We start from the raw sequence: 70,257 nt of genomic DNA, 5'->3' as shown, positions 1-70,257 counted from the left end.
GTTTGACAATAGAATAAACATTTCCGTATTTATCTTTGTTTTAACCCCTTAGTGTTTTCTGATACGAGTCTTATGACTCAAGTGACTTTTCAAACCGTTAAAATAGAGTAAGAAGCTCAACCTATAGCTTCCTATATATATAGTCTTTGCATTGCATTCTTAATTTTCTCTGCAAGTTACTTGTTGCAACCTTCGCGATTGAGACTGCTTTTGCAAAGTTTAATTGCTTATTCGAAATTTCGAAGGGGATCTTCCTTATCTGAAATCAAAAAGCAAGTAACTTTGAGAAAAAAGCAGAGGAAAAGTAACATATATTAAAGAAAGAAGATAATTTCCTTGATAATGACCCTTCTTGCTTAAGAATATTTTATATATCCAGAATCTCAAAAAATTTGGTAAAAGTAATAAAGTAGGGATGGTAGTTGAAGTTTAACAAAACCTAGGAATCATTGTATAAACTATAATATAGAATGATGATCATTTTTTGAGTAGTTGTGATGAGGATTATTATTACTCTTTGACTTCAAAGAAAAAAATAGAAAAACTTCTTTAATTATTATATTTTTTTTAGTATAAACAAGGAATCAACATTGAGAAAGAAGAAATGGAAGAGGACAATGTAGAAGAGAGTTTCTATTTTTAAGGTGATGCTATTAATTGGAAGAAAAGTTATAGCTTTAGTACTCTGTAAACTAGAGGTGGGGTGTGGTCCTTAATTATCTTTTCATGACAACATCATCAAAACCTACCTATAGAAAAGCTTGTCTGTTTACTTTAGCCACCTTCATGTGCTTAATTAGGACCTCACTGATCAGTCATTGTAGAAGACCCATCAATAATTATCATAGAGGCTATTCTTGCATTTGTGCACAAGTCACTGTGTGATGCTGACTTAAAAAGAGACCAACCATTAGTGTTGGTTGGAAGTCTCAATCCATGTAGTGTTGCTATTAAAGCAAGTTCCTCGAGGCTACAGATCAATTTGGTGGCAATTAATTAGTATAAGCATTAATTATGCAGAGTGTGTGGCCTATGTGGGTTTGTTTTACCCGCTCTTATTTTGATCCATGATCATGTGCTTTGACAAAGGCTCCAAAAGTACAATGTTCAGCTTCAGAATTATTACTGCAAATATGCCTAGTAAAAGGCTAAGTTTGAACCCACTCAGTAAATTGACAAAGCAGGCCGGCAAGCACAGTAAATATTGAGGCAGTACTAGATTACTAGTTGCCAACTCTGACCTGGGCAGTGGGCACAAGGCTAAGTTTTTAAAACCTCTCTTTTTCCTTTTCACTTTATAGAAAAGTTAGAAACCAACAAACTTTCTTTCTTTTCTTGAAGCAAAACCATGCATGGTGTTGTCATTGTTGAAAGGCCTTTTTTAGCTCTTTTGCCCAGACAAGATAGGCCTTATAAGAGAGACGTGTGCAAAACTGTATTAAAAGGTTTTATGGGTTGAATTAGGCTTTGATTAATTGGACTTTAGTCCATCCGTGTCACTACAAACTTTCTAACAACTTTGTTAAAAAGATAAAGAAAAAATTGGGTGCTGCTATACACAATCTGAGGTTTGTCCCAACCATTCTCTATTCTTTATTAGATTTGTGTATAGCAGTAATATTATGCCTGCATGTTTCGTAAGGACCACAAAACTAAGCTGTTTTGGTTAAGCCTTATTAGTTATTACACATTTACACACTAATTTTTTACCCATATATATTGTAGGAAATTTCCAAAATTGCAATTTCTTGATCGATATCTTATATAATAAGCTATTCTACTCTATTTTGTCAATATTAAGTTATTATATTCTATTATGAGTAAAAAGTACCCTATACATATTTTTTGATACAACTCTACCACATTTTTTATAAAGCTAGCTGAAATCCATTTAAACAAGTGTGTTTTCTCTCATTAGAGATATAATACACGTACGATATAATTCTAAAATGTGATGTAAATAATTTTATGCTTAAACAAATAGGACTATATATAGGAGTGACTTCATGAGTTGTTACTTGTTAGTCAACAACATTTGCCATAAATTAATATTGACAAGGTACTTTTGGAGTTTTGCATATCTTTTTTTAGTGCAAACGATTGGGGTGACGTATAGTTCTTCACTCATTGATCAATTTTCAATATGCGGCATAGTCAATGCTGTAGAATTTTCTGTCGAGGATGAGTAGGATTTTCAAGCCGAAACTTTAAAATACTAGTTGTATACACATCTTCTTGAGTCATGACCAAATTAATTAAATGAAATTAGAAAAATGGAAAGCTTCGAATAACATACACTCTTCAGTTGATAGTATGTTGAATTTTATTAGTATTTGAAGTCGATCTGTATTTAGTGGTATACGTTTTCCAGATATATATCCTTGGAATATTGAGTGTAAATGTGGGTATCACCGATGACCTATCTAAATCGGCAAACTGGCAATTTATAGTTTGGTGCATGCAAATGGGACACCAACTCAGCGCGCGCAGTTATACATTTCATTCATGTTGCACGTACTTTGATAATCTGGCATTCTTATGTACAAGGCTGAAGGCTTGAGACAATATCTTCTATTAATATATAGACCTTATTATTCCTTTTCAATATTTGATGTGAGGTAAGAGATGAGTTTGATTCATAATAAAAAATTTATTCTAAAAAGATCCCATATTAGAAAAAATATAATTTACTTAATATTTATAAGGTGTTGGTTTTGTCATTTTTTGTCAAATAATTTAATTTGGGTTAAATGATCCAATTCTCACATGTAATTACAAATTAAAATAAAAAAATTAATTAATGTTGAGTCATCTTACACGATTAAGTAATTAATATAAATATTAATTGTTTATTTTTTTGTTTTGTTTTCATATTAATAAAAATCCAATCCTTAAGTTATTCTAATTATGTTTCATTTCTTTGCCTTTTATTTTTTTGAAAATTAAAGTTTTGTTGATTTATAAGGGAGTAGCACCATCAGCTAGAAGAAGAGGCTCCAGGCAAGAGGGAGCCTCCCCAGTCACCATTACAGAACCACAGGTCCACAACTCAAGGCAAAATAAGCCAAAGCATTTGCATCATTTGGACTACTCTAAAAGAATTACCATGAAAATGTCATATAAGTTGGAAATGGCATTTCCTATTTATGAATTTATTTATAACAAAAAAAAAAAAGGAGAAAAAGAGGGAGGGGGGGAAAGGAGATCGAGTATCCACTCCTTTAAAAATCCTCTAGATTCGATTTTTCTTTCTCATAAATTTAAAATTAATTGTATAATTTTATTTTTATGATTTATCCATCAATCTGATTCTCTCTCTCCAACAGAAACACAAACATAAATTGTCACTGCCTCACTCACACTTTCTCTGGTCTAGCTTCCTCCATCTCCTTGGAAAATAACTCAGTTTTCTCTTCCTCATCTTTCTCTCAAATCAATCAACTAGAGCTAGCTAGCTAGCCCTTTTATGGGTACTTAATTACTTACTACACCTCCCTCTCAATTCTCCTAGAAATTAATTTGGTTGTGTCTTTTGTTTTGTTCTTGTAATTAAAGCCAGGTAGGTAGGTAGAAATGGAGGGAGGAATACATGTAGAAGCTGATGCCTCAGCTTTCAAAGACTGCTTCTCTTTGGCATGGAAAAACCCATATGTTCTTCGTCTTGCTTTCTCTGCTGGAATTGGTGGCCTTCTCTTTGGCTATGACACAGGTGACTACTCATTCACTCAATGCTCTGCTCTGCTCTGCCCTCTCCCTCTCTCTCTCTCTCTAATTAATTATATGTCATTATGTGTGTTTGACTGAGTTGGTGTTGGTGATATGTATGCAGGAGTTATATCCGGAGCTCTTCTTTACATCAGGGATGACTTCAAGTCTGTGGATAGAGAGACTGTCTTACAGGTACTACTCATGCATACTCTGTATATATGTTTATATGAGAAAGAATTAAACACACACTTCAACCCACTTCTTCAATTCATTCATTCTTCTTCTTGTGTTCCTTATCTTCTACCCACTTTAATACATTCATCTTCCAGTCCTCCTGTAGTGTTCCTTCATCTTTGTTTTGTTCAATTTACTATATCACACCATTATTAATTATGTTCCACGTGTTGCATTATGGCCAAACATAATTCACATTTACTTAATACGTGTAACACATGGATGGGGGTGATATCTAAAGCTGACCTCATAAGTCATAACATGGGAGTAGAGTAGTAATCAACCTGCTTCTTTTATATGTTCTCCAATATACAATTGAATAATATCTTCAACAACCTAATCAATCATTCAACTATGTTTTATTAATTAAGCAAAATTAAGAGATGGGTTGTCTACTTGTCTATGATCTGTGTTAAATATAGTTATTCTAAGCAATTTTACCAATAAAGCTAGATCATCAGACACATATTTTTCGCTTACTTGCGTCCTACTTAATATCCAGACAAACAAGTAAAATTCTTCTTATTATGATCCATTAAATTGTGTAACAGTCCAAAAGATGCCTCAGCCTGACACATGTGGGCTTATTGGTTCAATCTGCCCAACAACCTTATTGGTTTCACCGCTACAATTAGGTACAAGAAGACAAAGATGGGCCGAACAAACCTTGGGTCAATCCAAAAATAATTCTAATAAATAAGTAAATAAACAAAATCCATAAACCTTAGATACCTTCTGAGTCTTCTTAAAGATTTTCAGTTAAAAAGTTTGTAAAGGTTCCTTATTCCTCAATTACCTGAGTAAAGTTAACTAGTTTGTAAAGATTCTTAATCACCTTTTCTTCACTCAGATTTTGACCTCACTGAAAATTGCCAAACATGATGGACTGTTCTGCCACCAATTGATTTTATGTTACTATAGAACCATGTCACATATATAGTCACTAAGTTGCAAAAACCAATTTTCAAATTAAGCTAGCTAGCAAAGAATATTATTGAATGTGCATGGTATGGTGTTGTGAAATAAATAGGAGAGCATAGTGAGCATGGCAGTGGCTGGAGCCATCATTGGAGCTGCAATAGGGGGATGGTTGAACGACCGGTATGGAAGAAGAAGTGCAATTCTTATAGCAGACTTCCTATTCTTCATTGGTGCTGTGGTCATGGCCTCTGCTCCTAACCCGGCTCTTCTCATTGTTGGCCGGGTTTTTGTTGGGCTCGGCGTTGGAATGGCATCAATGACAGCTCCTTTGTACATCTCAGAGGCCTCTCCGGCAAAAATCCGAGGTGCCCTTGTCAGTACCAATGGCTTTCTCATTACTGGTGGTCAATTCCTGTCTTACCTCATCAACTTGGGCTTCACCAAGGTAAGCAAGGGTGCTATGATTCATGCTTATTGGAGTGAGTCTATGCAATTCCCTTAGTTAATAGTTTATTGAGTGGCTTTTTAGGACTTAAAGTTTTTTAAGTTTTGGGTATTGTTGTTTAGGCCCCAGGGACATGGAGGTGGATGCTTGGTGTTGCAGGAATTCCAGCTCTGCTGCAGTTCATCCTAATGCTGCTTCTTCCCGAGTCTCCACGTTGGCTATTCCGCAATGTTAATTCCTCTATCATTGCATTTTATGCCTAGTGATTTTAGTCTTCTGCAGTCCCATAAAATAGTTACTTAGGATCATGCATAATATAGTAATGTTCCTAGTGATTTTGATCTTTAAGTTTTAAGATTATGTGTATATAGCATTGTTGAAGCAGTTGATATCAAGCATTTTAACAGAAAACATGCATGTCCTAAATGAGTATGCAAGTAAATGACATATTTTATATTGAAGTACTTGATGTCAAGTGCTTTAACTTGAACACTCTTATATTTGGGTGAGGTTTGTGATATTGAACACTTAGTCTTTCTTACTAACAGGGGAGGGAAGAAGAAGCCAAAACCATATTGAGGAAAATATACTCGGCTGATGAGGTTGAGACAGAGATCCAAGCTTTAAAGGAGTCAGTTGAAACTGAGATCCAACAAATAGGGTCTTCCAATAAAATTAGCATAATTGAACTTTTCAAAACTAAAACGGTGAGAAGAGGACTAACTGCTGGTGTTGGACTTCAGGTGTTCCAGCAGTTTGTGGGCATAAATACAGTGATGTATTACAGCCCCACCATAGTTCAGTTGGCTGGTTTTGCTTCAAATCAAACTGCACTGCTTCTCTCACTTGTAATTGCTGGTCTCAATGCCTTTGGCTCCATTGTGAGCATATACTTCATTGACAGGACTGGGAGAAAGAAGCTGCTAATCATTAGTTTGATTGGAGTTATCATTTCACTTGGCCTTTTATCAGCAGTTTTCCATGAGACTACTTCTCATTCGCCTCTTGTCAGCCCGATTGAAACATCTCATTTTGCAAATTACACCTGCCCGGATTACAATTCAGCCAGAAATTCTGCAGCTTGGGACTGCATGAAGTGTTTGAAGTCTTCATCCCCGGATTGCGGATTCTGTGCTTCGAAAGCAAACAAGGTACAACACAATTTCTCAAACCAAGCTTATTGGGCAAACATTTTTGTTGTTGTTTTGTATCATCATGATAACTATGATCGCTATCATTGCAGCTACTTCCTGGAGCATGTTTGGTCTCAAATGATACAACAAAGGATATGTGTGATGGAGAAGACAGGTTGTGGTACACAAGGGGATGTCCAAGCAAATATGGTTGGCTTGCACTAATTAGCCTGGCACTCTACATCATATTCTTTTCTCCTGGGATGGGTACTGTCCCATGGATTGTCAATTCTGAGATATATCCACTAAGGTACCGTGGCGTCTGTGGAGGGATAGCAGCTACAGCTAACTGGATCTCTAATCTTATTGTTGCTCAGTCCTTCCTGTCTCTAACCCAGGCAATTGGAACTTCATGGACATTCCTCATATTCGGTCTCATTTCCGTTGTGGCCCTCATCTTTGTCCTCATTTACGTGCCAGAAACGAAGGGGCTTCCGATTGAAGAGGTTGAGAAGATGCTGGAGCTGAGGGCTTTGCACTTCAAGTTCTGGGAGAGAAGGCCTAAGACATCAGAAAAGAACCAAGCTGTGTGAAAAATGATTACGAAATTTATGTGTACTATAATTTAAATAGGGAATCATGAAAATTGGGCAATGCAATCTCCAAGAGAACAATCTAATTATAACCTGTATTCAGTTAATACCAGCAAAACAACTCCTGTTTTAGTGGAACTTTTCAGCTTGACCTGAACCTAATTCAAAACTTGGTGTTATTTTGCATGAAAACCAAACAAGGTGTCATTTTTAAGATTGGAACCTAAGCTTGAATCAAATCCAACCTCAACCCATCCAGCCTAAAAATTACCAATCCATTTCGTCTGATTCCCAGCTATTCATTTCCATTGAAATAAGCAATAGATTCTTGATCCTTGTAAATCAAAATCCTTACACCAAATGCAATTTCATGAAAAGAAAAGAAGTATTGGGCCCAATTTGGATTCAGTTTGGGCTAAAATTGCTAGACCCGTCCATGATAAAGATGGTTCAATCATGATTCTTGTTGATTGATATTCGTCCAACATTATGTGTAATCATGAGGTTGGTGAATTTGTTGATAACTAGTGGGATTTTAGTTGCTATTATTGAATAATAAGAAATTAAATTAAGTTTTGTAGTAGCACTTAATTGATAGTTAAGTTTTATCTCATATTGATTATTCATCGGTATGATGGAAATTATCGGCTAATTAAGCTAAGATTATAAATGTGGAAAGAACATGATGGACATATAGATATATATAGAAGGGGTCAAAAGATGTAGGAGGAGAAGATGTTAACGAATTGTGGAATCTAAATCTAACCCACAGAATTTCCACAGAATTTACACTGCTATACGCTATCCAAAATATCTACTCTATGCCATTTCATAATAACCATGATTTATGCATCTGAGTCATTTCACTTGACCTCATCTCTCTCGGTCCGACTCATGATTTTGAAAGCCTATATATTTATATATGTATATAACCACGCAAATGCATGGTCCATTTTTTTTTACTACATACAAAAGCAGAAAACCCCTGAGTGAGCCTCAGGAAATAGTCAACTTTGTAGGCTTATCCGAGAGTTGAACTTGATGTTCAACCCACTTGGTGTAAATAATTGTAAACCATTTCATTTCATATCATTTTGCTCTCTCTCTCTCTCTCTACCAAACCAGAAAAATATCTGGGTGGGACTTGGGAGGTATTATTTTATTTATTTATTTCTAGCCTTTCTAGGAGTGAACCGACCACTAGTTTTGTAGCCTTCACGTACTCATCCCATTTTTCTCAAATTGGCAACCTACATTTTTTTTTTTTAATTCAATTGTATTGTATCTTTAAGAAAAGATTTTTCTATTTTATTTCTCGTCATATAATGTGAGAGATGAATGTTTACGCTCGTTATAAAAAAAAAGATAGTCCTAAATTTAGATTTTTTCTTTTAGAAAATGACATAGGATATTAATCATGTTGTCAAAGAACCTGGCCTTTTCTTCTATACGGATTTGCAAGGGCGACACAATTACCATTTTGGGGTTTTTAATTATTGGTAAACAATTGGTTTTGAATCGAAGGTTCAAACTTGTGTGTCGGTCATTAACCCGTATGAAAAGTACTATTAATGCATCTTAATTAATGGTGTTAATGCATCTTTCCATCTCCTAAAAAAGGGTAAACCCAACTTTAGATATGAGCTGTAATCTCCCATAAAAAGAAGTATCACTGTGCCGCAGACCATTATTAGGATTAAAAAAGAATATAATCATATAATAAAATTAATTATTAGGTTGTTCTGTACTGTGTACATCATTGAGCATGTTTGAATTGTTTGGCTGTGGTAAAATTTAGATCCATCCAAAGCATATATGGCGCATGCCCCATCAACCTAAATTAAAGAAGCTTTTTGTTGGGGCTTTGGATTGGCCGATGAGCCCCTGGTTCAGCACAAGACATGGCTTTTTAGTTTTTACCCACTCAAATTTTAGTTACACAGAATTACTAATTCCATCGACAATTCTACTTTCCCTATTTGAAAATGCATATAATATGATCGATGTGATATATATTCAATGATATGATATATACATGCAGCTGCATCATGCGTGTTTGACCAAATTGATTTTTAACTCTTAAATGTTATCGGATTTACCTTTTCACACTGTAAATATTGCGTTGATTTGAATGATATATCCACAAGAAAATTAATGGATCTATATATTCAGACAAGACATGATGTTGTCTTTGACCTACTAAACTATTTTAGTATGCTGTGTACGTATGACCTAAATAATTGATTTTGCAATTTGCAGAGTGGAAAAGTAAAAGAGCCAAAGGGGTAGGAATGAAGCAAAGGCAAAGAAAGTACAAAGATGATGGGGAAAGGAAAGATAGAATTATAGAAAGCAAGAAAGAGAGAGCAGAATAAGTAAGAAAGAAAGCAAATTAAGGCAAAGCAGCATAGTGGAGGAGTACTGGTTCACAGTGGATCACGAAGACCGTGACACGTGCTCTGGTCTCTGAAGCTCATCCACTCATCGAAAACTCAGCCAACCCAATATTGATGCTTAGACCACGACACGTGCCCCTGCCTCCCCTGTACCCACCCACCTGCCCTTTCTCTCTCTCTCTCGAGCGTGTCACAAACTCTGTCACCCACAATATTCAACTTGGACCATAAGATTAACTCGAACCAACCACCACAATGGCACATTGGCACAAACCCACTTCCTACTTAGCTTTACTTCTCAATTGCTTGCTTAATTTATCATAATCAGTACATCTAAATTTGTATTTGCTTTTTGTTTAGTACTAAATTTAATGTCTTTCTTTGTCCATCTCTATATTATATTATATCAGATGTATCATAAAGGAACGAGTGCAGGAAAGTGGGTTTTTAGGGCGATTAATTTAATCTTGGCTTCTTTTTACCCGGCAAGTGATTGAGCATGGAGCTACGAGAATCAAGTTTTTGCACTAAATTAATGCAACATGTTCATTTCGTTTTTGCTAATTACTGTCGGATTAATTTCGATAAGCTATCTTAGCTACCTAGTGTCAGTCATTAGTCATGGTATATATATATCTGTACCAACTCTAGCTGCCATTTTCCTTATTTTCACAATTTCTATGTGTAATTTTGTAACAATATATTGGACCAAGTATGTACTATGAACCCATTTTCATGATGCTTTTATTTTTTTTGTTTATATTGGATAGGGAATGGGGAGGATATTAGTCTATTTATATTAATTGAATCCAAAGTTGGATTAACCACTGAGCTGTCTCACATTAACCAAATTAAAGCATATAACCCTCTATGTGATTCAGTTTTAATCAAATAAAATTAAAGAATTAATAATTATTTCATTAATATTCTCTACAGCTAGTACTACTGCCACAAGGATGGCAATGGCATGAATTATGATTTTCATGCCTTCTACTGTTTTATATGGTGTCAATTTTTATACACTTTACCAATAATTTTAGAAGCATCAACTGGTTTCCTAAATTTGGGTTTACTAAATTATCAAATTATTTGTTAAATAAACTATAGTTTCGTATTTATGTTAAATATTCACATGTGAACAAGTGTAGTATTACAATTGGTCAAAAAAAAAAGAACTAGTGTAGTATTACCACATTCATTAAAATCGAAAAGATAAAATAATAGTTGCGGGATCTCGTTGCTAAGCGACCAATTCATTGTGGTATCCTTCCATGTTCCTTTGCCACCATTTAAAATTTAAATGGTCAAATATTGATTGCATTGACACTAGAAGTTAGGAGGAAGTGACACTTTTGACTTTAACTATCAAGATATATCCATTGGTCAAAGTCAAGAATGTGGTTTTCTTATGCTTATATAATTTATATTAATGGATTTTGCATATACTAATTATACAATTCAAGCTTGTTATGGTTTTCAAATTTCAATATAATTTATTCATAAGGTCAAGACGATACAAGGTAACAGGACAGTATGTGATACAAAGTTCTGAAATTTTCTAAATCTACAACTTTGGCTTGTTGTCAGAATATTGTTCACTCTGAATGAAACATTAATCAACACCTGCATTTTAAATGCTAATTTCACTCTATTCAACATCACGGTCTTCTTTTAAAAATAGTGTTAAGAGTCATTAAATTTATTTATGAAATTAATTCACTAAATGACATAGCAATACACATATTAATATTTGAACAGTGTTATAAATCTCAAATTTAAATATTAAATGATGTGTTAATATTTCAATGATTCATACATAATCCACCCTAAGAATTATTTATTTCACAATAATTAAAATAATAACATGTGTAATAATATATTATTTGGGATCCAAAGCATATTTTATTGTTTGTAAATCATACAATTTTTTTTTGGTCTGACAAATCATACAATTGTTTTTATCATATTCTACTATAAGATCTCAATTACATTGATTTACACAAACCAATGGCCTGCATGTAGGATCTTTGTAGGATTTTGCATCATCAAACACATACGTTTTCAAATAAACATTGTTCCTGCCATAGTGCCATATAAGAATACTACAATTAAATTTTTTTTTTTTAGATTCAATACTACAAGAACTTATGTCATCAATTCCATGGCTAGAAAAAAAAAAATATTTAACCAAATCAAGACAATTAACTGTGGTAAATGATATAATAACATATATATTTTTCTTTTCTGTAATGTAGATTTTTTATTCCTTAAGGGGAGTGATCAAATAATTGGTCTCTCCTATTGCTACTTTGTTTTCCAGCAAAGAGATTTATATAAGTATAAATGATATATATATAGTGGGTTTCTGCTGCTGCTTCCATATATGTCCCATCGAATGCTGATACCTTCCATATGATCTAAATACATTATTATATTATATATTAAGGATGGGTAGGAAAGAGACACATCATTACTCGTACGGACCATTAAGTCTTATCACATTAATTAAATCTTAAATGCCCTCAAATCCTTGCTTCAATATACTATTAATTGAATTAAATACCAATTAAACCCACCCCAAAAAGACTCTTTCTTTAAAGGCTGATTAATTAGTTGGGAGAGTGAGTAAGTGAGTTCTCAACTCGACATTTGGGTGGTGGGAAAGGCCTTTATTTCTTCCACAACATCATTTTTGGGGAGCTTGTTGGTGCTGTATCCTTGTTGTCATCCTCAGCACTAATAACCCTCCTAATTAACTTACAATTACAATCCTACCATTTCATACACTAATTAATTAGGTTCAGATACTAACTAATTGGGTACTGTTAGAGATCCTCAATTGGTTATTGTAATTGGGTTCTACATTTTGGCCAAGATGTAGCTGTAGCTTTAGTAGTGCAGAAAAGGAGAGAGCTAGCTAGCTAAGCCAGGTTCAATGCTGAAAAGTTTGAAACTTCACAATTAAAAGTCCTCTATTCAACCCAAAATTAAGAACTTTACAACCAATTAAGATCAGCTGAGACTGAGAGGACTAATCTTTGTAATTGGTCTACATGTCTACATATAGAGTAGTAAGTAGGAGTACTGCTATGTACCCCCTCTGCTTTTCACTAGACGTATGAATGACAATGAAATAACTCCAGAGTACCACCTACAAATCAATTAATCCACATGAAAATAATTGAGGCAGCAGACCCCTCACACAAATATTGATTTTGGTCAATGCCTTTACTGCAGTATTAGAAATAATGAAATATAGCTAAACAGCTTCAAATTTATAACTCTGCGTAATTTCAAAGTCAGATTTTTTTGAGTGGATCATTATTTGGTTTAATTAGCATATGCAGGCAAACTTGTTTCTGGTTAAGATGACAGCTAATGTATATATATATTTGTAATAATTAAAGTTTGTAAACTTTGTATCTGATTTTGGAGTCAGAGAAACCCTATGGATTTTCTTGCTTATTTAATTAGGGGACCTAAAGTGTTCTCATTACGTGCACTCAATGAGGTTCAACTTTTTGGTACAATATTCAGATATTTTAACAGAGAGAATGGATATATATCATATATTGCAACCTAAATTTCCAGAGGTAACCCATATATAACATGGGTTGCACTTCAATAGTGGGAAGCCATGACTACCTACTTTCTCTTCAGACATATATATGAGATAGAGATCACTAATAATACTGAAAATAAATGGTACAATTGTGACTTTTGATATTCTTTTTGGGTTTAAGAGACTAAATCTAGTTTTTGTTTCTAGTTCAAAATCTGTATTAATAGAATTTATTCTTCACCATTAAAAAAGTTTGCATTTTCAAAATGAAGAAAATGCAATTGTTCACCAAACTGAATATTTTGTAATTTTTATACACGCAATTGTCAGAGGCTAAATAAAAATGCCCATAACACAATCTAAAAGCAAATAAGATCGAACTTTTCTCATATTGAAACATACCCAATGTAAATAGATGTGAATTTGGTAATCTTTACTTAAGAAATTAGGGTAACTATCTGTAGGTGTTCCCAGTTGTGATGATAGAGCACTTTATCTCCGCACACATTACAAAATTCCAGTCTTGTCCTTCCCCTTTCCCTAAAGAAAAAAGAAAAAAGAAAAAAGAAAAAAGAAAAAAGAAGGATATATAGGTTTGGAAACCCTGTGCCTCTGTCCAAATAACAAGAGGCAGTAGTGGAATTATGGTAGGTCTGGAAGCAACACATATTAATGTGTATAAATATAAAAACTAAGTACACATTTTATTGATCACTGACCCCTATGATCATAAATGAAACTGTACGTAATTGTGCCAGTGTAATGCTAGATAGGAGGAAAAAGATAAAGCTAAACAATGCAAGGCTAGCTAGATCTAATTATAGATGATATATATGTGATCAAATCAAAGCGAAATAAGATGAGCCATATGATGCACTGCATGCATGGAAGAGTTATAAGAAATTGACTGAGAATTAAGTATTTACAAACCTTGTTTAATTAGTAGATCAAACACATATGTTTTAGGTTTAATTAATATCTTTTATCGACTTTATTAGTAGTTAAGTACAACGAAAAATGTTATGGTGCATGGAAGAGTTAAATTTAAGTAGGAAAATGATGGTACTTGCACAAAGCACAGTTGGTTTGTGCATGACTTGTGCTCAACTGGCTATGTTCACTCCCAATATTTGAAATTAATTATGGTTTCAACCACTTAGTATGTAGGTAGCAGATTTGAGATCATAACTTTAAATTGAATTAAAATATAATGAGTTAGATGCTCTATCTATCATTTATTTATTTTTAGTTTACTCTCGCATTCTTATGTTATAAGTAGATATATGGTCCAAAGATTGCATATTATTTTGTTGCTCATTACTAAATTGAAATGGCCTTGTAGGGAGAAAGTGAGCATTTGACCTTAATTAGTTGAAATCAAAGCTACTCATTCCTTCAAATGAAAGAAATGACAAAATATCATTTTTAATTGAACAATGCTATAGTCATCAAATTTTCACATTCTATAATTAATGTTTCTCACATGGTAGTATCTTATGATTCTTATCCAAAACTAAAAATAAATTAATTTCAGAATAAACAAATAATTAAATAAATAAGAGACTCTTGTAGTATATGGTGAGCAAAATTTAACAAACAAATTTGGTGAGGTTATCCATTCTCTTTTTTATTTGTTCATTTCTTGTTGGAATTTATAATTAGTCCAAAAAAAAAAATTGCATGTAATAATTAAAAGAGAAGGGCAATTAGAGTAAAAAGGGAGAGAAGGAGGGGCAAAAAGGAGAGACGAGAGTGTGTATCTATAAAGTGGAGAGAACGGCGCTGTGTGCTGTCCTTTCCCGATAAGCCCGGTGATTTGCTCAAATGGGGAAGAAGGAAACACCACTTCTCTCACTGCTTCACTTCTCTTCTTCTACCACTTCTCCTACTTCTACTACTTAACCCTTCAACTCCACCTTTTAGTTTCAAACCTCTCCCTCCACTCCACATCAATTTCCCACTTCCTATTTTGTAATTTTGTTTTCAATTTCCTTCCATTTCTGATTATTTTCTTACCCGCCAAACACCACTCACTCTCACCTCACAACCCATCTACAATTCTAAACTCACAAAGATAGAACACGCACATGCGTAGCTTCTGTGAGTCCTTTTCCTTCAATTTTTCAACTTTCTACAAATAAAGCTAGGATGTTTTTTTGCTTTTCCATTTTTGGGGTTCTTTGTTTAGGTTAGTTATGATGAGTTCTGACCTTTACTGGGAGTCTGGAGCTGTGTCTAAAGCCTAATTCTTGCAAAGCCTAATAGTAGTGGGAGCTAGAAACTCCAAAACTCCAACTTGGGAAGTTTTTAGGTCAATATCTCTTCAGTCTTGTCTCATTTTCTTGCTTTTTACCATTGCACCCATCTTTCTTCCAGCTTGGAAATCTTCAAATTTTATATGCTTTTATTTGTTAAATTCATCTTTCAATAAGCTGATCTCAGAAAATGACCCAACTTTAATTTATTGATTGAGCTTCAATTAATTTTACTGCTTTAATTGCTATTATTATTAAAGTATGTTTATAAGTAATATGGGGTTGAGATTAGAGCTAGGGGAGGCAATGGGAAGGATAAGAATCTGAGATTTTGTTTGATTTGTTGGTTTTGCAGCAAAGGAACTGATCCCACGAAGGTTTAGTGCACAGATCTGTGAGCTTTGGACACTTATATCTCAATTGCTTATGAATCTGCAGACAAAGAATCACAGTGCTCTACGTTTAGCTGTACTTGTAAGTTGCAACAATCAGAGGGCTTGACACCTGTACCAAATCAAAACCCAACATTGTTCAAGGTTTGTATTTTTCACATTTTAAATTAACAATTATCCTTTTCTTTTCCTCATTGTTTAATGTGTTTTAAGCTTAGTAGTGGCGTGAGCTGAGAATATGTCTGGCATTTTTAGGACCAGCCAAAGCTTTAAATACTAGGAAGCTCCGAAGGGTTGGGCTCACAGCTCAGATCGGTGACTTGTATGCAATTTACTGTTTCTGCTTCAGCTTGAATCTGAAGCAGTAAAGGGCTTACATACACCAAAGGTTTATGAGGGAGGGTCTTTCTTTTTTGTTTCTACTTTGGTTCTATTTAAAGCTCATCTTCTTTAAAACCTTTTGTTAGGTTTAGGCTGTGTCTGTGTTTGTTGTACAAAAGTTAGATCTCTGAAGCTGTGGTCTTTGATGTGAGCCTTTAAGAGGGTAATGTGTACGTATTAGGCATCTGAAATGCTTTTATATTATCATTCTTCTCTATTATATATAATAATAATTTTAATTGTTGTTTTGCTTTGTGGGTTTGCAGGGCTGGGGCTGAGAGAGAGAGAGAGAGACTAAAAATTGTGCAGGCTTTGGTTTGCTTTTGAAAGCACTCTGCAAGCTGCAAAAAGCTTAAACGAGAGCCCCCTGACTTAGACCGTGATATATCACAGCGTAAAAAAAGGCCTTTTCATCACTACACACACAGAGCCAAAGTAGTCTCTGAATTATCGTCATCAATGCAGCATAGGACACAGCAACCCCACCTGCACCACTCTAACCACACCTAGACCGAGCTACGTGCAGCTACCTTCTCTCTCTCTCTCTCTCTCTCTCTCTGGAGACATAGAGAGAGCTGCAAGGATAAGAAAGAGGCAAAACAGCAAAAGGGCAAAGAGGGGTTCTTGCATTTTGAATGAGTCTTTGTTTGAGAAAGGCATGAAAGTGCTATGGAGGTGGAGGAGATTCAAGCACAGGCCTGTAAGTACCCACGAATTGGAAATGGCGGCAGAGGCGACTCTAACAGGATAGGCCCAAAGGGCGGCGGCGGTGCTGGCGGTGGTGACCACTACCCAGATGACGAAGAAGACGGAGACCTCAAAAGGGCTGCTGCTGGCGGCGGAGCCAACGCTGGTAACCGTCTTCACGGGTGGCACCACTCGCGTATAATCAGGGTTTCGCGAGCCTCCGGCGGCAAAGATCGGCACAGCAAGGTGTGGACTTCAAAGGGATTAAGAGACCGGAGGGTCCGGTTGTCGGTTACCACCGCCATTCAGTTCTACGATCTTCAAGATCGGCTGGGTTATGACCAGCCCAGTAAAGCAGTGGAGTGGCTGATCAAAGCGGCTGCGGATGCCATAGCCGAGCTTCCTTCTTTGAACAACTCTTTCCCAGATACCCCGAAGCAGCTCAGCGACGAGAAGAGGGCGAGCAGCGAACATGAGGTTGAGCTCGATTGCGACCCCAATAATTATCACCATCACCATCATCAGCAGCAGCAAAACCAGAATCAGAACCAGAACCTTTCTTTGTCCAAATCTGCTTGCAGTAGTAATTCCGAGACAAGCAAGGGATCCGGGTTGTCTCTGTCCCGGTCCGAGATTCGGGTGAACCGGGTCAAGGCCCGGGAACGAGCCCGGGAGAGAGCGGCCAAGGAGAAGGAGAAAGAGAATGAGTCGTCTCGCATGAATGCTCACCAGCACCAAAACATGAACCCCATTTCCCATAACAACAACGCTTCTTTCACTGAGCTTCTCACTGCTGGAATCGGCAATGTGCCTAACAACAACAGTACCAATAGTCCCAATCAGCAAAACCCGGATGGCGGCGAGCATAGTCTGTTCCACAAGGCGGCGGCAGCGGCGGTGGCTGCAGCACCCATGGACTACTTCAACCCGGGGCTACTAGGGCTGTCTTCGTCCTCCCGGGCCCATCAATCTTCTGGGTTTTCAGGGCAAATGAATTCGCTTCCGCAGACAATGTTCAGTGTCTCTGGAGACAGTCACGGGGAGCTGCAGCATTTCTCGTTTGTTCCCGACCATCTCATCCCCGTTGCGTCGGCGGCGCAGCCCAATGTCGGCGGCGGGGGAGACTACAACCTCAACTTCTCAATCTCTTCCGGCGGCCTTGCTGGTTTCAATAGGGGGACCCTTCAGTCCAATTCATCATCACCGTCTCTTTTGCCTCACTTTCAGAGGTTTTCTCCTATAGACGGATCCAATGTACCCTTCTTCCTCGGAGCTCCGGCGGCCACGGCGGCCTCCACTGCTCCAACCATGGAGAATCACCACCACCACCACCACCACCATCAGTTCCCATCTGTGTTTGATCGCCGCTTGCAACCACTGTACGGCGACGGAAGCCGGCACTCAGACCACAAGGGAAAAGCAAAGAACTGATCACTAGTTCTTGTTGGCTGCCCTGCCCATCTTCTTTCTGGTAACCTTCAACAATCTGATTCATCACTCTTTTTAATTTGCATAATATAATATTTTCTTTTTCTTCACACAATATAATTACTATTGCTTGCATTGCATTATTATTAACTTGCTGCTTCTCTATTTCAGTGCTTGTGTTTGGTTGTCAATTTGCATCTTCCATATAAATATTGGACATGAGCCGTTTGCTTTTTGGATTTACGTGCTTTGCATAATGCGTAGTGCCATGAATGAAGTGTTTGCTTTCTTGGTAATGATAAACAAGTGAAATATAAATGATAAAGAAGTGAAGCCATTGGGGGCCTAGCTAGCTAATTTTATGGATGTTATGGTATTATATATATGATAGTGTCTGCTTTTGATTCCCGCATGGATTGGAGTGAATAGGGATCGATCGGCTGGTTGTCTCCTCGTTTGTTCTCTTCTTGGTTCCCTTCTCTCTAGCATCTCTAAGTCCATATATGCCAGGTGTTGGCATTCACTTGGTGCAAGCCATGTTTGTCACTCGGCCTTTAGCATCCTAGCCAGCTAGCTAGCTTCTTCTTTTTTGCCTTCCAAGCTTGCACCACATGGCAGCTGCTCGGTGCACTGTCGGCCGTTACTTATTTATACCTGGATTTGTTATTTTTCTTGGTAGCTTGGAAGGAGGCCTGACTAGGTTCTATATAATGCCCATGCACGTAGGCACTCATTGAACTTGCATACCAGAAAATTTTAATTTGGAAAATAAAGTTGCTACAATTTATTTACTCTATATCATCTAGCTCAACCAGAAATATAAGAATACATATTGCAAAAGAAGGGGAAAAGAAATTCATTTCTCAATTCTTGCATTTAATCTCATTTTTTCTTTAACTAAGAAAATAAAAAAGATTGTCAAATGAACTCTTAAGATATATGAGAAATGGGTAATTTACATACATATTAATCACCTGCAGTAATAGTTAAGTACATAGTTGATTGTTTCCTTGATGAATAGTGTTAGTATTTAAAATAGTTAGGGTATTAAGCATTTTTGTTAAAATATAATTGACAATCTTATTAGTAGCTTTGGTATTTTGATATAATTAAAACCCCTCAACTGCTGCGGATGGTGTTAGTATTTTAAGACAATTGAAACACCTCAATTTTAGTACATATTTTTTAGTTGTAAATCACAGAAATTCTTTTTGATAGTTGAGGTTAGCACAAGTGGTGAGGAAAGATGAGTTAACTGGTTAGGGTTAGAACATGTTAAAAGGTTCAATCTCTTCCAATTTAACCAAAAAAACAACATAAAGATTAAAGAAACTATTTAGTAAAACAGTACCTTACAATTCTCATGTTTAGGTGAGTCTTTAGGGGTTGCGAGACATGGATACAAAACTAACATTGTCGGTCAAAACCAACACATAAAGTATATATAGACAGCATCGGACTCAAAATTGAGATCTCTGTTTCACAACCTGAGACTTTTTCCATTACATTAGACAATGCACCCCATTCTTGTTCTTTGACTTTTGTCAATGATTCGATCCATCTCAAATTGAAAAAGATTCTGTGCTCGAGAAATAGGTGACAGATTTGAATAACTATGCCAGTAATGTAAAATTTTAATAACTACAATAAAAATCTCCTAACCTTTTCTTTAAACTTCATGTTCTCAAAATGAGTCTTATAATGAGGTAAATATGATTTCTTATCGAACAAAAAAATGATCTAAGTATGATCATCTAATTAGGTTATAATGAGGTTATAACCTCTCTCTCTCTTACATCTTTACTTTGAATTTTCAAAGCATGGCTTATTCCCCAGAGGTACTTATGGCAAACAAAGCAATGAATCTGTAGTTGCACGAGCAATTTAAGTTCATTAGCATATACAGAGGTGTAATAGATTAGTGGCACCAGTACTTATGAGCTGTGAATACAAATATGGAAAGCGAGTATGATATGATATATATATATATATATATATGGACATGGAAATACAACAGTATGCCTACCGAGGAGAAGAGATGAGTTTCATTACTAGAAAAATACGGTTACAAGCTCTATATCATTCACAACTCTCTAGATCGTATTAAGTTTTAATTAATTTCCCAGCAACCTCTCTTAATTTAGAATTTGAGAAAAATTGGAACTTCTTGATTTTCTCAGCTTTGCGTTTAATTTGCTTGCTAATTCTTGCAAACCACCTTCCATGCTTACTTGATGATTTCTTACGCTTTCTACTTCCTTGCTTTCGAAACATAATGCTTCAGTTTTGCAATATGTCTAGTTCTCCACAGCCTCTGCAACAAGGGATGGAATTCCTTCCCAAGGGCTGTAACCATTTTTCCTTGTTTCTTCTTGAAATTTTTTTTCTTCATCTCTTGCTTCCTTATTTCCCTGACCAGTTCCTTTTTTTTTTTTTTTTTTCCTACTTTGTTTCCAACATGAAATTTTCTTTTGGTCAGTTTGCATGTGGTACAACCCAAACCACACTAAACAAATCCAGCGAAAAGAAAAAGATTTCTCACAAAATTAACAAACCCCACCCATTGCCATCTTGTGATCATAAGATGTCATTAGCAAGAAAGAGATTAAGCATCTGTCTTCTTGTTTATCTTTCCAGCCTTTCTTGCTTATAGTATCCTGTGATATTTTGAGATAATTGTTCCATGGTACTTATGCTAGTGATCCACTGGTTTAACTAGAACAAGCTAAGAAAGAATATTATTATGGGATCGAGTTCACGATAATCTTTTCTTTTTCTTGGAAAATCAACTCATGTATCTAAATAAACTTGAACCCACAACCTCATACGTTACTTGTGGGGAGAGGAGATGCTGCCATATGGTTTAAGACCAAGTCAAGTTCATAACCTAAATAGCATTCTACATTGTAATTTCTTAAGTTTCCCATAGGATAGGAATATCTAGAGGGAGCTTTGTTGCGATGCTATATATATATTTTTTCCTCTCCATTAAATTAGTCTTTTATTTATTTATATCTAATGTCAGGTAGTTAAAAGATTCTGCTTTAACCATAGAAAAGATAAGAGAATTTAATGCTGTCAATTATTTGAACTCATAATCATGGGGACGTGATCAAGTCTTTTCTTGTGGCAGATTGTGTTGTTGAATATTTTGATCCTCTAAGAGTTTGTTGCATACCTAGTGCATGTAGTGTCTGATCCTTGTGGTGTATGTTTGCCTTAAACAGTCTGGTGGGATTTTGGGGCCTTGAAATCTTCATCATACATTGACTGGTTTTAATTGCCATATGCTAGTATGGATTTTCCTTACTATACTCTTTTCCATTGCCATATTATAGTATACGTAGTACTCACTGACATCAGGGTGAATGAAGTTGCTTGATGACAATAAGATTGCAGTAGCCACACTAGTTTACTTGGTTCAAAATATGGTGAAACCTTGATAAAATTTGGTCGGGAAATTGTTCGAGTCTGTGAGTTAAAGGTGGCCAGAGGCAGAGGCCTGGATAAACAATATACGAACTTAACCTAGAGGAAGGTTTCAGTAAATCTGTAATCATACTTAATACTTGTTGATTGCTTTGATCGGGTAGACGTGGCAGGATGCTTATGGTATTTGCATGATATAGCATGCAAGAGTCTCAAAGGATTTTCCCAGTGACCGAATTGAGTATCAATTGCCTAATGCTGAGTGCAAATATGGGATTTCTAGAATGTGGTTTTAATTTTCATTGCTTTGAGAGGAGACTTTTACTTCATCAATCATATCTGCCTAACAGCCACTGCTTCTGTTTATGAAATTCTGCATTTCCCCATGTGTTTACTACAGCCTGTTTTCAACTTAATTATATTCAAAGAAATCCTTACCATTATATGATGCAAAAATTATTTACTCCATAAATATGGAATCACTCAAACAGCGGCTACTCTCACTTTATAGTCTTCTTTCTCTGTTGATAAATATCCAAGGGACAATCATCATGCACATTTTAGAAATCCGTATGTGCCTGTGAGTGTGTGTGAAATGAACTTGGGAGTTAATATAGCCATTTCTTGTTTCCTAAGTTAATTAAAATCATATGCATGTATCAATTTCAATGATAATGTTTGATGCATGTAGGAAAGTGAAGCTGAAGGAAGTGGTGGCAAGCTGTGAGTGAATGCATGCATGCTTCTCTGCATCGGATGATTACCTTATTATTATGCAATTCTGAAATTGTTGGTATTTTCTGCTTTAACCATTTTCAAGTCATTCAGCTTGCATTCCTATTTATTCGGATATATATATATATATATCTATCTATGTGTGCAAAAGCATTGTCTGTGTTGAAGATGTAACTGACAATTCGATTGAAGTTATTCTTTTCTTTTTCCTTTTTCTTGAAGTGTTTTTAAATGTCTATACAATCTTTTAAGTGTATCCACCTTTTGAATGTATTTGGTTATTGAAATTTAAATGCTCATTTTGCATGGCAAGTTGGCAGTCTTCAACTCTTCATGAGTGAATAGTTAGGTGCTCCAAGGCCTATAAACTATTTGAAATTTATCATTTAAAATGTTTTGATCTTCTGGATGTTTAAGTGTTTTTCTACATTTTACATGAGGGTCTATGAAACTATCTTATTTGAACTTGAATTATTTCTCAAAGCTGTGCATGGATCCTAATCATGAGAATTGGGGGAGACCATAACATTTCCACACAACTTGTACTCAAATGGTTTATATGCTTATCTATTTCTAATATCAATTATTGCTTAAGTTTTTTTTTTGGTAAGAAAGGGGGCCAAAGGGCTCAAACAAACACGCTAGATTACATCTCTGAGAATGCCAACACCAGTCAGGTCCTCAAAGAGAGCAGAAATAAAACTAGATCGACAAACTCAGCCATGCAGTCTTCAGACCTATTTCTTGCTTATATGGATAATATGATATCCCAAAAAGGTGTCATCTCTTGTTTGACTTAAAAATCTGAGAGTTATACCCGGAAAATTAGCCGTTGAAATCCAGGTGTGAGTAGTCCCAAAGAGCCCACAAGTTATTGAGGTATATGAATTGGGCCAAAAACTCATACGGCTTAAGTTTTCTGAAATTAGTTTCCTTAAATCTACTCGTAAGGAAAAGCCTGTGAGTTGAGTTAAACTATGGTTCGTAAATCTATATATTGGATGGATATAAGGGCAGTTGTCAACATAGAAGCATGTACAAATAAATTTGGTACTTTGCAGAAAGCTTCTTGAAAGTACTTAATTTCGTTCTTTTGAGAGGGAGGAGAGAGCAGGACCAAAGTAACTTTTGCTTTTACACAAATTAAAGTTCCATCCAGAATGTGACCAAACAGTAATGCCTAGAGATACGTTTTCATTGATCTGTAGTTTGTTTAAAAGCTCACACTTCAAAATTCAAACACCCCAAGAACCTCCCTAAAAACTGATGCAGTTTTCAGAGGGTGTCAATATTGGGTTAGAATTGATTGCATCCTCAGGCATTTAGCAGATGTTTTCATCAAGTTTGGGAGACAAACAGAAACTGAAATCAGAACAACTAGAATCTCAATCATTAGAATCAAAACTCCATCTAACTTTTTGATATATAGCAGAAATCAAGGAACATGTGAAATGCCCCAAATTGTGAATGAGTCATGGGGATGGTGGTGGCCATCAAAACCCCAGCAGTAATAGAAAGTGATTTTTGGGTTTCCTTTTTTTTTTTTGGCAAGTAATTTTTGGGTTTCATTTATAACTTATAAGCACTGCCGTTGCAGGAATATATATATATATATATATATAAATACACATAATGTGTAACACAAGTGGGGCTTATTAATCACCTGTGCTTCTGATGGATGTCATAAATCAGCTGTTGATAACATGATGGCAATATGGCATCTTCAATTATACAAGGGTTGGTTTTGAATTAAAATAGAATAATGAATGGCGTATAAGAAAGATGGAAATAAATGAAAATCATATTAGCTAGCCCAAAGTCAATAGGGTTATAGAGAAGCACAAGCACTGGACCTGCTTGCACCTGTGCGTATTTATGGAGTGTGTGTGTAAGCTTTGAGTCCAGGCTTTATTTCACGTGGACTGTGACTTTGTGAGTGTACAAAGCTAAGAGCTCTCATGTGACATACAGATAAAGGAGGAGGCACAACCAGCTCATAATCTAAATAAATAATTAGCCACTCAAAATTATATCTGCTATTTCTTAAAAAATTAAAATGCTGCCACTGGAAAACAATACCTGGAAACAGCCTAAACCCATTTTACACGATCAGATGTCATTAGGTTCTTCTAAAATAAAAAAGAATAATAATAGCAATAAAACAGGCAAATAGAATAAACAAATTAATAATTGCCCCTTTGTTGTTTTTTCCTTAAAAGCATATATAAATTGTTTTGTAAGACCTAAGCAAGCAGCTGGACAAACTTTTAGAGCTAACTTCAAGTAGGTTAGCCCAATTTGCAGCTCCCCCAACAGCCCCGGCCTTGAAGAAATTGTTGGTTGTCTAAAGAACATAGATAGGAAATTGCCTCCAACTCCAACCCTCCAAGGGCATTAAAGATGGGATTGGGTACGTCTATAAGTTGGAATATATGCCCAATCAAAAAAAAAAAAAGTTGCAATGAATAAGAAGGATAACATTCCCGAAGCATCTTTCCGGTTATTAAGGCAATAACAAATAAGCATCTTTTACATGCTTTCTTTAGGCTAATGACACAAAATTCAACCACTTAAATGGATTGATTTATTGTATAATACAACCACCTGCCATCTATTATTAGGCAAGCCTCACTCCACGCAAAAAAGAGGAGAAAAGCCCCTCTTTGTGTGGGAGCCAGAAAGGGATGGTTGGGTATTCCTAATCATCCTTGATTAATAGTCTTTTCACTAAATTATACTTGGAAAATTTTGGTCATTGTATTATTAATTAATGGCTTTATGATTTGCATGATAAGAAGCAGAGCAGTCATAATAAGATAGCTATAGGTTGGACTAAAATGAAGCAGACAATACTTTCTTCATGGCAGCAAAAACACCACGTTTCCCTGTAATTCACCAACGATTACATGTCCTTGCACACGATAAAGAAATGGGTCATATCAAGGTTTCCCACATTACTGAAAAAAAAATGCAATGACATGAAAAATAACATGAATCCACCACTCTGGGGGATCATAAATCGCATAACAAGAGAAAAATGGGGGAAGAAAAGAAACAAATAACTACATTGTGCAAAACAACTGTGAAGCTTGCCTGTCCAATATCAACCTGGAAGCAAATGGAATACTCACACACACAGAACCAGTTACTCCACCAAGGTTTGGTGCAATCATACTTGCTCTTCTCAAATTGGACAGGCAAGCTTTAGATCCATTCCTGTTATTCATCACCTACCCATGGCAATGTCATCTAAGCAAATTACCAATAACATAAAAATGCACTTGTGTTATTACTATATGGATTCAGAAAATCTTCAAATAGACCTTGTTGCTACTGTAACTGCTGAATTGAACTTTTGACATACATCACATAACCATAAGATTATCATACCTACAATATTCACATACATGGAAGATAGATGATAAAAGTTGATCACTACAAACTCCAAAAACTTTATAACAACATCAACCTATGACTACTAGTTGCATGCGAGCACTCTTACAAGCATATGCCTGAAACAAAAACAACCAGCAGATGCATTTCAACTATCAGCTCAAGCATACAGGTGGAAGATCTGTAGTGCACAACCAACAGAGCATCCCTTTTCTCTGCATCAGTCCATTCAAGATTCATTGATTGAGGGGGAACACAGTACCGACGAGACAAAATTGTTCTCTTCTTCTCCGAATTCAAAATTATGCAGTTCCCCATATTTTCCCTCGAAGGATTGTGCTACCTGATAATCACATTTCAAGATAAATGAGTAACTAAACCATAAAAGAGTAATTACTTGCATGGCACTTGAAAATTAGAAGTATGCATCACAAAGACAACAAGCACAGACTTGAAGCTTCAAAGAAATAAGAAGAGCAGAAAACTCAAAACTAGCAAAACATATGCTTTCACATAGGGATAAGAAGAAAAGATATCAACTATGTTTAACCCTTTTCCTCTTATTTGATTTGATCAAATGAAATACACTTGTGAGAACCTTTATGCTATCGGCAGTCAGATACCCAACACAAGTCCAGCTTTGTAATTCTCCAAAATCCACAAAACATGCAAATAACCCCATTTCCTCATAAACCCACTAAAGCTGGATGGAAGAAATTTGAAGATATTAATGATTCATCACACAGAAAATAGGTCATTCAATGGCAAGAACACAATATAGAAAGGGCACTTGTCATCTAGAATCTAATTGTGAATGCCTTGTGGTGGTAATGCATAAGTCATCTTCCCTAACATTCAAAGCCAAGCAATCATTGAATTAAATAAAATGATAGTGTATAATCGCAAATTTACCTGAGATACCAGAAGCCTCATCAGAAGGAGTTCATCTCAAGACAGTAAGTGCGCCTCTTCACCAACATCTTGGCCGCAGTGCCATATGGCTCCTCAAACGCAGTCGAAACCCAAGAGAGATCGGAGACCTCCTTCTTCGTGGTGACAGATTGCTCGCTGGGCCGAATAGCGACCAGTGTAGCTCCCTTCAACACAACCCCATCAGGCAATTCCAGCTGAGGCGCGTACCAGAGCCGCATATTCAGGGCCGGCACAAGCGTCCTCTTGGATGCCGAAGAGGCCGACAAGGGCTTCACCCTCAACTCCTCAAGCTGTTCCCTGTTCATGTACAACACCCCCTGCCCATCCGCATCGGTCAGAACCAGACTGTCCAACGTCTTGTGCTCGGAGATGATCGGCTGCAGCAAGTAATGCCTGGCCGAGGCGGCGATCAAGGAGCTGATCGTCCAAACCACCCGCAATTTCAGGCCACCATTGGTGTAAAACGAGTCGGGTATGCTTCCGTTATCGTCAGGCGCAGCGGCGACGGCGGAGTTGGTGGCCCCATTGTCCGGCGCAAGCGAAGGCTTGGTGGGTCCCGGTTGAATGACAGAGGACGCACCCAGAATGACGCAGTTGTCCAAGGTGGAGCCGAAATCGGCCCTCCACTTAAGCAAAACGCCGTCTTCGATGCCCAGTTCGCCGCTGGGAAGCTCGATCCGGAGGAATCGAATTTCGTTGAAATTCTTCAAGACCTGGGTGGGGGAGTGATGGGTGACGCCGGCCTGGTCGAGCTCGGCGTCGTCTTGAGAGGCGTTGGATGAGGTAGAGGAGGATCGGCGGGGGCCGAGGAACTGGCCGAGGGCCTGGATGGGCTTGACAATGCCGCCGAAGACGAGGCGGAAGAGGCTGGAGAAGGGGGAGCGGGACTTGTCGGAGGAGGAGGCGGAGGGGGAGGAGTCGTCGTCGGAGATGACGCAGTCGACGCGGACGACGACGTTTTCGACCTGGGGGACGAGGGCGTGGAAGCGGCGCGAAACGACGCAGCAGCGGCCGAGGGCCTTGACGTCGCCGATCTTGTTGAAGACGAGGAGGAGGAGGGAGTCCGGGAGGCGGTCGAAGTGGTCGGGGGAGGAGTCGGGTTCTGGGTACACTCGGGAGGTCAGATCTAGGCGGAGAGACGACATCGTTTCGAGGGTGTGGTTGAGATGGAGGATTGAATTGGATTAGGTTTGGGTTGGGGTTGAGACTTTGAGATGGGTTTGGTGGGTAGATCTGATTCTGAGATGCCCTTTCAGGGTTTCAGCCTTCAATCTTGAGAAGCAGAAACAGATTCAGATTCAGAGTGATATGCCAATGCTGCCATTTACTCATTCAGTAATTTACAGAGGGAGGGACGACTCGTGAGGAATCACATTCTCTCATCTCCCCACTTCCACACACTATATGTGGGAATGGATTATGCTTTTCTCTCAAGCTTATCTTTTATTTTTTAGATTTTTTTTTTAATTTTAAATTCAATGTATGAATCTCATTTAAATTAAGAAAAAAAATTATAAAAAAAAGGGACAAATAGCATCTTCCTATGAGAATAATGAAATCAAGATTTCATTCGAGACAAACACAATATATGCGTCTTTCTTCCTCTTTCTCTCCTGCTTTTTCATTTTTTATATTAGAGGATGTCCCAATTTAAAATTTAAAATTTAAAATTTATAAAATCTATCAAAATTTAAAGAAATTGATTAGAATTGTCATGAAATTTGTTATGTGTAAAAAATTCATCCAAATTCATTAAAATCCTTCGGTTAATGGAATCCATTACTTTTTTAGGATACATAAATTTCATTGAAATACATTAAAATATGAGTTAAAGACACCTTAAGTTCTTTAAAATTCATTCAAATCTTAGTTGAAGACACCTTAAATTGGGGACACTCTCTTACTTTTTATTTGTTGGTTTTCTTTTTCTTTTTCTTCCTAAGTTTTATTTCGTTTCCTTATTGGGCAATTTTATTTTCTCTTAAAAAAGAATTTAGTTAAATTTCTCTAGAAAACCTTTAATTTTTTTTATTTTTTCATGTTACATTGAAGAAAATCAAATTTAAAGACACTACAGAGGCACCGTGTAGATATGTCAACGACTTGATAACCAATTAACCATGGACCAAAGAGGAGGAAAGGGAAACCAAGGGAAGAGATTTTTATTTTTATTTTTTTTTATTTCCATCACTCATAAAAATTAAGGCAAAATCCTCTAACACTACTCATATTTTGAAAATACTAAACATTAATCCTATTCTATTTTTGTTCGTTACAAAAGGAGACCTCACCCAAACCATTTAGTTCTACTTTTTGAGGTAATTGTGTTATACTTTTATCAAGATTTTTTTTTTTCACAAGTTAAAATCAACTTGTTTCTTGATTTTGCGGGCTAAGTTCAACCCAAGAAAATTGGCCAAACCAAACTCAATCTGAACCCAACCTAAATTGAGGTTAAGTTGTGTTGAAATCACTTATTTGTAACCCGTTTAAACTTAAACCCGAGCTCGAACCCAAAAAATAAAGTATGGGTTGAGTTTGGGTTAACTTTTCAACTCGCCCAAGTTGCACCTTTAGCATTAGGTAAGGGTCCTTGCAACTTGAGAATTTGTGATCGGGTGAATCAAATGATGATGATAATATATATATCTTTGTAATAATAATAATAATAATGATTTATTGATATATGGTCGGGTAAAAGTGTAAAAAGCCGTAACAAAGGCTGCAAGTAAGTCAAGTTGGGTTGGGTTTAGTGACTCCGTTTGGAGAAATTATTATGTATAACCGATATATTGACAAGTAGTATAATCAGTTTATGTGTTATAATATGAGTGGATGTTATTAATACTATACCCTACTAATATAAATATATCGTCCAATAATATCCTTACATGTTGAATTGGTTATACCATGTGGCGGCATATCGGTTATACTCTATAATTTTTTCTCCGTTTGGCCCAATATAATTTTCCTACTTTCAAATTGCTTTTCCAATACTTTTAAAACAATTTAATTACTATTTTGTGCCTGCAGTGATGTTTTGCAATGAGCTCAACCCAAGAAAAAAAAAAAAAAAAAAAAGCAAGTTTGATTTCTCTTAGATGAAAGCACGAAAATAACTTACCTGGACCCGTAAAAATGAGACGCATCATTTTTTTTCGATTTGATAGTGTCGAGCGCTGCAACAAGTGCCCGGCACCATTTTCTCCGCCGATTTTTTAAAGTACTTCCCAAAGGGTTCACCTCCTACGATCCTAGGGTATAGAATGAAACTTGTGAAGACAACATGTTAAGTTTTAACTCTGAGATTTTAGGCTCTGAGTACTCGGCGATACGACCGTGCGCTCGGTGACCTATTGTCGAGCACTTGGTGACGCTAGATTAGAAATTTGACCTGACATCTCGGAGACATGGAAGTTTTTCTCTAGAAGCACAAATGGAACACCACCTTTTTTTTGCTCCCCATTAATCTGGGGCCACATATCTAAAAACAAATTTATTTTAAGGTCTTAGAAAACTATATAATGAGATATTCTTAAGCAATATTGTGCGACGCCTTTGCCTTTTTATCCAACATTAATTATATAACAAGTAAAACAATGCAATTACATTTTTTATAATAATATTAATCAATATTATAGACAACTGGAATTTTATATGTTAAAAATGCGTAAATGCTGAAAATGAATAATCTAAACGATTTAGTTTATGGTGGTTTCAATTTAATATCATTCATACAAAACATCATCCCATCGAAGATTATTTAAGTATTCCATTATTATTATCATTAGAATGAGTTGGAAACAGAATAATACAATCATGTGCTTTTAAGTATAGCTGTTCTTTGAAGGATAAAATGGCAGAAAATAAGTTGGTGGTGATGAGCCCTTACTAAATAGATGGAGCTGAAAGCGAATAAAATCCACATCATATATATAATTTTAAAAGGAACACAATCCAATAATTTACTCCTAATTTCAGAGTTTCACACGTAATATAACAAATTAATTGTGTGTGATTGGGTATACTAATAAGAAAATGCAGATTGAATCCATGTGCAGTTAAATTTAAAGCAACAAAATCCAAATTAAAATGGATCCAAGAAAACTACCCGCACGTTGTGGGCCTTGTGGCATGCCCATGTGTTCATAATAAAACCACCTTTTTCATGGTTCCAAGCAAACATATGATGCCTTGACCACGTCCGTACTAATCTGAGGGTACAAACATAAAAATCACCTAAATCATTTACCACAATTAATGTCACATTTCAATATTTGGGGGTCAACCTTCACTATACTTGAAGTCATTTTTCGGACCACTACTTGGTTGGTTACGTTTAAGGATGATATATTTTTCTTTTATGATTAATGATTATTTTACCTCTTTGTGAGACAGGGTTAGAGGAGCTATTCCTTTAGGAGATGTGAGTCAAAATGTCAAATAGACAATACATACTTGGCTTCATTTCTTAAAGGAGGAGCTCCTCCAACCTTGTTTTCCAAAGACTTGTGTATTTTTTAAATCTAGTTTTACTTTTACAGAGAGGAAGCTATAGAGGTCAATCTACTATTATAATTTATAAGCATGATCTAGGGCAGGGCAACAAATCTTCAGTCCACCATACTCTGTAAATTTGTCATGTATGGGGAACCTAAAAATAAAAGCTTGAAAGGTACTTTGGAACTTTACACTGTAAAGACTAAAGAGAAACCATATCCTCAAAGCCCATGAAAAACCCATTCACAAAGAGACAAGCTGCCCCTTTAATGCCCTCCCACACCCTCTCTCTCATTAGAGCCATTAGAAACTGTAAAACATGCATAAATATTGGGCCTGGGGACAGGGATTAAATTGATTACACAAGAAATGTAGTTGAGCAATAAAAGTTGCAATCAAGGCAAAGAGAGGCATGCAAAGTTTACTAAAGCATGGGAAGGAACAATTATAAGATTTGTGAGAGTGTGCCCATGCTCTTAACTATGTGGTCCTGACTCTTTGGCCTCCAATTGAAAAGGGCATTTAATAGAAATGAGAACATGTATAGTGACCTTGTTATCAAGTATCATACAACATCATTACCTTAAATTTGCTGATGGAGCACCCATCGAGTGTAATTTCCATTCCCTATTATGATTTATTAAGTAAATGATGTTTCATTATGTGTACTACTTATCAATGGGTGACAATCAAATGATGTGACAACATTGGCAACATGCATCCCCCACAAACAATATATAGAAAGTGGACATATTTATTTATATGAAATTGAAGATTTATCACTTGTTAGAACTAAGATCGCGAGCACACTCATATATATATATATATATATACATATTCTTTAGCTGCACTAAGGTGGCATTGCACTGGAGTGTATAGGAGATTGAAGAGTCGGACAAGTTGAGCCATAATGGATATTAGAAGGGAATCCTAGGAAGTGGTCCTCTCTTCTAACATGCAAGAAAGAGTTGTCCTTGTGGGATACCATTTTCATGAATTTGGTTAATCTTCAAGAGAACTTAAGATTTCTACCAGAACCCACTTTCCCTACCATGCAAAATATTTACATCTTTAGATCTTGACAAATCTATAACTGTAGTTTGAATAGAACATGTTTTTCAGTTGCATATCTTTATGTGAAAATCAGACAATGTAACATATTATATAATCTTAATCGTTTAATTAAAAAGATTCATATCTAATATTATGATTTAAAGTTTGACAGCATAACAGATCATCAAACATTTGATGACAAAAGATTATTCCTCCATCCAATTCACTACCAGCCATATACCCCTAATTATTGGCTTCAGAGGTTTATGCCAACTTACTCTTTTTAAGGTTCATGAGAACCATTGGTACATAGGCCGCTATGGCGCCCTTCCTTTTGTTACAGCCTTTGATCAACATTTCAATTTCTCCTGTCAATGTTATCTTTCTTGTCCTTTTTTTTTTTTTTTCAAAAGAAACAAAATTGTAAGCTTTTCACCACTAGGCTGATACAAACAAACTATAATTTACTGCCGCTATAATAGATGCAATTATGAGCACGTACCTTTATATAACATGCAGGTATTAATTATAACACTTCCCTCCCTAATTTGCTTCTTTGTTGTCTCTTATGAAATGATTAGGAGGAGTAGGCCCTTGAATATTATACACAAAAGCATTTCTAGAAACCATTAATTGGAAACCAAACAAAGACAAACTACTATTACCATCATTTCCTGAACAGGCAAGCATATATGCATGTTGAAATATACACATCAAGAATAGACAAGACTTGTTCAAGCACCTAATATTTCCATCTTAAATACAAAGCTTTATTAACTAACACTAATGGGTGCCTCCTGTTATCAACAAGTAGAGGACTTGGATCAACCAAAAAAATGAAAGTAGAGGATTTGGATATTGACAATAAGGACCGATATAAAGGGATAAAGAAAATTCTATCATCTCCCTAACAAAAGAAGATAGATTAAACAATGGAAAGAATTCCAGACATACGTTGTAAGTAGATTTTTTTTCCTTTAATTTTTGCCTAATAAATAAGCCATTGATACCAACTTGTTTGATAAACATTAAAAAGATGCTACAAGTTACAACAGATGTCAGAATACATGTTATATAGTTTGTATTTTGCAGAAATGTCCTCTAGCTTTTTTTTTTTTTCCCTTTTTGTGTGTGTGTGTTCACATTTAAGTATTTTCGTGCAGATTGTGGTGCATGCAATGCAACCCCCCTGTGTTTATGAACACCATCATCATTTGACTATGATGGCTTTGGCATCACTTGAGTATTATTGATTGTGGGTCTGTTTAGAACTGGACATATAAATAAATAAAGGATCATCTCAGCTGAAGACTGAAGTCTATCTTTTCCAAATTGTTAGGTTGGCTAATAAGGGGAGGAAAAATCCTATTAAACACTGGCTGATGGAGAATGGGAATTATGGGATGAATGCCCATATGTTCAACACACTCTTCTTAAGACAATTCATTGGCTCACCAGCTCTACTGCCTAACTTTACTTTTGACCTCTAAACCCCAAAGTTAGTTGCTCCAAATTACAAAAACTGCTTCATCGAAACCTAATAAGGCTTGGTTTCCATTAGCAAAGCTCACTATCAGGGAAAGTGAAGATAATGCCTTTGAACTTTGCAATCCCCTTAAATTGATAACCCTTTTCTTATGAAAATTGGTTTTTCATGCATGCATCACTTTCACAACCAATTATAAAGCAGTACTGTAACTGGCAATTTCTGTATGGAAGTCATCAAAAGTCTGATGCTTCTCCCCCAACATCAGTGCAACTGCATATAGAAGAAACATATATTTCAGAAAGAATCTTTGGGTCATTCCTGGACTATACTTCCACAATATATTTTATGCATTCCTCTTGAATGTACTAAATCTTTTTGTTCTCCGTCTATCCCTTTCAATTTTACAAGCTTCACCTACAGTTTGATCCATTCCCTACAAATTGTTCTTGGAAAATTTGCTCACATCCCAACCAACCAACCACCAAACAATCCGCTAGTGCTTGAAAAAATTATCTACAAAAATGGTGCCCATGTTAGCTTGATAATAAATCTATGGTACCATAAGGCACTTGGCATTTAAATGAGGGTATTTAGATAGGGTGCACTTGGTATTTTAGGACACATTTGATATTTAATGAATGCAGAGAAAGTCTCAAACAAGCCCTTCCAATATGATAATCACAAAACAGCTAAGCTTCTTTCAACTACTAGTCACAAGACTCACAATGCAGTAATGAAAGCCAGCTAAGCTTCACTATGTGTCTAACTAGAGTATGTATACTACGTCCGATTTATTAAGTTTCTTCAAGCTCTTATGGGTTAACATGATCTGTTTACATTATTTAATTTAACAAAGCTAAGAAGCTGTCTCTTGCCATATAATTACTTAACCACCAAAAGTTTTCCATTATCGTGTCTCAACCGTGTCCCCTCAACAATCGATACCAATAAAACAAAGAAACTTTTATATCCAAGCTTCAATTTAAATAAAATTAAAGGGAAAAAAAACACAAGAAAGCAGTATATTTAATAAGGCATTGGAACATTTTTATTTCTTGTGGGGTTCAGAAAAAATCGATATGTTTTTGGATCATATCATGCATCACAAATCTAATCTCAACTGGGGACAATTCATCTACCTCTCCTTTCTTTTTCTTTTTTAAAGAAAAATGGAATACCCCTCATTTCATTTACTTTAAAGAAGAAAAAAAAATGAAAGTATGTACTTAGAGAGACATGCGGATGAATAAAGGCTAAGACAATAGTATAATATAAAATAATGTTTCATGCACAAGTTTTGGTGCACAAAACTCATATGTGTCATTCATTTGGTATAAAGAATTACAGATATAATAGTAAGATATGACATCATTGGCATAGATGAAGTTTTGTGAATAATTTACGTATATAAAAGTATACAAGGATCCCTATTGATAATTTGATAATAGTATAGCAGCAACACGTGACTACGTGAGAGAGAAAGAGAGATGACACAATTATGAATCGTTTGAGCACAGACTGTTCACAAAATGCCAAAAAACAGAACAAAAGTTTTCTAAACAGTTGTTATCTTCTCACCCACAGTAAAGGTTGAAATTAGACTGCCTAATGTTGGACAGCCCAAGATCTCTCCCTGTTTTGCATATAAGAGGAAGAGAAGGGTGAGGGGGAGAGTTGTCACTTGTCACACCATTTGTACCAATTTCAGATACACCAACTACCCAACTCATATTTATATCTTAATAAGACATCTCATATTCTCATCTCAAGTCCAGCACATTTGCAATCCCCCCAATTCTCAAACACCCACAGACAAACATTCATTGCAGGCATTCCCCACAAATGGGAGAAGACAAATATCATCCACACAAGCTGAGTTGAGCACTTGAGAAAACTCAAAAGTGCCAACTCAGAAGCTCATTCTAGCCATCCTCTTAAGATGAAACCTTGACATTAACTACTAAACAAGAACAATATCTCAATACCACCCAAGCTAGAGAGATCTCATTGTCAGTCCTCTATGATTCACAAGGCTCTGCAAAAATTATTTAATACATTTACATACTCCAAGGGAAATCTGTTTTTTCTTATTGGAAACACTAACTTTTATAGAGATTGAAAAACAAGATACAAGAAAAGACGGACAAGATGTCCATCTCTGCTTAAATGTACAAATCGGAAAATTACAAGAAAAATAGTACAACTAATTCAGAACTTCCGCCCAACCAAGGTGAATTAAGTTAAAAGGAGATACACCTAAAGTACTATAACATTGAGGCCCAAATGACACCAAAAATCTACTCCCCTCCCTCTTATCTTCAAAGATTGTGGTAGTGTCTGCATCTATATATCATAAGATTTAGTTTGTCCTGCATTCGGAAACTCAACTACAGATAAAATAGAAAATAAAATTAGAAACGTTAACAGTGAATGTGATGAACATAGGCCTATGCTATTTGAGTAGTAGTATTTCTTTTACATTTTTTCATCCATCCCTATTAAGGTAAATTACTTAAATCAATTCAAATTACTTATCATCCCCATTAAGGTAAGTTATTGGACAATAAAATTTTATTGAAAAAAAAGGAAGAGAAAAAAGTTAAATTATCAGGATTCATAATGATAAATGATTCAGAGATTTTTGTGTGAAGAATCATACAAGTTTCGCCCACAACGGTCACATATGTTGGATGCAGTCAAAGAGATGTTTTCTGGCTTTTCTTTCTGCATCTTTGGTATATCATGTTCCAGAACATCAGAAAGTGCCTTTGATCCTTCTTGGAGCTCCTCCAAACTGAAAACAGCGTATTTAAGTCATACAATTAGAACATAATATATTATCCTGACAACATTTTTATTTAATTACAGCTAAACAAGTCGTCATTAAAGTGACTCAATATATTGACATGTAACATTTGAAGATTAGCTGCAGCACAAATTATAGTTCTCTCACAGCACTGAAGTGACAAATCAAAGATGAAAACTTACCTAGCCGATTTCACCACTGGTTGCCAATGCTAAATCTAAGCTATGAGAGTGGTATAACTTTTAAACACTAGGCAATGAGCCATATACTAGCAAACGCCACCCTAAATCTTTTAGTGCTCTGTAGGCCTAGCCCTCAGAGATCAGTGCATACTTGCAATCTCAATTAGATATAATTAATGATTTTTGAGGGACGCATATGTACAATGTTCAGCAATGACTTCTGGCTCCTGGCTCCCTAACTTTCCTTTTTAGTTTTGATTTTGAAGGTTCATATTCTACACTTTTTTTTAATTTTCCTACAAGGTCAAGTTCTAGTTGTACCTCTCAGGCCCTCAGACAAATCTGACTTATCTTAGCACAAATAGACTGACAGTCAAAACAGGAGGACAGGATCTAATTTCACCACTTTGTGAGAGGCTCGAGGCAGAACTTATTGAGGTTAAGGTAAGATAAGACAAATTAGTTTTCACACGCAATGAAGACTAATGGTTTATCTTTTATGAAAAATGTTATAAGCTTGTGGTACAACAAGGACAACAGGACCAAAAAGAATGAAAGTTGAGAGGTTTATTGTTTCTTTGGTGTTTATGTGCATATGCATGTATATATGTGTATATATAGAGAAAAAATCTGTATATACAAAAGCAAAAATAATATGATTCTAGGATAACCTATGTTCAAATGTAGCATCCAAAAAACCCTCTCATAAACCCTTTTTCCACTGATACAAAGGCAAATAGTGTGCAGGAAAAGGTGCCGCCGAATCATAGTGATGCTTGCCCGAAATTTAGTTTAAATGAGATTAAAACATTGATTGATCCTCAACATCTGTATTTACCTCATGGAGAGCGGAGGAGTCAATCGAATAATAGTATCATGTGTTGGCTTGGCAAGAACTCCTCTTTCCTTCAACTTTAGGCAGATATCGTAAGCAGAAACAGGGAGCAAATTCTTCCTATTGAGCTCTACAGCATTGAACAAACCTCTTCCTCTAACTTCCTTTATGTAGTTTGGGTATTGCTGCTGAATCTTGAGTAGCTGATTCCTAAGCTCTTCTCCCATTTGGGCAGATCTGTAGGGTAGGTGAACATCAAAAACCATAATTTCTATAATGATTTTATAATGAGGTCATAAAGGGAGAATAATGAAAGGCTTTATAAGTACTAGACTCATACACAGTTATGCAAGTGTAAGAGAAAGTAAAAATGGTTATAAAAATGGAATAATTTAAAATTTAATAAATAAAATAAATGAAAGTGACTGGTATTGATTAGTCAAAGAAGATAATATACAGTGGGAGAAGAAAATGGAGAAAGAAATCATAGATTTATGGGGAGAAAATGTGAGAGAAAGGAGAACGCAGATATGTGTAACCTTACCAAATCACTCTGTAGACCTGTGTTATTTCACCAAATTATTCTCATTATAAATTACAAATATATAAATAGAAATGGCCAAAAATCAAATACTTTACAAGACTTTACTATTCACTTTCCAGCTGTTGTTTTCAGTTCTCTCAATAGAATAACATTGGCAATATATATGATACCTTTCAGCAAGTCTCTCATCTCTGATTACGTCTAGTGAGGCAACAGCAACTGCACTGGCCAACGGATTACCCCCAAAGGTACTGCAAATAAAAACAGATAAGAGCAAGGTGAGCTCTATTATGAGAAACCCAAAATCAAGCCAAGTGGCAAGAAGACTGGGAATGAATTATAACTATTAGGAGAAGGAAAGATTGGTAGTAATGAAAACAATTAAACAATCTTGAAAAATAGAAATCAGGTGATGTGTCCAGGTAATATCTTTAAAATCAATGATAAACTACTGTCTAGAAATATATCTACAGAAATTGATATGGTGAGTAAGTTAAGAAATATGTGATCTATAAATGGAAAGCAGTTACAACAGTAAACCTTCCATGCTCTCCAGGTCGGATACAAAGCATTACATCTTTGTCTGCAAGCACCGCACTCACAGGTATCACTCCACCACCCAATGCTTTTCCTAGTATCTGAATAAAACCAAAAAACGTTAATTAAGTATGACACACATATAGCATAAGTATAAATTGTCTCATATTTTGAGCAAAACTGCACTACATGAAAAAGAACTCAAACCAAGAAAAAAGAAAGTAGGTACATTATTCATGATGAAGACTAAATTTAGCTCTGATGTTTTCAAAAAATACTATATTTGGAAAATTCAACTTGACAATAATAGTACACATTAAGCATGCAGTTTGCACTTGTATGGTTTCAAAATTCGATGCAATAGCAAACTTGTGGAATTCATATCTCACTTCTGTCAAACTTACACAATTTTCTACTATAGACACTCTGTTTTAATGTAGGGGAAAGAAGAATGGAAATAGTATGCAAGTTTTCAGATACAAAACGGTTATATAATTTCTAAACCCTTGGCCTTTAGAATCTAACCAATTCAGATATGAAACTTCCACTTTATCATCCAAGGAAAACAAATATCGGAAAACAAATGGAATACATGTCACAAGCAATGAAACCAAAGAATAAAAATGTTGATTAACTTTTAAAAAGTAAAAAATCTACTGCAAATTTACTTCTTTCAAGTCCATCCTTGGAAACTACCAACCCCTAAGATATTAAAATCTTTGCTCTCAAAGTCTTCTTTTGTGGTCTTGTCCAACTACTAGGCATCCAATTCTAACTTTGGTCATAATTAGACTAGACAATCATATAGATAATGGAAATAAATTAGAAATTCATTTCTAGAATAAATGCTGCCTACATTTTAATAATGTATTGCAAAGTTTTAGACAAAGAAGAAATATGGTTAAGAGCTTGGTGAGTTTTTAAAAAATAACAGACGAACCAAAATTGTTATGTTTATATTTAGTAGTTGGAAAAAGTTATCAATAGAGAAACTTACCACTACATCCGGGCGAACTTCTTCCCAATCACAAGCCAGCATTCTCCCTGACCGTGCTAAACCAGATTGTATTTCATCAGCAATCATTAAAATATTATATTTCGAGCATAGATCTCTGACAGATTTCAAATAACCATCTGGAGGAATTATAACCTGTGAACACAAAAGACAATTTTTCTCAGAAGAATTGATAGGAAGATAGGAATAATTATATAAAATCAATATAATAAAATTGAAAAACTCAGTTATGTCTTGAGTGCATACATAATGATGGCATTTCTTTGGAACATCCTAAATTAATCAAATTTTCATTCCAAAGAACACATACCCCAGCCTCTCCTTGAATGGGTTCAAACAGAAATCCAGCTATTCGATCTCCATTCTCTGCACTCCGTAACAGAGAAATTTGTCAGTTCAATTTAAATACACAAATTTGGTAGCATTAAATCAATACAGATAAATATAAGTAAAAAAAAGTGTTAACTATATAGTGATTAACGAAGATGTGATCTTTTAAGTCAAAGGATAGAGTACAAATAAGTGCCAGAAATTATTAAATAGAAAAAAATGTATTCCGACCTTTAAAAATTTTTTCAAGGCCAACTGCATCACCAAAATCAACTTTAAGATGTCCAGGCAATAGGGGCCCAAAACCTCGGGTTGCCTCATTGTCACAGCTCATGGAGATGACTGCCAATGTACGACCATGGAAGCAGCCACAACACGAGACTATAATGGCCTGTGTAAGGCTCAGTTAAGTTAGGGGCATATCTGGAAGAATAACCTTACCTTGTGCTAATAATGTGCAGTTTACCAAGCTAGAAAAGCATAGTTTTAAGGGAAACCATTTGAGAAGTGATAAAGAAAAAAAGAACATTCTAATTAGGATTCTAAGTCACTTAGAATGATTGCTGTTCTAATTTGTTCACACCCAGCTCCCTAAATTACATGATTTGCCAAGTGAGTGCAGACAATCAGAACGACTCCAGTCAGTGAACTGACTTAAGCAAAGGCAAGCAAAATAATAAGATATATGGCAAAAAATAGAATATGTCTCCTCGAATTCTACCTCATTTTTTGGAATTTTTTTCTTCTCATAACCCCATTTCCTTGACAACTTTAAAGCTGTTTCCACAGCTTCAGCACCAGTGTTCATAGGCAGCACCATGTCATAGCCAAACATGCTTGTTAGATACTCAGCAAATACTGGAAATCTATCATTATAGAAGGCTCGAGAACTAAGGGTGAGCCTTTCTGCCTGTTCTTTTAATGCCTTCATGATCTTTGGATGACAATGTCCCTACACAGCACGAAGCTATCTGTTAGATAATCGAAAACATGTGGCATGCAATGAATAAATTAATAAAAAGAGGGTATGTGCCACTGCAATAAATCTGCTTTAGAAAAATGGAGTTTCTCATATGAACTTCACCGGGATTACATTTACTCTGATTTAAAGAAGAAAGCCACTGCCACATTAATAATCAGTTACAAAGGAGACAACATTGGAATGCAAAAAAGGAATAGCAATGTCATGCTTTTTTATTTAGTTTTTCTGATGTGCTTTTTGGAAAGTTTTTTTCATTTCATGTGGTTCATATGGCAGAGATAAAACAGGTTTACTGAGGCTACTCACAAATATGTATGTATGTGTCTGTGCATGTGTTTTTGTGCGCTAGTGTGCATGAAGATTGTAACATATTTACTTTTTATACCTGATTAACAGCAGAGTAAGCTGAAAGGAAGTCCAAATATTTGTTTCCCTCTGGATCCCATATAGATGATCCCTTTGCTTGAGAGAATACAATGGGAATTGGGTGGTAACTGTAAATTGCACCAGGAACGTTTCTTAAAACCTTGTCACTAACACTCTGTTAATTACTTTAACCAAAGAATCTAACAATTAAGACATGTAAACCATCAAGGAAAAATCTTAGAAGGAGCTCCAGAACACCTTTTCAAGGAGGGGGCCCAACCTTGTCACATGCTGAGCACTATCTTTACATCACACAGTTAGGAGGAAATTTTACATTGTAGTCAATTATATAACATGGAGAGCTTTTTCTGAGGCAAGCCACAGGCAAAAATGTGGACCTAAGTCAAAGGCAGTCTTGCAGGGTATACACTTCCTAAGCAAAGCATGAGTTAAACATTGAGTCTGCAGACTCTTTAGGTCCAGGCTTTCATAGTTTCATAGAGTTCAACAAGGCCAAGAATTTGATCTAATATCCTCAATTTATAATTGTAATATCCTTAACAATTAAGTTATAAGATCATCAATTTATACACTTTCTTCCCTGATTATCACAATTATGTTACTCCAGGAAGGAAAAGAAAATGAAAATCGCACTTGGATCAATCAGCATGGGCTCAAAAAGTTCAAGAAACCAAAGAATTCAATCACACTGAACTCAAAACAACAAGAAAATAACCAAAACCATTATGAACAGGAAAAAAAAATCCCTTAGAATGATCCCATTTAAGTTTACTACATTAAGAATCCACAAAGAGAAAGGCAGATGGAAACAAGTCAAACCCAGGTGGCAGAACATGAAAAAATGAAACAAATATAAAAAAGAAAGAGAAAGAGATAGAACTGACTTGTGGGCACTGTGTTCATATTCAAAGTTGATGAGGTCCTGAGAAGATGAAGGGGCAGCGCCTTGAGGGACAGCGCCGAAACTCCTCCTTCCCCTCCAAAACACTCTGTTCAAGCTCAACACAGACTGCAAAGGTCTCCTGCTCGCCATTGGTGGATGATTTTCTACACTTGTAGTTACTTGTTTGCTTAAGTATCAATTTTCCTTCCACTTTTGGATGTAATCGTAAAGAATAGAAAATGTTAAACCTACTTGCTTTTTGGGTCACTCGTCAGAGTGGAGTACGATAATGACACATGTGTGTGTTGGGTTTGCTAAGATTGTCCTTATACGACGCTGTAATAATAATACACCTTCCAAAGCATATCCGTCCTCCAAAATCTTAATAACCCATCTGACACTCACATGTCACTCCGGCTAATCTTCCATTTAGGAGGGTCATTGCCCTTTCAATCCAATTTTTTTTTTTTTTTTTTTTCTGGCCACGAACTGTCCTAATATTTTTTTTTTGGCCACTGAACAGTCCAAATATTGTATTTTTAACCGAGAAGAATACACCAATTTATTTCTGTGCAGTTTGTTATTTCGGTATAGTTAGGTACATTCTGTTTTTCACGAGGAGTCCATCTTTCACTATTATCGTAAAGATTTTTTTATTATGCGGTTGGATGACAATTCTTTAGTTTCAAACTTTCAATTACTTTGGGAAAAAAGAAACAATTACCTTTGATTGAAAAAAAGGTTTACATTTGTGTATTTGGCACGTCATCTGGTATCACTTGGCTGATTTTGTTTAATTATCTAATCATACGAGTGGGGAAACAAGTTGAGTACACGTATGATCCATAGGATAAGGGAAGCATTGATGATGGCCCAGATGATGTCATGTCTTGAATTGGATATCCAAAACCAAAACCCTTTTTCTTTTAATCCTTGTGTACATGCCTTTAGTGCCTAAATAACAGTTTAGATCAAAACGTAACATTATATATATACAGGAGGCTTCAGTTACGGGATCCCGCATCCCAACCTATTTGCGGGACTTGATTGCTGGCCGTTGGATCTCTTTTAATGAGATCCAACAGTGGATATTTTAACATATAAATTGGATGACTTTGCTGTGAAGTGGAAACAACACCACCCACCTCCTCTTTTTCCCTCTATTCCTGTAAACAATTAAACAACTCCTTCGGTCCTTCCCTTATTTTGTTTATTTTCTCTCTCTACTCAGTACTCCTCCATTCCCATCTCAACCCACCACTATCTCTCTCTCCTCCCTCCCTCTCCCTCTCTCTCTTGCTTCTTCAAAGCTGAGTGCCAAAGCCAGCCAAGAGAGGGAAAAAAAAAATATTAAAATAATGAGGAAGATCAAGAAAAGTGATGACAGTCACGTCTCACCCTCCAAAACCTTTCCTTGAATCCAACTCTACTCAACATTCACAATCCAAAGAACGGGTCTTTCACAGTCCCAAATATAGTCAAAATTGCAATAAATTAGGAGCAAAAACAAAAAGACTGTTGTTTTCCCTCCCCACAATTTGCCAATTTGGTCCAGAATATGACTGAGGTACTCCAATCCCCATCTCACTTCCCTTCACCTTCAAGCTCCTCCACACCATGTGCACCACCTACACCCAATGATGGGTCATACCCACATGCCCTTATTAACAGTCCCACCCTAGGAGACAGGGTCCAAGTCCATTTGGGTTCAGAATCCGACGAGACAAAGGCGAGCCAAACTGCTGGTTTTCTGGGTTTTCTGTGCGCGCGGCTGGGCTGGCTGGAGGAGTGCTGGGCGAGGTCGCCGGCCTGAGGGAAGGTCACCGGAGAGTGGCGACTGCGAGGGGAGGCCGGCGTTGATGGCCGGTGCTGCGCACAGAGGGGGAGAGCAGAGAGAGAGACACGGGGCGAGAGAGAGAATGAGGGGAGAGTGTGAGCTCGGGAGGGTGGCCGGCGCCTGGTGTGTTCGCCAGTAAGCTTAGGTCGGAAGGGGGGGGGTCGACGGCGAGCTGGGTGATGGTGGTGGTCGGTTGCTGGGTCGTGGGCGCAAGGGTGGGTTTTCTTCTTCAGGTGTGGGTTTTCTCTGTAGCTAGACTTACACGGGTTGGGGGATGGGTTAAGTGGGTTATTTGGGGTTAGAGATATGTTAAAATATCCACTGTTGGATCTCATTAAAAGAGATCCAACGGCCAGCAATCAAGTCCCGCAAATAGGCTGGGATGCGGAATCCCGTAACTGAAGCCTCCTGTATATATATATATATGTAGGTCATGATGACATTAGACAGGTAAAATTTCCTTGACCTTGTCGGGAAACAAAGAAAGCATTATTTGCATATATCTTGAATCATAAATTCATAATCAACCATAAAATCTCAAACAAGCACTTGTAAAGAAGTAGTTAAATTATCTTTCTGGACCCGTACTTAAGTAAAAGGGTAATAAACTTACAAAATCGTTTACAGTACACACAAATGTAAGGTTCTGTTAGCACATCTCACATCCCCTTCCCAAACGTATCCACCCCCTCCAGTTTCCAAAAGAAGAAAAAAAAAATTGACATATCATCAAAGGGCAAGTACATACCTTCCAATGGTTTCAGTTTCAAAACATCACCTATCAATTTCAGTACACAAGTAATCAACTGCCTGTAAAATGTGGCCAGAGCTACTGTATACCACAGATGCAACAATCCCGCACCAACTGTGTAACACCATCTTAATTGTTTTCTTGACACCCACACTAATTCACTAACACTACTTGAAATATACTTAAATAAAAGAGAGTTCCATGTGTCAAGGATAAGCCTGAGGTGAGAGGCTTAACAACTTTCTAGACTGGAAACAGAGGTGAACTAAACCCTAAAAAAGATGGTCAGTACACACCTATGTAGCTTTTCGCTGCAATTGATATGAAGTACACACCTATGTAGCTTTTCGCTGTGAGTACACACTTAAATGAGCTGTTCATTGTGATGGCTACTTGAGAAAGAGAATGAATTGCAAGTTGTGTTAATGCATCCTTTTATCACTATCGTAAAAGAACCTATCTACAATTCTATGAGCTTTTTGTTGGGGATCGATATGAAGGGAAGGACATTGAATTTCAAGTGTTTTGTTGAAGCATCCTCTTATGCCCAACGTAAAGGAACCTATCTAAAATTCTACATTTCTAAGCAACATATCCATCTATATCTGAAACCAGAAGTTTCAACATGGTGAGCAATTAGTGCTAAACCTCTGCAACAATGATTCAGACATGACATAAATAGTTCAACAGGATGGCATTATGGGTTAACGAGAGCATGGGGCTTCTAAGGAAGCACCATTGTTAAACTGCAATACTACTAATCTGGCATGTATGCAGACAAAAATTCGAACAGGAAGTGGACAACCAGAACTAGAAGATATGGTATCTCAAAATGCACCAGAACTAGAAGATGTTACCTCGATATGCGAGCAGTTTGATTTATGAGGGGATAACATCAATTATGGGATTCTGCTGATATCATAATGCACATAACCCGTTTCTGGAATTTACTGATATTGAATACCTAGCTTAGTTGAATTTGAAAAACCAGAATCTAAGCTGTGCTGGAAGCACAGTGGCTCACTTACTCATGGATTTAGCTAAAGATGGAAAATACATAATCCTACAGCTGCTTGAAATCATTTGGATCCAGAAAACCCAATGAAGCCACGCTGTCGAAAAGAGAGCCCCATAATTGTGAGAGCTCGATAATTGTGAATAGTGATTTTTATCCAACACTCTCATGAGACAAAAGAAATGAGAGTGTTAAAGAGTTCCATGAGGTCGTTTCACAAAAAATTCTCCTCAGAAGATTTTCATGTGCAGGGCACACTGAATTTGTAAGAGAAATGTTGTGAGATTTACTACAATTGTGGTTGAGGATGGCACTGAGACAGGCCAAGAGATCAATTAGAATTAAATAAATACAGTGATTTGAAAATTAAGCTTTGTGATGAAGTTTCACATGCCCAAAATGAAGACAGGAGATAGAGAATAGAGAAAAAAGGTTTGGTTTATCTAATTGAAGAAAGCGATTCCTCTGTAAGCACTATGCATGTAAATCAAGGAGAATTATCAAAAAGAAGAGATCATTACCAACTGCATTTCACTTCCACCATTGATTGAGAAGATGCTTCTAGCAAGAAGCTTAGAGCAAGAGATTGAATGGCCAGAGAAATAACATGCATATATCATAAGATCGACATTTATGGTCATTACTGAATAGTTTTCTGGCATGAACATCAAATTATAGAGTGTGACAGTAAAATTAAGATGCACTCTATAATAGTGAAAGATAAGACCAGATGAAGTGATATGACAGGAAAGAAAGAACCTAATACTGTAGATTAAGAATAGATTAGACAATAAGGACGGGAGGCTACATGTCCTACGCACAAACCCTGCAGTGAATCCTCTGGCATGGTCACGATAGCCGCTTTAACGGGATGATCGGGAAGTCAGGTTGAATAAGCCTAGAGGACTAAAGGAGAGGAAACATGAGAGAGAAAATTCCAAGATTCTTAGTTTCACCTTTAAGCATCAAGACGCATCCTAAAAATTTAGGGGGCCATTATAAATGCCTGAATCAAGTTCTCTGCTGTACGCTTCTGTTCAGGTGTGCCAGATATATGAGCAATACGATCACTCCGGGAAGATTTGGACTCAGAGATCTCTATCATTGCTCCTGATATCTGGAGGAGAAACAAATATGCATGAGAATGCTGTTCAATCAAATTGTATGACATATCTAGGAAGAAACAAGCTAGATTTTCCATATTGATCCACCTTCAAATGATAAAGAAAAAAATCAGATGATGTAGATCCTAAAAAAGAAAGAAACTCCCACCTTCCGAATATTGGCTATATTCGCCCCTCCTTTACCCATCACCTTACCCACTGCATTAGCAGGAATTAACATCTCAAGTGTTGAAGGGGGTGGCAACCTGCATAGAGGCATGGTATTGAAAAGAAGCATAAGATTGATAGGATAAAAACCAAAAGAGATAAGCTTCAAAACAAGATATAATAAAATTAATACACTGACCCTCCGTATAGCTTGGATGAATACGAGGAAATGGATCCATAGCCGTTTTCTCCCATCTAAAAATAAATAAATATATAGAAGTGACATGAAAAAAAAAAACTTTAAAAACTTACTTTGCGATTAAATAAATCTCAAAGGACCATACACAATGCTAATGGTTTTGATATTTACTTGAGAGTTCCAATGGTTGCAAGCAAAGGTAAAAATCATATTTTTATGAATTGAATCAATAAGATCTATAATAAAATGTAAAGTTGGAAAGCCAAGACTTTACCTAGAGTTGGTAAGGAAGGGAGAATTAGTGAAATTGACATACCGGCAAAGATGCATATCCATAGATGTTACTAGAAGAAAGCATGCCCAAGCCACTCCCACTTTCAGCCCTCTGATCATAACCCAACGAAGGAACTGGAGGAACAGAAGGCAGGACAGATGGCATTGAGAGACCAGCCCCGCCCGAGTATAGGGATTCAGCACCAACGGAGGGGTTATGACCACCATCTCTATCTTTCAAGACATCATCTCGGAGCCTTAGAACAATCTGAATAAGTGCATCTCTCAAACTACTGGCCTCTCCTGCCACCTGAACGGGGAACATAATTAATAAAGATGTGATCAACAAGAACAAAGCTTAGAGACTTTAGCTAAAACCAACCTCAACAAGTTCATCATTAGCATCAGCACACTTAGGCTTATCAGCTTTTGAAATACGGACATCAGCTTTTGTTCTCTTTCTAATTTCATTTATAATTGAACCACTTTTTCCAATAATACAACCAATAACTTTAGATGGAACAAGAAGTCGTATCGAAACAGTGTCATCATCTTCATCATTTATCTTTCCTTGCAGCAATAGAACAGCTTCAACTGCCATGGATTTTAGATCATCGGGTGACTGCCAAACAATAAACCCATGATCAACATATATTAGAAGATGAAAACCGGTTGTTGATGTACAGCCTATGTGCGAAATGCTAATCAAGATGATCGAAAACTTCATTGCCAACACTAAGTTCATGATGGAATTTTGGTGACAAGCTACAATATTTCAAATGCAGAGGATAATAAAATGATTGTAAGAATATATTAGAATGAGTCTTTCTCACAACCATTTTTATTTCTGGCATGATAACAATTAATAAACATGAGTGCATTCTCACAGCAAGATCTTGGAACTGCTGATGTCTACATAAACCAGCAGCAACCAAAACCAAAATATTGGATTTGAGGTAAACTTCAATCATGAAAAGTTTTTTATCGTAAAAATTACTTTATTAGAAGCATCAATGGTAAAATTTCTAACAAAAGCAAAATATTGGATTTAGTGGCAGATGGATTTATCTAATTTTGTACTTTTTACGATCTATTAGAATAGAAAGGATGAGTGGGAGCCACACCTCTATTGCAGTAACAGTAATTATACACTCATCACGATCATCCTTGGTATCATCAACCTCAACACGAGCGCCACTAACCTGCCTAATGCTTTTAATGGTACCCCCACCCTTGCCAATTACACGACCAATCTTGTCAAAGGGACACAGTACTCTCACAACTAACTCCTCAGATCGTGAGGCAACACTGAAACCAGAAACTACAGGAAGAGCAGATGAATAAAGGGGCCATGCATTCCCACTATCTGCATAACCCTGAAGATCCTGCATATGTGTGGCACCTATGATTGGAGGTACAGATCTAGAAGATACAATAGAATCGGCACTTGGATATAGTCCACCTGGTGGATAAATGGAGACATCTGATGGGATGATTATGCTTGGAGGGACTTCTGGTACTGTTGTCTCAAGAGGAATTTCTTCCCTCGGAGTAAACTTGTACATAATTGCAGAAACAGCAAACAATGCTTTTTTCACTGCTTCCGATTCTCCATTTATCTGTTTACAACGGGAAAGAACACTTAAACACACAAATACTACTGAGGGAGTGCCCTAAAACATGAAAGTGAAACCTCTGGAGAAAAATATGACAAAGAGCATCAAAGCATCAAGTACATACACACAAAGAAGGTCCATTTAGCATTTCATATTAAAAAATCTAATAAATAGACAAAGCTCAATTTTTCTAAATATGGTGCTATAGAACCCCTAGAGATTAGAGACTATTCTCCAGTTATTTTATGGCTACCATGGCAACATAAAGAAACCCAAAAAATAATCATATTCACAGGAAAAATGGACACAAAAAGGGGCATGTCAATGGTACAATAAGTAATAACAGATATAGGCCAGAAAATCAATTCTAAAGAGGTACTGTACCAACAACCCAACCTTAAAAAACATAGCAGTTCAATAATGATAAACTCTCTGGTGAGCCTTCTATCAGTAGACCTCTAATGCTACAATAAGATGCCTCTAAATCCAAGCAGTTAAAGTTGTTCGGCAATTTTTGTGGTCATATCTCTTCCCACATCGCTCTCTATATTGGCATCTGCTCATAAGTGCAAAGCAGGCTAATAGATTACACTCTCACAAAGGAAAGGGCAATGATACCCCTTTCTTTTTCCAAATTCTATGAGAATAAATAAGAAATATCATGCTTAGCCATGAATTTTATGTAGGAATACAAGAATGAAAATGCCAGGTTGAAAGCAGAACCAAATTTTAAAAGACATATTTTATGATTCATAGCAAATACTAACCATAACAAAATTGTCAAAGTCCAAAGCGCATGAATGTGTCGGGTCACTAGGATCCTTTGCAGCAACCTTAATGTTTGTCCTCGTCTTGCTTCTCAGTTTCTTAATAGTCGCCCCAGCCTTACCGATAATATTCGCAGACTGGCTAGACGGAACAAGAATTTGACAGTCCTCCTTATCTCTCCGCTTCTTGTCGGAATCTCCAACTGCAGCCACAGCATTTGAAATGGCAGCATGAACTCGAAGAAGAGCATCCTGGGCAGCACACAAAGGTTCCCTATCACTGAACTCATCGTCAACTTCGACTTCTTCTTTGCCCCTAACATAGCTATAAATAGTTATAACCCTGTCTTTGGCACCTGGGAATGGATCCACAACCTTAATCTTCGCTCTCGTCTCTTGCCTTATCGAGTTTATCACTTTCCCACTCTTCCCAATGACGCTTCCGATGACCCCATCAGGGCATAGAATCCTATACACAACCAGCTCATCACCGCCACCACCCTTTTCGTCTTTGTCATTCGTGCGTCTCTTCTGGTTCTTGTTGTTGTTGCCTCCATGCCCGTCATGGTCTCTCTGCGAACGATAACGCTTACCCGTCTCGCCCATTGCTCTGAATTGGGTTTTGCTCCTGAGATCACAAAAAGAAAACTAAGCACTCACCCAAAACTCAATTGGGGGAAAAAAGGAACAAAATTGATTTCATTGAAATTGGAATTTCCTCTTTATCAATGTAGGGTTTACAGCGAAAAGGAAAAGCCTTTCGTGAAAATCTAATTAGCAGGAGATTAGTAGAAAAGAGTGGAGACAGAGAGAGAGAGAGAGAGAGAGAGAGAGAAGGAGATGATGAAGCCGCTAATGGCATGGTAAAACCCTAGACGAAGGCGTACCTGTTAATTGGATAAAGTGAGTCGAAGACAGATAGAAGGAGAGGACTTCTGAATTCTGATAGAAGCCTTTTGGATTGGTGTTGGCTATGTAGCAGTGGAGTTTTCGAAGATGCCTAGGTTGTTTTCTTATGAATTTTCTATAAAAAGAAAAAACTGAATTTATCTTTTAAAATAATTTCACTAAGGATAATTTGTAATTAAACTTTAAAAAATAGGTTGGTACTTGGTAGTTTATATAACGTGCGGTAACGCCGTCATAGGTCGGTGAAATTTTTAAAAAACAACCGATCGTTTCTTGCGTTTTAGGGTATGCGCTGATGAATTCACTTTATACCCTTTTGGGTAGGGCTGGGTCGGGTTGACCGAAAAATCGAGGCCGAGCCCGAAACCGGCCCAATCGATACCGAAAAAAATCGTACCGAAATAAAATCGTACCAGAAGTTCGGTTTGACTACCGAACTGGGAGGTTCGGACTCGGTCCCGGTTTTTATATCCTTAAACCGTCGGTAAACCGAACCAAACCGAATATATTTAACAAATCATTTACATAATTCATTTTTATACATTTTTAATACATTTCTTATACATTTCTAATAAATAATTTATAATTTTATATAATACATTTCTATAATTTATATAAAACATATATAAATTTATAAACCCCTATAATTTTAATTTATATGTTTTTTAATATATATAAACTAATTAAAAATACCCTAAATCATAATATTAATATATTATACTAAATTAGTGAATGGAGTCAAGGCCCAAAAATGGCCCAAAATGTGGCCCAAAACATGGCCCAATATGTGTTCGGTCTAGGCCCATAACCGAGCCGAGCCGACCGGGTTCTTCGGTTGACCGAACATCGGTTTACCGGCTTTTCGGTCTCGGTCTCGGTTGCCGTGGAGGCTTACTGGAGAGGTTCGGTTCGGTCTTCGGTTTAGGGGTTTCGGTTCGGTTACCGATCCGAACCCACCCCTACTTTTGGGATCCGTTTGATTTAAATTTTAAAGGCTTGAAATAAAAAATTAATTTTATTCCCATATTTAATAGGTAAAAAAAATAAATTAATTTCTAACTCAAGAAAATTTAATACACTTATTAGAGAAAAATAAAATTTTTGCTGGAGTAATAAAATTAATTTCTCTTTTTTTAAGAAAATATTTATTGTTTCTTTTTAGATAAAATTAATTTTATTATTATTTTAAAATAATTAATTAATTCGGATATAATTGAAAAAATTGATCAATATTTATTACTTTCAAATTTACCAAACATAAGGAAAAAAAAATTTTGCATTTTTTTCTCTCCGAAAAATGCAAAGGAATATAAATTAATTTTATAAACCAAAAGGCCCTAGGTATGGAATAATTTTTGTGAAGACATATGATAGAGTTTAACTATGAGATAACCAAATCGGATGCAACCCAACTTATAAATTATAAAATATAAATGCATGCTTTGTAAAAATAATTAACTTAATTGAGTAATGCATCATCAAAAAATAAATAATTGTTTAATGTCAAGATTACCCCTGGATGTTCCTTTTCTTTTGCATTTGTATTCTACTAAATTAATACCAGAAACAAAACAGAGCAATCTTCTATCCACAATTAGAATGACCTAAATTAACTTTGAGCCTGAACGATCAAACCCATCTGAGAAAGGAGAAACCGGAGCTGAATTCATTCCTTTGTTTCTTGGTTTGTTCAATTGGATCTGGCCGGAGACTCCTAGCGAAACCCATATACATATTTTGCGGAATCAACAGACGCAACCCGGTAAATAAAGATAAAAGAAGAAGAAGAATTTCTCTGTTTATTTTCGGATTTTATGTCTGATAGTTCTATTGCATCATTGATTTTTAATTAGCAAATATTTCCTAGTTGATATTTATCGTTACCCAGATTTTCTTCATCATCATTGTCATTCTCTGCTTTCCAGTACCAGTGGTCGATTCGAATTGAAACCCACGAACATGGAACAAGAAGCAGCGGAATCGTTGATTGAGGTCGCGAACTCAGATGGGTCGAACCCAAATGGGTCGGAGGCAGTGAGCCGTGTGATGAAGTTGGTGTTTCGGCGAATGCTAGTTGGGATAAGAGATGGACGGTTTTTCTTGGGTACCTTTCACTGCATTGACAAACAAGGCAACATTATTCTTCAAGATGCAGTTGAGTATCGCAGCACTCGCCGTTCTTCGCCTTCCCCGATGGAGCAGCGGTGTCTCGGTCTCATTCTAATCCCTTCCTCTTGTCGAACCTCATGTCATGTTGGTTGCTCCATTGAAGAACAAATGTCTCTACTGTCATTATAGAAACAGGGCCTGCTTGCAACATCAACAGTTTGTAAGTGGTTTTGTTTTCAAATATTTTGCTTGGAATGAACTATGGGCTGAAGATAATCTTGCTTTAGTGATTTGGGTGCATTCTCAATGCTTGCTTGGAATTTGTGTTGAAATTCTATGTTTATCAACAGAGATTGGTCTTGCTTTTGGTTTTTAACATGACTTGGAATGTGGCAATGGTCTTGCTATTGGCTCCTTAGAAGGAGTTGAGTCCTATAAAATTTTAGTAGCAACTCAAATATGGGAAGTTAACTGTGCATAAAACCAGCTTTATTATGTAAGCTTTGTCCTTCACTTTCTTTTTTCTGAGAGATTGAGGAGGCATCTTGTTGTTCAAAGTGTTAATTCAAATATACGGTAACATATATGTAGAAGTTAAATTGCCTTGCAAAAGAGTTTTGACATAAAATTAGTATATGTAGGAGACTAGAAATTGTTCTTCAGCAGTGGGGGGCAGATGTTGATGATATAATGAGTATAATGTTGATTAAGGTAATACTGACAATAGTGATGAATTGAAGATTATAATTTATAACTAGAATGAAGAGGAAGAAATGCATGGTTTTTGGTTGGTTTTCGGGCTTCCTGGTTTTAACATTAGGTTGCAGCAAGTCCAACTCTTATGAGAGAGCTCTTGGTGCATTCTGGATTCGTTTCATTGACAACAAGGTTGAGTAGTCTTTTTCCTTAGCTTATGAGACGTATTGAAAAAGTGTTTTTTTAATCAATGGACTGCACTGATCCATTAAAAACTCGATTTGGATAGGACTTTCAGATGGAGGCTTCTTTTTGGATGTTATTGCTGGGTGGCCCTATTAATTAGAGAGCTTATATATGACTGACCATATTATTAAGGGATTAATGTCATTTTGCTCCCTAGACTATTACACATGTATCAGTTTGCTCCCCAGACTTCTAATTTGGAAAATTAAGGACCCTGGCTTTTTCAATTTTGCCAATTAAGGTTATTCCGTCAATTTATACATTTTTCATCTAAAATGTCGAGATGATCAAGCAAAATATAGCAAGAAATAAAAGAGGAAAAATGATGCATGAGGAAAAAATGATAAGATCTAATTGGAAGGGACTATTTTGCCCTCAAAGATTTGGATAAAAAATGTGTAAATTGACAAAAGAACCTCAATTGGCAAAATTGAAAAAGTCAGAGTCCTTAATTTTCCAAATTAGAAGTCTGGAGAGCAAACTGATACAAGTGTAATAGTCGGGGGAGCAAAATGGTATTAATCCCTATTATTAATGGACTACGAATCATAAACTTATAATGGATCGTACAGAATTTGGATCAGCACAACCCATCAACTTGGGCTAAAATCACACCGTTAGTGCGTAGTAATTGAAGTAATCAATAATTCAAATTAGATCCATCAATTACACAGTTAGCAAACTGTTGTTAACAACATATGCATCAAAATCATTACATGCTTTGGGCCTTTGGCAATCAAAAAAGAAAATAGAAAAAAAATATTAACTTTGCTTGAATAATCTGCATAGAAGCACAGCAGTTATTATGCTGCCCGCAGACTCGATGAGCAACTTAGGCCAATGCAACCGCGGCCCTGAGGGTGAGGTTGGGGGTGGGAGGGTCGGATGAACAACTAATATTAATCAGTATCAAAATCAACTGATTTGAGACTTGAGACTTGATGAACAGGCCGGGTGTTCATATATGTATATTTAATTATATGAATAGCCCACGTATAACTAGCCATAAATCCAGGAGATCTAGGCCTACATGGATTAGGATTAACCGATTAACTAAATGTATATTATTTAAAGAGGAAAAGTTGCTAGCATTCCTCTTACAGGGTACAATTAATCAAATATGTACTATAAACTTTAGATTGGCTAAGATACAGAATCAATGGGATTGGATTCTATGAAACTTATACAGCAAGTTTTCGCAAAAGGAATAAGATCAATATGAGGAATACATATACATAGACAATGGATAAATTGATCAAAACCTGTCACTGTAAGGAGTTCCATATACAATAAGGTAAGGCACAGTTCGCACAACAGTGTCAATTGGTATTGCAAAGTTAACACCAGATGATACTCCTGTCCCTGCAAAATAAAGACAGACAATGTAATTAATTAAGCATTCAAAAGTATTAACTAAACCAGTTGAACTTGAAGCTCCATCTCTTCATAGTTTGTGGCTTTGTGCTGCCAAGTGCTAACTTGTTTAGTTAGCTCATTTGATGATCTCGGAATCCTAATATCAATCAATGAAAGAAACATACTTTACCTTTGCGAGTGAAAGTTGCTGTGTTAACTCCAATAACACGGCCATATGAATCAATCAACGGCCCACCTGAGTTCCCTGCACAAATTATGAGATTTACGAATGTCTTTCAGAGGATGAATAGCAATAGTGAAAAAAAATTCACAAGCATAATTCATCAATGAGGGTATCATCTGTTGGATTGAAAATTTACCAGCATTAATAGCAGCGTCTGTTTGAATAGCTCCTTTAATGGCCTTTCCTTCTGGTGAGGGTATCTCCCTGCCTAATCCACTCACCACCTGCAATATCCAAAAGTATTCATCACACTATCCTCAAATATTTGATCTACATAATCTACTGTATTACAATGAAGTAGTGCATTATCATGTTTGTAACAAAGAAACTAATATTTTCTTTTAACGATTGTAGGAAAACCGTGTTATATTTGGACATTTTACTCATTGCTACTAGTACAATGTTCAGTAACAGCTACACATACATAGTAAAATATCATTAGAAATTGTTCAAAACATTAAAATGCCCAAAAAAATTAAGTGTAGAGTAGTCATATTGAAGAAAAGTTACCCCTATTGTTAGTGTGTTCTCATATCCATACGGATTTCCAATGGCAAAGCAGCTCTGTCCCACATGTAAATCACGAGATGTACCAAGAGCAACAGGTTTTAGCTCATGTCCTTGAACATCAACCTGCACATGATATTCAGCTAAGCATCTCCAACACTTATAGGCATTGCATGGTGCATTAGTAATTTGGAATCTATGTTCTTTATGCAAGTAATGGGTGAAATGGACATGGCGCATTAGTGTGCATAATTTTAAGAAAGGTGATTGAATGACTTGGTTGCAAAAAAGTGGCTGAGAGTTTAATCTTTGTGCTGTAGTAAAAAGAACACCAAGAGAATACTCAGAATAGAATGGTAGGTTTTACTAAAAACCTTAAGAACAGCCAGATCACGGGCTGCATCTAAACCAACAATCTTGCCTTCGCTGTAAAAACCATTGCCTCTTGCATCTACTAGATAAACCTGTGAAGAAGAGCACAAAAGAAACCTTGAAAGTCAAACAAATGGCTTGCACACAAAACTAAAAATTTGATATTAGTCAAACAAGAAGTTTTAAAACTATGAAAAAGCTTATAACAAGAATAAAAGGACAAAACCTTACAACGCTGTAATCCGCTGTTATCTGTAGCCAATTTGGCTACAACATGGTAATTTGTGATCTGCAGACACAAAGGATTGACTAATTTTAGTATCAGGGAAGTAAATATCTGTAAACTAGAATAATATACCTAATTATCTGGGAGAGGATGCAAATCACTGGACACCGGATATTTTAAACTTACAACAGAATCCATCTTTTACATATCCTAATAATTTCTGATTGAAAAAAATAAAAAAATAAAAGACATCCTAATAAAAGTGCAGATGCAGGCATATCTAAAAACTGCTAGAACATTGCTGTAATGACCTTAGAAAACTATGTTTCCTATACCTTCAATACAACCCAGATGTTGCATGAATTTTTCTTGGGGAAGGGGGTGGAGAGGGCAAGTAAAGGCATTGAATGGTGTTTTCTTCCCGAGTGCAATTGTCAAATGAACATACAAGCATCGAAAATTTTCTGATCATATCAGCTTACCACATTATGTGGCCAAAATTGACACATCAACTACCAACACAACTACTGTGACAGGAAAATGATGTCTTTCTAGCATTATTGCAAGCGTTATGATTTCAGATCGAGGAAAGTAGATTTATTATTTTGAACAAATATTTATGAAGACCCTTGAGACTGTAAGAAAAATGAGGAAAATTAGCATCTGAAGTTATGTTCAGATGGAAAAGCAGAAAACAGGTATATACTTACAATGTGACCAAACTTATCCCAAATGAAGCCTGAACCTGTTCCTTCAACTTTGGTATTGTCATCCTCGCTTAGCATGACTGCATCAGGAGAGGCCTTGAGGCTTTTGTCTATTTCAAGGTCTTCAATATAAACAACTGATGGAGAAGTTTCCTACAAAGACATTAGATGCATGGCGAAGAGTCAATATAAAGTATAAACAAATATCTAGTACTAATTTAATTAAGGTTGAATCATTTTACAAGAGTGCCATTCTTTAAAAGGAGCATTCAAGGTATATTAACAAAAAATTTTATGCCATTATACGAGATTGATGCAAAATTTATCAGAAAAGGAAAAGTTTAGAGATCAAGATCATATGGGTAACAAATAATGCAGGCCTGTGTGACCCATTTGCAAATTCTACATAAATATGAACAATTCTCCTGAAAAAAGGAGCTCTCACAGTCACCAATCAAGAATTTTTCAACCAACCACATTAATAGCCCAATGGGTCAAACAGATAAGCACAAAATAACAGAACCTAGGTTCACCCTGAGAGCATCATTCAATTGGGTTGGGCGTTTATAGAAATGTCAAAGGAAGAAAAATAAAACCCAAAAAAAAAAAGTGTCCTTTTAGAGAAAGAGTGAGAGATAGACCTGGAAGAGATTCACAGCACGGTCTTCTTCTTGCTGAAGTTCATCTTGTTGCCGAGCACGTGCAAGGTGAAATGAAGGTTGTGATGAAATGGGATTATAGAAATGGAGTAAAGAAGCCACCACTACAGTTGGAGCAAGTACTATGGCTCTTCTCCTTGCGAGAAGACCCTTCTGTGAAGGGTTTGAAGAAGAAGAAGAGTTAGTTGGAATTGGGGAGGGTTTGATTTGGCAAACAGAACCCAACACCACCATGTTTCTTTCCCGGGTGTTTTAACTGAATTTTGTTCTTCGCTTCTGTTTTTTGCTTTTTGGGATAAAGTAGCTTAGGATGTCTGTGCTTCAAAACAAAAGTGGAAAAGTGTTTTTGGTCAATGGGCCGAGCCGGACTGCACTGATCCATTTAAACAAAGTTTAAACTCGATTTGGATCGGACTCTCAGATGGGTACTTTTTGGATGTTGGGTGTAGTGATTAAATTTTTAGATACAGTTAGACTTTGTTCTCTTTTGTTCTTTGGTGCCTTGTTGGCTCCTCTTGGTGGTTGTAGGTTATGTTCGATGCCGATGTAATGAGATATTGGAGCTTGTGTGGGCTTCTCTACTCTACTCCTCCCATTCCATGATGGTCTTTTCTTACCACCACGGCTGTTTATTTTTATCTATTTTACAAGTTTTCAGTTTTTGTATTTTACTTTTCTTTTTTTGTCTTGTTTTCATATCCTTTTTATGTGAGTTGGGTTTAACTGAATTCTGTATTTTTCTTTAAAGTTTTCCCTGCAATGAAAGTATCATTTTGACCAAAAAAGATACTGTTAGACTTTTGCTTTGTAATTTTAATTTCATTGCATGTCAATATGTCTTTCGTGTTTACACATTGTAATTTTAATTTTTGAGTAGTGAATTCTCTTGACTCTTGCTAAAGATGTCACTTGTATCTCTCGACTTACACGTTTGAGTAGAAAATGGGACATGTTGATTACCTAATCCTAATGTATTAACTTGGAATGTTAATCATCCCTAAATAAAGTACAATAAAAAAGGCCGACACGGGTGTAAAAAGGAAATTACTCAGGTGAGGTGTTAAAGGCTTTTTTCAAATAGTCTCATACTCTCATATGTTTCAAATTAAATAGATTCATGTCTCTATAAGTAGTTTGATCAAATATCTAACGACAAATTGAACAAAACAGATTGTGTGAAAAAAAAAAAAAAAAATTTACTAATTTGAATATGGATATCCATTATTGTTATTATGGTGCAAACATAAACAAACTTAATACGGACCCATAGGATGAACATGGTGAGCAGTGAGAAGTATATATTGCTTTTAATTTGAGATGGTACTTGTCTCCCAAAACATATCTTTTACAGATGAACTGAACATTAAAATAGTATAAAGTATTGAGAACTCGAGAAGATTGGGTAGTACGTGTCCATTATACTCTGGTGAATCCACGTAAAAGACATTAATGTCCTAAACTCCTTTTGATTTGTGGTTATCTCTGGTACACGCTTAATTAGATGGTCCCAAAAATCATTACTTGAAAATTACAGAAGGTAACGTGGCTTAGACCCTTATACAAGATTGTTTCATCCACCAACTTCTTCTAGCTAAATTATATTATAATCATATCCAAGGTTTAGGTGTGAATTTGAATTATCTGTTTATCTTTTTTTTTATGAGCAATATTTTTTATGTGTCAAATTATGAAATTAAAAACAAAAACAAGAACTTCAGGAAGATTGCAAAAGGAATTAGACGTCCCATTTAATTTACTTAAATCACATCAGTCCATTTTGTGAGGATGAAATTGTGTTGGGGGCAAAGTTGTGCATATACATCTGTACTTGAAGTTGAAGGGTGCAAAAGCTAGCATGTAAATGCGAAAGTCATTAGGTCTTTTCTTCATCTTTTTGTTGGTCGGAAAGAAAATTAATGGACGCAGACACACTTCTGATGAGATCGAGCCAGACTCCAAACTTATACTTGGTTTAAAGCTATGCATCTCCTTTTTACAACCATATAAAGATCACTCAAATCGGACATCAACAACTCTAGATAATCAGTTTTAAAGTAAGGTACCCAAAATTGTTTAGTTTTCTAGATACTTATAAAGATCACTTAAATCAGACCTCTAAAACGCCAGATAAATGGTCTCAAAGTAAGGTACCAGAAACTGTCTAATCGGATCTCTAGAAAAGTATCTAGAAAACTGAACAGTTTTGGGCACCTTATTTTAAAACTGATTATCTAGAGTTGTTGAGGTATGATTTGAGTGATCTTTATATGGTTGTAAAAAGGAGATGCATAGCTTTAAACCAAATATAAGTTTGATGAATTTGGTGAAGGTTTGATAAGTTCAACGTTGGGCCCAATTTGAGATAAAAATTGAAAAAAAAAAAAAACAGAGTCCTTAATTAACACAAAATAAAAGTTTGAGCCCTCAGTTAACATAAAGTGAAATTCATATCTGAATAGAGACTATAGTTGAAATTCTTTAACTAAAATTTTTCCTCATATATATGGCTGAATTTTAATTAATAATCATGCAATTTGCATGTACAGATGTACTGCAGGCCATGCATGCACCTACGAGCTGAGCTAGCAGGTATATTATATATAGAGGACTATCTTTTTACAGACATCGCCAAAAGTACTCCATCATTCACACAAGGTCCACTCTAGTATTTTAAATTAATCACATATGTAAACAATTAGCTTAAAATCCATTAATTTGTTTGTTTGTTTGTTTACATATAAAATTATTTGCAATTCCGACCTGCAGACTTCTTAAGTACGTTGTGAAATTTCACAAATCGGTCGGCAGTTGATCAAATTGAGTACATATTTACTTTAGATGTAAAATACATCAATCGTTACGGATGAAAAAAAAAATACAAAATTTATATTGTAATATATAGTTGTATTAAGATGTTAGAAATGTATATATATATACACTTTTTCTAGAAATTAAGGATGATCCGGCCAATATTTCTTTGTACTATTTTTATTGATTTTATACTCAGTTTATTAAGTTGAAATTTATGGGTAGAGACTAATTTCGGAGGATTCTCAATGATATAAATATTGCTAATTAAGTAAGGAATTTCAAGAAATTTTTGTTTAAATATATAGGTTAATAAAAAAATTGTCTGAGCTAGCTAGGTGCCCCTCCTAGTCTAGATTTCTGCAGGCTCCGCCTTTGATTACACAATTTTAATCTAGGCACGAGTGAAGGGCTATGTATATATCGGTTAAAGTTAATTGACACACTGTTGAAATCAATAATTTATTAGAATGAATATATATAGTGCCCTTGAATGCATTGTTTATCAAGTGAAGTCCTTAATCAGTGCCGCGGCAAAAAAAAAAAAAAAAAATTCTTAGTCAGTGCAGCAACATATCCTTTTGGTTCTTGTATATTTGAAGAATTAAGAAATATTAAAATGAGTACGTGGGACAAATTAAGAAGAAAAAGGAAAATTTTCAGATGATATATAGATGAATAGATTCATAATTAATTACAAAAAAGTCCAAGGCGTATATTTACATGCACTAATTAAGCTACCATTATTGAGAGGTGAAATAAAACAAAAACAAAATAAGTACTTGAAGAAAGAAAGACAGCAAAAATTTTGGAAGCTAGCTAGCTATATATATGTCTACTTAATTATCTGTCGCAAAATTTTAGACTTGGTAATGGTCGGAGGTTGTGGGCCTTGATCTGGTTGCTGATTGAAGCCTAATTTGTCTATTAAACCTCTGAATAAACTCTTCAACTCTTCTGTTCAGTTCTTCATCTGACATACTCGAAAATTCATCATTATCTTCTGATCCACGGCTTAATGCTTCGTGCTTCTTCTGATCATCACTAATCTCTGACCTCCTTAGAATATGAATCTTCTTGCTCTCCTCCATCATCACCACTCTTTTCATTTTTTCAGACTTACTTCTCACATAAGTTTTTGCTTTACTATTTTCTTGGTAATTACCACCTTTCGCCACGTGGACCACCCTCTTTTCTTGGACAATTTCATGACCACCAGGCTTGTCCTGCTCAGTTTCATGGACCATTTGCAATTTGTTTTCTGGGTATTCTCTATTTTGATGATCAGATTCAGCTACTTCCTCTTCTTCAATCTTTGGTTGCTTGGGACTACTTTTCTTGACGGTTTCATAACTTTCATGGTATTGCGAAACGGATGAGGGAGTGGTTCGACTAGCTTGGCTATGCATCACGTAGTGTTGGTAAAGGTCTTGGGTGTTGTCTTTGGAGGAAGAGAAAGCGCCATAGTCAGCTGCAATGATGAGGATGAGAGTGTTGGATATGACAAACCAAAACTTGGTGTTGTTGAAGAGGGTGGAAGGAGAGAGGTTGAAGATATAGAAGATGGAAATGTAAATAAATATAGAGAAGAGGAAGGCAAACAAGGACATCCCTATGGCTTTTTGAGGATATTCTTTGGAATATTTGTGGGATTTCATTGAATCTTGCACTAGATTTTGTTGTGGCTCGGGCATGTTTATGGAAGAGAGGAGGTACAATTGAAGAGGCTTTGTGGGGCTTGGAGATCTTCTAATTAAGAAGAATTTGGTTGGTAGAGATGTTCCAAATGAGGGGGGTTTAATACTAGTGATTAAGGGGGGCAAATAATTGAATCACTTCAATTACAAATATGACCTTGCTTTTTTTGTGATTTACTTGTTTGTCCTCGTTACTTCACTACAAGAAATGTGAATAAAGTTCACTTTTATTGGTGATATAAAATGGGGTGACAATGGAACAATAGAGAAGAAAGTGTCAATTTTAACAAAAATTTGTGACAATTAGACAATAGGGACAAAAATTCTCAATTATCAATCCATTTTGTGCCACCAATAAAAAGTGTATTTTGCTCACATGAACATGTAGTGCTTGTTATTTAGATTCTAAATTGGCTGCTTCGAGAAATTCCCAAAACATCCATTTGGGTAAGTACCATAATTAATAAGAAGATTGGAAGTAGATAAAACAACTCTGGTAACAGCTCATGTCTAGAGCCGGCTTTGCTTTTGCGATTATAAAGGAGGTCAAATCGCAGAAGCCAAGTCAGCATATATAGGATGACAGCACAATGGCACATGGCGATACTACGTTTAATGGTCTTGTTTTGCTGTCATATATACAGTTACGTACGTTACCTGAGTAATTTCCTGATTTTGATCACCAATATTTTAAATTTTTCTAATAAAGATCGATATTTAATTAAGCATATATAGATCCACAGAGCCACCTAAGACCTAGCTATGCTCAAAATGATGGTATACCATGACCATATCTTAGTCCACCATATATGCATAACATATTTTTGATGATCAAGACACATTTGATGACTACGATCATCATCTTGCATTTACAAATAATTAAGATTTTGATATGCATACATCCACAATTCTCCAATTCGTACGTAATTTCTTGTTCTTATAATTAATGGATTAAAATAAGCTCTCTCCTTAATTATGTATCCTTATTAACTCTGCAAGTGTACTTAATTTCCATTATTCATTGTAGTTGGATATCAAAATCAAGAGCATATATGAAGTTAAGGTTACTCATCTTCTCCAAAAGTCTGCAAACCCTTCTTGATCTTAGGCATGTATTGGTGGCCTGGTGGGTATGGGCCCCTCCTAACACCTCACTTTTTTCCTCAATCATTGTCCTGCACATGGCATTCAGAATAACAGTTGGGATCCACCAATTAAAATATATAATTCTAAATACACCAATTATTATTAATTTAATCATGTTTTATTCTAACTAATGTGATAATATATATTTTATTTGTTCATTTCGTTTTTTCATTGATATTAATTTGTTCATATCTAGGCTTATTATGGACGTTTATATAACTACAATAAATGAAAAATTGTCATGTCGTATTTGTCACATCAATTGGAAATGAAAAAATTGGGATGGTGGTTTGCTTTTGATAAATAATTTGCGGTTAGCATAAGAGTTAAGAGTAAGTGGGTAATGGCTTAGGATCAAATATGTTGAGGGTTTGCTTTCTTTGTATATAACAAAAACAAATTCGGATAATAGTTTGTATCTTTAGTAATATTATTTTTGTGACTTTTCTTTAAAGAAAATCCTATCTGCCTCATTTTTTAATTAATTATTTTTTTTTTAATTTATATGGCATTCAAATAAAAGCTTATAAAAACAAAAACTCACGGAACCCTATTGTCATTTTTTTATTGGTTGCTTCAGTCTCTCTCTCTTGCGTAATCAGATCATCAATGAGATTATTAACCAAATAATCATATTAATTTAATGCAATAAGATTAAAGTTTTGTAGTGACGAGAGGAACACTCGAAGGACACCAAAACAAAAACGAGATTCGTGTGTTTGGTACTTTGGTTAATATATACAAATATACTGCTTTGATCACGGAACATGATTTGTGGTGCATTGCATCCTAATTTATCTTCGATTTTGATGACTTTAACTCAATCCTAATTACTCGTTTTTAATTAATTATGGGCATGCTGATGCTATATGGTCGGAGAACGAAAGGAGCACAATGTTTTTGACACAGATATTAGAGAGATTATCGAATTCCAAATAAGAGATTGATTTTAATTTTCATTGCTCAATGATCATGGATCTAGACAACTAATGAATTTTTAAGAAATTGAGGTAATGACATTGATGGAGCTGTATATGTTAATAATTTGCATGTTGGCATTATTTTACATTGACTTAAAACATTGCTGATGTTTTGGTGGGTTATAAGCTTATAGCTATGTGAAAGATGCTGGCCAAAAAAAAAAAAAAAGTCTATGTGAAAGAGCAATTTACCCTCAAATTATGATATCCGTGATATCCAAAGTTGAACTCCCGTCATTTTCTCTCTTTTTTTTTTATAAAAAAATTAATAATGTAAAATAATTGCCATTTTTTTTTAGAATAGATGGGCGATGTTATAAGGCCATATTATTTAAACTAATTTGCGTTTTAGATTCGTTTCTAAGTCATTAGTTTAAATTTGAACGATTAAGATACAAGTGAGTGAGTCATTTTAGAGACTTATTTCCCTTGTATATATATATATATATATATATATGTTGGGGCCATATATAGTCGTGGCCATATAATGTTAGAGTTAATTATAGCAATAGTACATGAATTATACTCTTATGATACTCTTGCAATAATTCATGAACTTCATAATTATAAAATAAAACTCATGAACTAAAGTGATACTTAGCAAAAAATTGACTATTGTTATAATTAGCTTTATGTTGTTAATAACTTAATAAGCAAAAAAATATGTAGTTTTCAGTTATGAATAGTTTGGAAATATTAGTAGGTGAGTTGAGTAAAATATTTTAGTTTTTTTAAATTTTGTGAAGTTGAAGAAAATATACCAATGATGTAATTTCATAATCTGAATTGTTCATTTTTTAGTTCTCACTTCAAAGATATTTTTATAAAAAATCTTCAAAATCAAAATTTATTTAATTATTTAATTATAATAACAACTATTTATATGTTTTTACTGTTGAAGTGTATTACACATATTTTAACAAATGTGACACAACTAATATTGTCATGCCCCTATTTACATGGATCCCAGATGTTTTGGTTTGTGATGTGTATGTGTCTGGGAGCTCTGTGCCTGTTGTTCGATTTGGGCTCTCAAAATCCAATGGGCTATGTCAAATGGCAAAGAAAAATTCTCACTTGAAAGCACTAAAAGCCCAAGGTACGTAACACAAACATTGCATCTCTAGGAGGGAGTCATCGATCGGTCATGGATAACACAAACATCTTTAACTATAAATATTGTACTAAGAATAAATTTAATACTTTTTGTACTAGTATTTCGATCAAGTATTGTTTCAAGGAGAAATAAAGAAATCTTTTTTGTTCTGGACATTCCCAATAATATAGAGATATCGATCGATGATCGATGTATATAGCGATCTGTACTAAAGCAGTCATGCATATAATGTTCTGTCGTCTTCGGTACTGAGATAGATAGAGCTTAAGTCCCGTCATCTTACAATTGATCTTCTTTTCTGCGAACAAGTACCTTTAATTATGACCCTTCTGGCATCTTCTTCTACTTATAGTAACTGTTTGTCTTCCCACCTCGCACTCTCTTTTCCATGCAAACTTAACACTGTCGCACTCACGCTTGCTCAATGTGGGAAGCAAAGCCGACAACTTTAGCATCTCATGCAGCCTTGGCACTGCCACTCATAAGATGAGTTTGAATTCATGCGCCTTCACTTTCCTGTCCTTTTTGTCATCAATGTCATTCATGAAAAAAACACTTTACCATATGGTATTTGGTAGCTAGTACTTCAGTTCCACTTGTGGGTTTTGGCTATTGATATCTTGGTTTCTTGCTTGCTCTCCTTCCTAGCTCTCATGGCTTCTTCTGTCTCTCTTTTCCTTGTTGGGTACTTCCTTGTTTTGGCAGGTCATGAGATGGTGGTGATTAATGCAGAACAGGGAAACTCTTCATATGGGTTTCAGTTTCAAACAGAGATGGAAAAGGAGGAGCTTGTGGGGCTTTTTGAAGTTTTAAGTGCCCTTCTAGAGGACCCCAGCTGGGCCCAAGACCACCCACAACCATGTACTGAGACCCCATGGCCTGGGGTTCAATGTGAGATTGGTGATGACCCTCCAATCTTTCATGTCACAAAGATACACATTGGCCCTGATATTCTCACCCCTCCTTGCAAATCCTCTGCTGGCCTATCACAGTCCCTCCTCAAACTACCATACTTGAAAACCCTTTCAATATTTAATTGTTTTTCAACATCACCAGTCACTCTTTCGCCTACTCTTTTTGGTGCACTCTCTTTCTTGGAACATCTAGCCCTTGTGTCCAATCCAACCCTCTCAGGAGAAATTCCCCCAAGTTTGGCAGAGATTGCCAACTTAAGGGTCCTGAGTCTGTCACAGAACAATCTACAAGGAAAGATCCCTGGGAAGATTGGTGGGATGGTCAACTTAGAGCAGCTTGATCTAAGTTACAACAATTTGAGTGGTCAAATACCAGTAGAAATTGGAGGGTTGGAGATTCTGACCATTTTGGATTTAAGCTGGAATGTTCTTGAAGGTCAGGTGCCTTTCTCTTTTGGTCAGCTTCAGCTCATCCAAAAGATTGATTTAAGCTCAAACAGGCTTACAGGAAGGTTGCCTCCAGATATAGGGAAGCTCAACAGGTTGGTCTTGTTTGATCTGAGTCATAACTTAATAAATGGGCCAATGTCTGAAACCCTTTTGGGTTTGGAAAATTTGGAGTACTTGGTAGCTGATGACAATCCAATCAATACAGAAATTCCTCAGTTTGTAGGGAAGCTTATGAAGCTCAAATCACTGAGCCTCTCAGAATGTGGGTTGATTGGGCCATTACCCAACTCTCTAGCTTCCCTGAAGAATCTCACTGCTCTTTCTCTAGACAACAATGGCCTTACTGGGCCAGTTCCTCCAAGTTTAGGGACTCTTCCAAGTCTAGATCACCTAAATTTGAGCAACAATCAGCTAAGTGGAAAGCTATCACTTCCAGAGGATTTCATTGAGAGGCTTGGGAAGAGGTTGGATGTAAGAGGAAACAATGGGCTATGTACAAGCAATCCACTATACAAGAAGAGGAACATTTCTACTAATCTCATAACCCCTGTTTGTTTGAATTCAAGTGGACCCGGAAATGATGACAAGAGCTTGTCTGGTGAACACCCAAATGAGTCTGAGAGAATGAAGCCATTTGATCAGTACCCTGTTAAGACAAGTTCAGGTTCTCCATGGTCAATTGAAAAACTGTATTCCTTTCGTTTTGTTGTATGTTTCTTGTGTCTCTTATTGTAAAAGAAATTTTTTTTTTTTTTCTCTATTTGAAAGGCAATTTGAAGAACTGGTTTTCGTTTGAATTAGCTCATTCATGGGTCCATATTACTGCTTAGAATGAATAGATAAGATTATAAGAAAGTAACAAAATGATGGCCATTAGATGATCAATGGTTGAAATAAATTGATCATGGCAACCCAAATGAACCCTTTCAAAGGGGGAGCTCATGACGCTTTTTGAGACCCAGGGCCTAAAGTACGATCATATATATTAACAGTAACACCTCCAAAGTCTACAAAAAGGGTTCAGTGTTTCAGATTTGGCATATAATGGAGTTTTGGTATATCTAGTTATCTACTATATATCAAAAGCTGAGTCTTAACTCTCAAGTCTTATCAATAAGTGTGTTGTCTATATTTAACAGCCTTTTAGAAAGGAAGCAGAGGTGTCGGAAGCCAGCATAGCTCCTAACACAATGCAATTTTCCTTTGTCGACAACATTGAGGAAACTACATTACTATTTGGGTAGAATGTAATTTAGTTGAGAAAAGCGAATGAGAGTTAAAAATTGGTAGTGAACTAGTTATGTGACTTATGTCAACTGCAATTATTAGGGAGAGAAATGGTTGTATCGTGGCTTGATTAAGATATTGTGCATCGTGGCTGTATAATGCTTGCTATGTATTTTATTTTTTGCTAAGTTGCTTCTTATTGAGCTAGTGTGTTGTAAATCTGTAATCAAAATTTTAGAATGATGTTAATGAGTATGTACTGGAAGATTGGGATGATTAAAGTGCACATTAGGTGTTTGAAAAGGTCTTTGTGACTCAAGTAGGTTTGTGCAGGAGTCTATATTCGTTGTTTTAATACCTTTGAGAAAAAGTCTTTGTGAGACCAAGTGTGGTGTACTGTAATCCTCATTTTCATTAGTTATTCACAAGATGTCTTTGAGTAACAGAACAACCCCAAGTTTAACCCTCCATTTACCTCAAACAAGATCCTACACCTACTGCAAAAACACAACACACAAAATTAAAGATACTACACAATTCATTTTCCTTTGCCAAAAAAATGAAGAAGCTAGCTACAATTTTCAAATATTTGAAATTGAGGAAATAAGCAGCAAAATGGCAAAACCCTCAGGACTACCCATATATGTCAAACATCCATCTCTGAAAAGATCACGAGAAAATAATGAAATTTTTTTTTTTTTTTAACTTTACTTCAGCCATGACAAGATGTACTTATGGATGTCTCTTCCTACATACAAGTTTGACTACTAAATACAGGTTTGACTACTAAGTGAAAAGAAAACAATCTTGTGTCCTTAATTAAGATATTGGGAGAAACTAAATATCACAAATTCTCCGCTAGGCACCTCACTTAGTCCAAGCCCATGGCCAAGTTAGTCAAGCAATTAGAACCGCCTAATCACAACTGCATATTAATAAATATTAATTAAGTAAGAAAGCTTGAGAATGACAATCGTGTTTGACTGTAATTCATATATTTCTTAAAAGAATAAATAATTACACAATAAATTCATATGTAAACCATCTTCTAGAACTCTTATAGTCTTATAGAAATAATCAAATAAATATGATTACAATTTGTTAGAGCGATTTATTATCTAGGATAATGCTCGGCTCCTTCCCCTTTTGAGGAACTCGATCCTCCTTCCCGATAGATGTGGCACAACCACAACCACAACCACAACCACACTCTTTTTTGTAATTTCATTCCAAATAATTCCTCCAACAAACAACCTCCAATTAATAAATAATTATCCTATTTCTATATTAACAAACCTAACTGCAATAATCACCAGCTAATCAATGTAATAAGACAGTGGACTCCAGCTTGGCCCAACAACACCCACAACCATGTACTGAGACCCCATGGCCGGGTTCTATGGGAGCTTGGTGAAGACCCTCCAATCTTTCATGTCACAAAGATACACATCATGGTCATTTACTGAGGCCCCATAGCCTAGTGTTCAGTGGTTTTTGTGTGAAGTTTAAAAATAAAATTGTGAGGTTCTTTCAGAATTACCCAACAAGGACCATGATCAACCTTTGGATTGACAACAGTATTTATTTTTTGGGGGGTTAAATGCCCAAAACTAACTGTTTATATTCTTTTATGACAATACTTGTTTTCTTTTTAATATATATCTCAAATATTGTTTCATGCACGATAACATCCAAATTAATGTTTGAAACTGTTCAAAAAAGTATATATTCCTCTATGTAGCTCATTGTGTGTTATGGATAGCAACTTGCCTGCATGGAAACAAATTAGTAAGAACAAGTGGAAAAGAAAACAGAAAGTCTTTATAGTTCAGTACATGCACCTGATATGGACCTACAAAAAAAAGGGCAATTGGATGTATATAGAATGATTATTAATTATTAAAAATAAACCTCCAATTTTGATATAACCTTGGAAGACAATGGCACGTTTGCCATTGCTTTATGTATAATACCATATTACCATGAACAA

The 70,257-nt window shown here is 35.9% G+C and overlaps 9 protein-coding genes across 14 annotated transcripts; 4 read left to right on the top strand and 5 right to left on the bottom strand.

Moving 5' to 3' along the window:
• Positions 1–3,272: 3,272 nt before the first annotated feature.
• INT2 (inositol transporter 2) lies at positions 3,273–7,183 on the top strand. 2 transcript variants are annotated; one of them, XM_086228797.1, is made up of 6 exons: positions 3,275–3,709; positions 3,830–3,900; positions 4,973–5,308; positions 5,431–5,538; positions 5,857–6,459; positions 6,552–7,183. In XM_086228797.1, exons 1-6 carry the CDS (start codon positions 3,574–3,576, stop codon positions 7,032–7,034), a joined length of 1,737 nt encoding a protein of 578 aa, XP_086084923.1. In that variant the 5' UTR covers positions 3,275–3,573; the 3' UTR covers positions 7,035–7,183. The 2 variants fall into 2 exon arrangements, with proteins under 2 accessions (XP_086084926.1, XP_086084923.1); XM_086228800.1 differs by lacking the exon at positions 5,431–5,538 and having other exon boundaries at positions 3,273–3,709.
• A 7,594-nt stretch (positions 7,184–14,777) lies between these two features.
• TCP2 (TEOSINTE BRANCHED 1, cycloidea and PCF transcription factor 2) lies at positions 14,778–22,611 on the top strand. 3 transcript variants are annotated; one of them, XM_086243411.1, is made up of 5 exons: positions 15,103–15,303; positions 15,603–15,783; positions 16,107–16,190; positions 16,287–18,178; positions 22,256–22,611. In XM_086243411.1, the coding sequence occupies exon 4, from the start codon at positions 16,690–16,692 to the stop codon at positions 18,136–18,138; it is 1,449 nt and encodes a 482-aa protein (XP_086099537.1). In that variant the 5' UTR covers positions 15,103–15,303; positions 15,603–15,783; positions 16,107–16,190; positions 16,287–16,689; the 3' UTR covers positions 18,139–18,178; positions 22,256–22,611. The 3 variants fall into 3 exon arrangements, with proteins under 3 accessions (XP_086099529.1, XP_086099537.1, XP_086099521.1); XM_086243403.1 differs by lacking the exons at positions 15,103–15,303; positions 16,107–16,190 and adding an exon at positions 14,778–15,092; XM_086243395.1 differs by lacking the exon at positions 16,107–16,190.
• A 2,989-nt stretch (positions 22,612–25,600) lies between these two features.
• On the bottom strand, positions 25,601–28,054 carry LOC147297155 (F-box protein At5g46170-like). The gene is made up of 2 exons (XM_086248341.1): positions 26,605–28,054; positions 25,601–26,035 (listed from the first exon to the last, which is right to left on the bottom strand). Exon 1 carries the CDS (start codon positions 27,768–27,770, stop codon positions 26,625–26,627), a length of 1,146 nt encoding a protein of 381 aa, XP_086104467.1. The 5' UTR covers positions 27,771–28,054; the 3' UTR covers positions 25,601–26,035; positions 26,605–26,624.
• A 7,607-nt stretch (positions 28,055–35,661) lies between these two features.
• DELTA-OAT (ornithine-delta-aminotransferase) lies at positions 35,662–42,411 on the bottom strand. Of its 3 annotated transcripts, none has more exons than XM_086242075.1 (11): positions 42,170–42,411; positions 41,284–41,392; positions 40,638–40,868; positions 40,148–40,307; positions 39,897–39,952; positions 39,569–39,721; positions 38,575–38,672; positions 38,205–38,285; positions 37,494–37,727; positions 36,327–36,461; positions 35,662–36,036 (listed from the first exon to the last, which is right to left on the bottom strand). In XM_086242075.1, exons 1-11 carry the CDS (start codon positions 42,316–42,318, stop codon positions 36,027–36,029), a joined length of 1,416 nt encoding a protein of 471 aa, XP_086098201.1. In that variant the 5' UTR covers positions 42,319–42,411; the 3' UTR covers positions 35,662–36,026. The 3 variants fall into 3 exon arrangements, with proteins under 3 accessions (XP_086098201.1, XP_086098205.1, XP_086098194.1); XM_086242079.1 differs by having other exon boundaries at positions 35,662–36,054; positions 42,170–42,409; XM_086242068.1 differs by lacking the exon at positions 35,662–36,036 and having other exon boundaries at positions 36,090–36,461.
• Positions 42,412–46,385: 3,974 nt separating this feature from the next.
• LOC147297153 (RNA-binding KH domain-containing protein) lies at positions 46,386–50,883 on the bottom strand. The gene is made up of 8 exons (XM_086229078.1): positions 50,785–50,883; positions 49,898–50,525; positions 48,639–49,133; positions 47,897–48,136; positions 47,558–47,824; positions 47,242–47,297; positions 47,044–47,140; positions 46,386–46,888 (listed from the first exon to the last, which is right to left on the bottom strand). The coding sequence occupies exons 2-8, from the start codon at positions 50,501–50,503 to the stop codon at positions 46,757–46,759; spliced, it is 1,893 nt and encodes a 630-aa protein (XP_086085204.1). The 5' UTR covers positions 50,504–50,525; positions 50,785–50,883; the 3' UTR covers positions 46,386–46,756.
• A 1,498-nt stretch (positions 50,884–52,381) lies between these two features.
• LOC147297152 (Small nuclear ribonucleoprotein family protein) lies at positions 52,382–53,508 on the top strand. The gene is made up of 2 exons (XM_086229467.1): positions 52,382–52,568; positions 52,732–53,508. Exon 2 carries the CDS (start codon positions 52,766–52,768, stop codon positions 53,102–53,104), a length of 339 nt encoding a protein of 112 aa, XP_086085593.1. The 5' UTR covers positions 52,382–52,568; positions 52,732–52,765; the 3' UTR covers positions 53,105–53,508.
• Positions 53,509–54,488: 980 nt separating this feature from the next.
• Positions 54,489–58,243, bottom strand: DEG5 (DEGP protease 5). Its single transcript, XM_086256716.1, has 8 exons — positions 57,911–58,243; positions 57,273–57,422; positions 56,563–56,625; positions 56,339–56,428; positions 55,968–56,090; positions 55,594–55,681; positions 55,404–55,478; positions 54,489–55,219 (listed from the first exon to the last, which is right to left on the bottom strand). The coding sequence occupies exons 1-8, from the start codon at positions 58,160–58,162 to the stop codon at positions 55,113–55,115; spliced, it is 948 nt and encodes a 315-aa protein (XP_086112842.1). The 5' UTR covers positions 58,163–58,243; the 3' UTR covers positions 54,489–55,112.
• A 3,353-nt stretch (positions 58,244–61,596) lies between these two features.
• Positions 61,597–62,430, bottom strand: LOC147297150 (cotton fiber protein). Its single transcript, XM_086230032.1, has one exon. It carries the CDS (start codon positions 62,428–62,430, stop codon positions 61,597–61,599), a length of 834 nt encoding a protein of 277 aa, XP_086086158.1.
• A 4,013-nt stretch (positions 62,431–66,443) lies between these two features.
• Positions 66,444–67,775, top strand: LOC147297149 (uncharacterized). The gene has a single exon (XM_086230131.1). The coding sequence runs from the start codon at positions 66,450–66,452 to the stop codon at positions 67,773–67,775; it is 1,326 nt and encodes a 441-aa protein (XP_086086257.1). The 5' UTR covers positions 66,444–66,449.
• The last annotated feature ends 2,482 nt before the right edge of the window (positions 67,776–70,257 follow it).

This window comes from Dryas octopetala, chromosome 1 (genome assembly GCF_963921425.1).
Source record: "Dryas octopetala chromosome 1, drDryOcto1.1, whole genome shotgun sequence".
Classification (NCBI taxonomy): Eukaryota; Viridiplantae; Streptophyta; class Magnoliopsida; order Rosales; family Rosaceae; genus Dryas; species Dryas octopetala.
This window is presented reverse-complemented; position numbering and strand designations above follow the sequence as displayed.

Coding starts and splice junctions, on each gene's coding strand:
- INT2 (XM_086228797.1), top strand. CDS start 3,574: ATGGAGGGAGGAATACATGTAGAAGCTGATGCCTCAGCTTTCAAAGAC. Junction 3,901..4,972: donor ATAGAGAGACTGTCTTACAG/GTACTACTCATG, acceptor TGAAATAAATAG/GAGAGCATAGTGAGCATGGC. Junction 5,539..5,856: donor CACGTTGGCTATTCCGCAAT/GTTAATTCCTCT, acceptor TCTTACTAACAG/GGGAGGGAAGAAGAAGCCAA.
- TCP2 (XM_086243403.1), top strand. CDS start 16,690: ATGGAGGTGGAGGAGATTCAAGCACAGGCCTGTAAGTACCCACGAATT.
- LOC147297155 (XM_086248341.1), bottom strand. CDS start 27,770: ATGTCGTCTCTCCGCCTAGATCTGACCTCCCGAGTGTACCCAGAACCC.
- DELTA-OAT (XM_086242068.1), bottom strand. CDS start 42,318: ATGGCGAGCAGGAGACCTTTGCAGTCTGTGTTGAGCTTGAACAGAGTG. Junction 40,308..40,637: donor AAAAAATTCCAAAAAATGAG/GTAGAATTCGAG, acceptor AGCCTTACACAG/GCCATTATAGTCTCGTGTTG. Junction 36,462..37,493: donor ACTCCTCCGCTCTCCATGAG/GTAAATACAGAT, acceptor CGCTGTTTTCAG/TTTGGAGGAGCTCCAAGAAG.
- LOC147297153 (XM_086229078.1), bottom strand. CDS start 50,503: ATGGGCGAGACGGGTAAGCGTTATCGTTCGCAGAGAGACCATGACGGG. Junction 48,137..48,638: donor TTACTGTTACTGCAATAGAG/GTGTGGCTCCCA, acceptor ATTGTTTGGCAG/TCACCCGATGATCTAAAATC. Junction 47,825..47,896: donor CTAATGATGAACTTGTTGAG/GTTGGTTTTAGC, acceptor TTCCCCGTTCAG/GTGGCAGGAGAGGCCAGTAG.
- LOC147297152 (XM_086229467.1), top strand. CDS start 52,766: ATGGAACAAGAAGCAGCGGAATCGTTGATTGAGGTCGCGAACTCAGAT.
- DEG5 (XM_086256716.1), bottom strand. CDS start 58,162: ATGGTGGTGTTGGGTTCTGTTTGCCAAATCAAACCCTCCCCAATTCCA. Junction 55,479..55,593: donor AGACGCTGCTATTAATGCTG/GTAAATTTTCAA, acceptor TAATTTGTGCAG/GGAACTCAGGTGGGCCGTTG. Junction 55,220..55,403: donor AGCAACTTTCACTCGCAAAG/GTAAAGTATGTT, acceptor TTTATTTTGCAG/GGACAGGAGTATCATCTGGT.
- LOC147297150 (XM_086230032.1), bottom strand. CDS start 62,430: ATGCCCGAGCCACAACAAAATCTAGTGCAAGATTCAATGAAATCCCAC.
- LOC147297149 (XM_086230131.1), top strand. CDS start 66,450: ATGGAAAAGGAGGAGCTTGTGGGGCTTTTTGAAGTTTTAAGTGCCCTT.